This window comes from Adiantum capillus-veneris, chromosome 21, assembly GCF_014529385.1.
Source record: "Adiantum capillus-veneris isolate H3 chromosome 21, ASM1452938v2, whole genome shotgun sequence".
NCBI lineage: Eukaryota > Viridiplantae > Streptophyta > Polypodiopsida > Polypodiales > Pteridaceae > Adiantum > Adiantum capillus-veneris.
In genome coordinates this window covers 145,957,972-146,030,060 of record NC_140951.1, presented here as the reverse complement: position 1 = coordinate 146,030,060, position 72,089 = coordinate 145,957,972, and the positions used below count along the sequence as shown (strand labels likewise).

General features: G+C 41.4%; 1 protein-coding gene across 1 annotated transcript; it reads left to right on the top strand.

Moving 5' to 3' along the window:
• Positions 1-24,987: 24,987 nt before the first annotated feature.
• Positions 24,988-56,879, top strand: GTA2 (global transcription factor group A2). Its single transcript, XM_086494359.1, has 22 exons — positions 24,988-25,553; positions 25,773-26,011; positions 26,094-26,249; positions 26,329-26,487; positions 26,566-26,649; positions 26,750-26,820; positions 26,913-27,270; positions 27,352-27,507; positions 28,322-28,419; positions 28,546-28,594; positions 28,665-28,820; positions 28,931-29,062; positions 29,145-29,244; positions 29,328-29,486; positions 29,556-29,604; positions 29,678-29,772; positions 29,848-29,926; positions 55,301-55,364; positions 55,463-55,577; positions 55,658-55,801; positions 55,875-55,978; positions 56,184-56,879. The coding sequence occupies exons 1-22, from the start codon at positions 25,265-25,267 to the stop codon at positions 56,424-56,426; spliced, it is 3,099 nt and encodes a 1,032-aa protein (XP_086350485.1). The 5' UTR covers positions 24,988-25,264; the 3' UTR covers positions 56,427-56,879.
• The last annotated feature ends 15,210 nt before the right edge of the window (positions 56,880-72,089 follow it).

Here is a 72,089-nt window from a genome sequence, read left to right as displayed (position 1 = left end):
ATATGACTAGAATGGCTTGATAGGTATTTCTTTACATGGGAATCCCCTCTCCAAGGGTGACAGAGACCTTACAGAAAAGATCGGGCTCAAAGATTACATTGAGTTAGAACCGTGTGGTGTGGACTACAAGAGAGCATATGAATTACAACACAACATCACGGAAGAGGGTCGGGCTACCATCTCAGACCTAAATGACACCCCGATCGAGGTGAATATCGTAGAAGATCAAGTAGTAGATGATCTAAGACTGACCAAGGAGGGAAAGCTGATGGGAGACCGCTAGTTACCCACCATCGGCATATTCACTAGCATATCCACATCTTTCTTGGATCTCAAACAAAAGGAGATAGAGTGGGCTCTTCAAATCTATCATCGGCACTTCCACTTCACTGCAAAGAGGAATATAGCCAGAAAGACCACTACTTAGCACCCTAAGTAGTTGTGTCACGGACAACACAATCAAGGAGGGAGGGGATGTTAGCTGCTCAGCTAACAGAAGGACATCATTCTTATTTTTACCCTCATTGATTGTCTCACAACTTTATGTATTAATGAGAAATCCTGTAAAAGTCCAAAGCCGTTGTACTATCATTGATTGTTAAAGAGTGTAAAGGGGCCGAGGGCTTCCAATTTTGTAATTATGTGCAATCTCTGAGCCTTATCATTGAGCCCAAATAGCTAGGGATCCGTTCTTTCATCCTTGGATACTCAAAATAGGTTGTTTATTGTTAATCCAACAAGGGAGGGTGTGATCAATAGAGGAGAGGCTATTGACATTCACACATGGCATTGAGAGACACAATGGAATATAAATTGTTGTAACCAGCTAGCATAGAGTAGAAGTAGGATAGGCTCGACATAAGACCTTTAGAGAAAAGAGGCCTGGAGCAATAGGATTAGCATAACTTAAGATTAATTATCCTTTGATTAAGCCTCCTTGTGTGTTCTAGGTGACGTAGATACGCTCCTCCAAGGACTAGCCATGGCAGCAGCACATCGTTGTAGAGATCTTGGGGTAGTGTGTGTGTAAAATTGGGTGGGAATGCCCCTCATGTAGACTTCTGGGGTTTCTTGATGGCCAAGGCTTGCCCATGCCTCCCTTGCTCGCCCTCTATTGCCAAAAGAAAAAGTAGAGGTTTCACAAGCCTCTCACTCACCACTAGAGGTGTCCCCATTTACCTAATTAAGTGATACACCTCATGTACTTACCCATGCTTAGAGTCAACATACCATAAGACATGGGTCCATGGATATGGGCATACATTGACATACATGCCCATGCACGTGCATACCCTAGACTTAGGAATTAATTTATTAACACCAGGCTGAAAAATTAATTCTCTAGAGAGAGCTTGGCTTATCAAAATTTAATTTTGAAACTTGCTATTAAAAGAAGAGTTTGACGACTACATACTAAGGTGTCAAATACACACCTTTTATATTTAGTAGTTTTTGGGACATAGAGTTATTTTTATGGAAATTCAGGACGTGGTAGATTTTGACGAGACGATCGCATCTAGGTGGGTGTAAGCACCTCAAAACTTTCTATTTTTGGACAAAAATGACCCCAAAAAAAAAAAGAAAATCTTACAACAATATATTTAACATTAGCTTATCAGAGGTGGAAAAACTGCCAAAAATTAGTAACTTTTTGTATGTGACTAGAATGGCTTGATAAGTATATCTTTACATGAGAATCCCCTCTCCAAGGGTGACAGAGACCTTACAGAAAAGATCGGGCTCAAAGATTACATTGAGCTAGAACTGTGTGGTGTGGACTACAAGAGAGCAGATGAATTACTACACAGCATCACGGAAGAAGGTCGGGCTACCATCTCAGACCTAAATGACACCGCGATCGAGGTGAATATCATAGAAGATCAAGTAGTAGATGCTCTAAGACTGCCCAAGGAGGGAAAGGCGATGGGGGCTAATTGCCACCATCGGCATATTCACTAGCATATCCACATCTTTCTTGGATCTCAAAAAAAAGGAGATAGAGCGGGCTCTTCAAATCTATCATCAACACTTCCACTTCACTGCAAAGAGAAATATAGCTAGAAAGACCACTACTTAGCACCCTAAGTAGTTGTGTCACAGACAACACAATCAAGGAGGGGGGGATGTTAGCTGCTCAGCTAACAGAAGGACATCATTCTTATTTTTACCCTCATTGATTGTATCACAGCTTTATGTATTAATGAGAAATCCTGCAAAAGTCCAAAGCCGTTGTACTATCATTGACTGTTAAAGAGTGTAAAGGGGCCGAGGGCTTCCAATTTTGTAATTATGTGCAATCTTTGAGCCTTATCATTGAGCCCAAATAGCTAGGCATCCATTCTTTCATCCTTGGCTACTCAAAATAGGTTGTTTATCCTTAATCCAACAAGGGAGGGTGTGATCAATAGAGGAGAGGCTATTGAAATTCACACACACATTGAGAGACACTATGGAATATAAATTGTTGTAACCAGCTAGCATAGAGTAGCAGTAGGATAGGCTCGACATAAGACCTCTAGAGAAAAGAGGCTATGGAGCAATAGGATTAGCATAACTTGAACTTAATTAGCCTTTGCGTAAGCCACCTTGTGTGTGCTAGGTGACGTAGATACGCTCCTCCAAGGACTAGCCATGGCAGCAACACTTCGTTGTAGAGATCTTGGGGTAGTGCGTGTGTAAAATTGGGTGGGAATGCCCCTCATGTAGACTTCTGGGGTTTCTTGATGGCCAAGGCTTGCCCATGCCTCCCTTGCTCGCCCTCTCTTGCCAAACGAAGAAGTAGAGGTGTCACAAGCCTCTCACTAACCACTAGAGGTGTCCCCATTTACCTAATTAAGTGATACACCTCATGTACTTACCCATGCTTAGAGTCAACATACCATAAGACATGGGTACATGGATATGGGTCATTTATGGGCATACATGGACATACATATACATGCACATGCATACATATGCATACCTTAGACTTAGGAATTAATTTATTAACACTAGGATGAAAAATTAATTGTCTAGAGTAAGCTTGGCTTATCAGAATTTAATTCTGAAACTTGCTATTAAAAGAAGAGTTTGACGACTACATACTAAGGTGTCAAAGGCACACCTGCTATATTTAGCAGTTTTTGGGACAGAGAGCTATTTTTATGGAAATTTAGGACATGGTAGATTTTGACGAGACGGTCGCGTCTAGGTGGGTGTAAGCACCTCAAAACTTTCTATTTTTGGACGAAAATGACCAAAAAAAATGAAATTTTAATTTTGAAAATCTTAAAACAATATTAATCATTAGCTTAACAGAGGTGGAAAAACTGTCAAAAATAGTAACTTTTTGTATATGACTAGAATGGCTTGATAGGTATTTCTTTACATGGGAATCCCCTCTCCAAGAGTGACAGAGACCTTACAGAAAAGATCGGGCTCAAAGATTACATTGAGCTAGAACCCTATGGTGTGGACTACAAGAGAGCATATGAATTAGTACACAGCATCACAGAAGAAGGTCGGGCTACCATCTCAGACCTAAATAATTCCCCGATCGAGGTGAATATCATAAAAGATCAAGTAGTAGATGCTCTAAGACTGCCCAAGGGGGGAAAGCTGATGGGAGACCGCTAGTTGCCCACCATCGGCATATTCACTAGCAGATCCACATCTTTCTTGGATCTCAAACAAAAGGAGATAGAGCGGGCTCTTCAAATCTATCATCAGCACTTCCACTTCATTACAAAGAGGAATATAGCTAGAAAGACCACTACTTAGCACCCTAGTAGTTGTGTCACAGACAACACAATCAAGAAGGGGGGAAATGAAGGACATCATTCTTATTTTTACCCTCATTGATTGTATCACAACTTTATGTATTATCGAGAATCCTGTAAAAGTCCAAAGCCGTTGTACTATCATTGACTTTAAAGAGTATAAAGGGACTGAGGGCTTCCAATTTTGTAATTATGTGCAATCTCTGAGCCTTATCATTGAGCCCAAATAGCTAGGGATCCATTCTTTCATCCTTGGCTAAGAGATAAAAGCCATTTTTTGTAACTTTAGACTTAAATTTTGGATAATGAAGGTGAACTTACATTGCAAATGAAAACCGTGAGTTATGTGTAATGAATACTGTGAGTTCTGTGTTTCTTTTGATTGCTCGTGTCTCTCTCGTACAATGTTGCATTGTGAATTCAAGCATACCAACGCGCTCGAAGGTGAAATATCTCTCTTTCTACGTAAGTTTCTGGCGATGAAGTTGTATTTTTAGGCGTTCCTATCTACGAGCTATTTTCACTCCCTATGCACAATACACACATCTAAAATGATTTTTGACCATAGGGATAGATAGAGCATGTCCTAAGGAAGCTAGAGAGTGCTTCGAAGGTCGAAACTTGCCTACTCAAAATAGGTTGTTTATCATGGGTGTGAATTTTTTTTGGTGTCAAAAATGACTTTTAAGCATATAGGGATACTTAGGATACTCTACACGTTCTAGGTATTAAGTTTCATTGCATTCAAAGCATCGTAGAAATACAAAATCATTGATTGAAGCTTGTGGTAAAGAAAGTAGCTTTTGATGTTTGACACACATATGAGATTAATTTAGGCAAGAGCACATTAGACTTGGGTTTTTCGAGAGATTAGCTATCTCTTGTAGCCTCCATGCACTAGTCCGGTCAGGTACATTCAACGGATTAACATTTTATGTCTGTGGTTCTCGCTTTTCTAGCATCAATATGGTGAGGCTTGGCAGTTGGCTGATAGCCTTGATCAAAGGTATAGGAGAAAGGAGATTACCTAGAGCAATTGTAGGATTATCCGGTCCTCATCAAGTTGTCAATCTTAATTGTGGTATTCTCTTTGCATTATGTACATGGTTTTGATGCTCTAATGTGTGAATGTGCAATGAAATAAGCTTGGCACAACCTCTAGTCTTCTCTTAAGTATTCTCTTAAGGAAAAATCTCTCCTTTCATAAGTTAAATTCCACTAAATATAAAGTAAGTACTAGATTCTTTGACAGTATCTGTATGTCCTTGCATAACCTCAAATGATGTGATCATAGAGGAATGCTTGATCTCAAAACATGGAGCAAAATGAAAGAGGCATGAAAATGGTTCACTTCCTTTTTGCATCAAATCTGATTCATTGGTTAGGGTTGCTTATATTGAGAATAGACAAAGCAATGTCAGAGGTGCATGTTGCATAGAAGGCTCATCTCATTGCAAGGATCTCGTCACATCGAGGTTAACTTGGTGGATTGATGTCCATTATTATGGAATTCCTTGTCCGACATCGAGGAATTTGTCAATTCTTGTGGATGCAAGCATCAAAGGAAGACCAATGTTGCTACTCGGATCTCAATAAGGCTCCATCATATGAAATAAACCCATCAAGGGCTAATGTGGACATGCAACTAGAGCAACTAATGATTGAGCATAAAGTACGGCTAGATATGGTGCCATCATTTAGGAAACATCACCATTCAAACATTATGATTGAGTATAGGTGTCATAGGTGTGGAAAGCCAAAGTGTAGTGGCAACAAAAGGAAATTGCTGGGAAATTTGAGTAAGAGCGCTTTCCATGCAAAGTTCAAGTGTAGATATTGGATGATAGTAACAAGTTTCTTTTAAAAATTCTCCCTCACCATGATGGACATGTCCAAGGTACTAGAAATGATCTTTACCATTTGCCAATTTATCTGTATGTTTTGGAATGTTGCACTGAGAATTTGCATGATGCGGTAGTTCCCTTCATGTTGAAAAACATCTCTGTCCATAGAAAGGTATCAAATGGAGAGAGATTCCATGCTTTCCTTTGTGTCATACTATGGGTCTCTTTATTGAAGGCCATACAGTTAATTTTTGTAATAATAGCCTTGTATGGATGTGCAGGTAGGATCCTAAATAAAGGGGGTTTGGTTACTTAGCAAGCTTGTTGTCTTTTGATAGTGCCTTATCTTTGCAAAGGCCCTTCCTTGCAACATGGCAATCTCACTAATGTTATTGAGGGGACACTTGCACATTCCATAGTGCATGATATTTGGGCTTATTAAAGAGCTTACATTTGGTACGATGTGACATGCTTGGACACCTTTTGTGACTTATCCTTTTTCTCCTCATCCCTCCATACCAATTTTCCTTTGTGAATAGAGGTCCCAACCCACGTGGTAGGGTCTTGCTTGTTGCTGTCGTCTTGCCTCCCACTACCAATCAATGAAGGCACCCACAATGCCTCTGTTCGACTCGTCGTCACTCTGCACTATGCTCGCAATAGTGCTTTGGTCTTGTGGTGGATCTTTTGAATCATATGTGGTGTCTCATCATTTTCAATTGTAAAACTCTATTCATCCCCCCAACTCGTGGCTCTTTGCTTATTTATTGCCCTCAATTGGTGATGGTGTGAGGAGCCCTTTCCTTGACTTGTTTGGTGGCTACAAGTAGACAAGGAGCACAATGTATGTCCCGACAACCGTGGGCATTTATTTGGCAGGTCTACCCTTGATGGCTTCTAGGTCCCTTGCATGGTGTTTGTGTTGGCTATGAGATACATCATTGCACTTTGATTAATGCATGCATTGGGCTTTGCAAGGAGGTCACCTATGAGAATGAGGAGCATGTGAAGTATACGTGAGGTACCTTCTATTTATAATGGCCCAAATTTAAAAGGGCCCGTTCATAATATGAATTTTATAAGGGGTGCTTCCCATGCCAAAATTTTACTCAAGGAAAATCTACATACATGGAAGAGCTAAGCCATGCATCCACATCTTGGACCCTTGTCGTGCTTGTTTTTGGCCTTGTGTTGCCATGGTTGGTGGGGCCTTGTGACCTTCACCACTTAATACTTGCACCTTGACAACAAATTTTCTTAGTTCCTTTAAAATGTTGAATTGTTGCACGTGCTTCATGGTGATCTTACGAGAAAAAGGTGTGTGATACTTTTATAAGGGGTGCTTGCTACACCAAAATTTTACTCAAGGAAAATCTACATACATGGGAGAGCTAAAGGCCAACATCCACCTTGACCCTTGTCGTGCTCGTTGATGGCCCCATCTTGCATGGTTCTTGCGGCCTTGCGACCTTTGCCACTTATTGCTTGCACCTTGACATCAATTTTTCTTAGCTCCTTCAAAATTTTGAGCTATCACGCACGCTTCATGGTGAGTACTGACTGTGATAGAGTGAAAATCTCTTCCAAAAAATTGGATTGAACTACACCCCCGCATGATGGGCATTTTTAAAGTACATCCCCTAGCTTGATGATGTGACTTCCCCATGCCATGAGTGCTAAAAATCTCAAATGGTCCATACATGTGCATAAAAAATGCTAGTCTTTCCTTTACCCCCAAAGCATGTTAGGAAATTTTGGTTAGTACTTCACCGCCTCCCAAGGATGAAATTTCTTCCATAACGCTAATTATGTAATGATATCAAATGGAGTACATGCCAAGAAAAGTTGAATTTTTGCATGCACTCTTGCTCCCTAATGCAATGTTTGACTAAGTGTACTGAGGTAATCCTGAGAAATGGAAGTGTCAATTAAATATCCACCATGGAAAACTCTAGGACTTTATGCTTGAGGTTTTAAAAATGTGCCTTTCCTTAGAAGAGTTGTCCCACTTGGGCCTTATGTTGATTCTTGAATTCTTTTGTAATGTTGGCAAATGTAACGCTTCATCACAAGGTGTTGTTCATCAATCCCGACTTCAACCTTCTCCTCCCCATCTTTTGTTGTCAATGTAGTGATTCTTTCTTTGTTGAGGGTGGTCAAAAGTTCATAGGGCTGTTTGTAATCTAAGTTTTACATGGTCTTTGATGGAAGCAGGGTGTAATGCCCCCCAGGTTCCAAATGGGAGCTACATCTGCATGGGAGTTGCAGCCTTTGAAAATTGTCCTTATCATTAGAGCTTCAATATTTTCTCATTTTTTGTATTTCAAAGTGGTTCTAATCTCCATAGTGTTGAAGACTTCAAGGCTATCATTCTCCACAAAGCATGTGCTCACTTGCTTGATGTTATTTTCATCCAATTGTAAGGTTTCAAAAGCGCAAACATCATCCTCATACCTTCTCTTTTGCTTTGGCATTGTGATTTAGCATCTATTTGTGGACTCAAATAGATGCTAAATGCAATTGTCTTGTAGGCAACAAGAAAATTTCATTTAGCATCTATTTGAGCCCACAAATCAAAGCCAAAGTTGATACATTTTTTTGTTTATGGTCTCTTGTGACCAAAACACAAAATTGGCCATAGCTTGAGATGTTTGTATCCTGATGATAGTTTCTTAAAAGAATTTTTGGGGTGTAATCCTCCTCAAAACCAATCCCTATGGTAGTATCTTACAAGCACTAGTGCTTGGGTTCTCCACCACTACATCTACATAGTTAAATGAAGTCGATCCCATAAATGAAGGTTGCATCCTAAAAGGGGGATTAACTTCATAGAGTTCAACCATGCTGCTAAGGGATCACCCCGCCTACATGTTTAGTTCTTCTCTATATGTTACTTCTAGCTCAAAAAAAATTCAAGTAGTATGTTGTGGTTTTCTAAGCTTTTGGCAAATTTCACACCACAAAAGACCACTAGCAAGATGATACCTATTTGGAAAGGTCTCATATGATACTTTTGTTAAATTTCTTTATTTAGGCTAATGGATAATGAGGTTGATTGAAAAATAGTTGGACCTATTGGATTCTTGCCTCATCATCCTCACGGGTTAGCATACATAGTCACTTTGGAAACCATATGCAAGCTTCTGAAACTAGAAGCAATAAAAGTGGTATCATTACTTCTTGTAGCCCTCTCCATGCAAAAAATGTTTGCATACAAAAGAGATCTCTACAACACTCAATGAGTGTAATGGAAATGGCCTATGAACTTTGAGAATAGCGGAATTAAGAGAATTAGAGTGAGCATTTTTATGAGACTAGCCTCAGTCCCAAGGCCTCAAACACCTTCGAAGGTGGAGAGAGCTAGCGGGCAATGAGGGTAGGGAAGAGGATATATAGATTTAATGATTGAGAATGAGCATACACTAGTGAGGAAAACATGTGGCTAAACTAAACGTAAGGAAGCATTGACAAACTCAAAAAATACAGAAAGTATCAACAAACTAAAAGTTGAAATGCACTACCGACCTGGTAATTGTGTATGGGTGTCATCCAATTGTGCAAGCTGGAGGACAATGTTTGAATCAAGCTACATTAAAGCAAGGTGAATAGTTAAACATTTTGTTTTTCAATTAGGCACAAAGTGAAAATGCTCAATATCTAGTGCACAATCCTACAGAAGTGCATGCTAATTACTAAGCTATGCTATGCTAATATGGGTGATTATGTGAGGAGATGTAGTTATTTCTCGTAAGACTACTCCTTATTCATCTCAATCTACTCTCATGTAAATCCGGTCCTCAACTATTGTCAATAGCTTAATTTCTCTCTCTTTTGAAGTATTGTTGATACCTATCTAACTAGGTGTTATGCCTTTTGTTGCTCTCTCCACCCAAGCACTCTTGTTATGCTCATTAGGAATCTATTCTAATGAAATGCTCACTATGTTCATGCTATTTTCTGCTACACACAAGTTACTAGGCCATTAAATGTTACAAAAAAAGACAACTCGAAATGTAGATTTAGATTCATAATTTGTTCAGAAGTTCAATTGGTACAACACTCAAAGCTCACAAGCTTTATAAGACATCTAGCAACTAGAGTTCCAATAGATACAAAAGTTCCAATCCCCAATGGTATTAACAGGTCCTATTTATAGGTACACGCACTACGTTTTGATTGGCCACACAGTCACACAGTGCTGGGTAAGTGCAAGTAACTCCAAACAATAACTCATCCAATTAAACGATTCCCACATTCTCTAGAGGTAATGGGGTGGTAGAAGGTATTCTACACGAGGATGGTGCTTGTGAGCATGGGAGTGTGCAGCATAAGAGGGAAGACATGGTGCAGGTTGGAGCATTTGATGATGATGGTGATGAAGGGGGGAGAGGCTTTGGGGCCAGAATATAGCCCACCTTGGTGGCAAAGGTGGTGCTACCAAGGTAGACAATGATACCCTTCTTCTACTAGAGGCATTATATTATGAGAGGTCCTTTTCATGGCATTCACACAATTGACTATTGGTTTAGAGTGTGATAAAGGTGGTGAGGTGACACTGTACGTATCTAGATCTTCATGCAACCTTGCCTTTTGTTTAGCTTCACCACCTTTTCTACGGTCATCAACTATTTTTGCCTTGCCTTGTGAAAGCTAATTGACTATTGGCATGGTTAGCAAGGTAATGTTAAATACTCATATTCTCAAGACATGCTACACTACAAAATTACATTTTATTTTTCCTTGTGTATTGGTGTTGATGGTTCTAACATCCATATACCATAGATAATTATTTGCTCCATAAGAATTAGTGAAAATTATGTATATATATATATATATATATATATATATATATATATATATATATATATATATATATATATATATATATATATATATATATATATATATATATATATGACATAGTTCTTGTTATCTCTTAAATGTAAATCCTCGTCATATTTTACTTGGTAAATCATCAATTAAATACATTAATTTTTATTCATCTTTTTCGACTAGCAAGCCTTGTGATTCTATCGCTTGTTAGGTTATAGGTGCAGAAAGGCTATGTGAGACTACCTGTGATTGATAATCTCTAGGAGAATATCCCTCTGAAGATGTGCTCTCAGTGACACTCCTCATCATACCAACTATTGTAAGGTATTCTCCCATAACGGGCATCTCTGATCGGGTTGAGTGTGTGGGTATGCCTCTGTTGCTGCATCATGTAATGTCTCAGTTAGTAAAGTGGTGATCTCCTCCACAGAGAGTCCTTGCCTAGTTGTTGTCCATAGATGACTGTAGATTTCTTGTGTACAAGGATTTCATTAACGTGTTCACAAATGCGTGAACACATTAATAACATGTGTTAATAACATAATTTATGTTGTGATCACATCTTTATTCACACAACTTTGGCAATGCCGGCTTGAACCTGCTCTGCATGTAAACCTGTCGGGCTTTGGGTTTGCTCGGTGGGGCTGTCGGGTAATCATGATACCCGACGCGTAATCGTGATACCCGACGGGCCCGTCGAGAAAACCCAAAGCCCAACGAGCTATGTCATCACTATATAGAGCGGATGATTAGGCACATTTTTAGCTTTTTGAGAAAGATTTGGAGTGCTTAGAACTTTCGGTTGGCTAGGAGGGTCCTTTTGGGAAGAAGGTCCTTATTTTAGGGACGATCTTCTTTCCTCATAGGCTCGCCTGAGGCTACTGAGCCACTAGTCGTTAGTTCTTTGAATTGTGGGTTGAGTGTGGTTCATAGTTAATACCTATGGAGATTTAGGAACAAAGCTGGAGGTACTTGAGGTTTTTTGTATTTGAGCAACACATGTATTTTACATGTTGCTTGCTCCCTCATGCTGCTTTATAAATGATTTGATGGAGCCAAGAGTCCTACTTAGGGGCTGGTATTGGTTCTTGATATTTGATATGTTCCACATTAAGCAAGGGATTGTCTTATACTAGAGTATTGGGTAGGCATAGATCCTTAGTTTGATTAGTGTAAAGTATCCTTAATTGGGTACGAAAGACATCCTTCATTGGGTGTGCAATGTGCATTGTATGTATGCTATCAATTTCATGTATCTTAATGTGAAAACACACATTTATATTGTCTAAAGATTACTTGCATTTATCATGCTATAATGCTTAAGGTTTAATAAAAGTTGATATTTGTACATCGACAAAGATTAATATTTGTGGATATTTTAGAGAACATCAAAACTATCAATTAAAATTTAAGTAGGTCTATATATTTGACTATGCATGCAAAGTAAGTTTTTAAAATACTTGAATAATAAACACAATACTTGAATTTTGAAACTAGTTTAAATTGTTGTGTTGCTACATTTTATCCTCAAAATTAGTGTATGTTTGTGTAGAGATGTATGCTGTTGTAATACGTGAGTATTTTTGTTGTTACTTTAGTTATGTATTCATTGCTCCATGCTTTCTTGAATAGGTTATTAGAGATGGAAGGAAATGTTGGACCTAGTGATAGAACTCAAATTCAAACTAGCAAGAAAAAAAGGCACCTCAGATAGAGTGGGAATATGCAATTAACATTGGTGATCGATTCATAGATTGGGAGTGTAAGCTATGCCATACAACAAAATTTGGTGGGGCACCTCGACTAAGGGAACATTTTCTAGGTGGACCCAAGAAACGGGGGTGCACATGTAGCCACCCCAGTGCAATTGCAATGTCAAACACTTGAGGGAATAAATTCTAAAGAAAGAGTGAAAGAAACATTACACGTCTACTACTAATGTCTTTGGAATGCCAAAACATGTTGGTTCTAACTAACAAATTGCGGAAGCATCACCGACTTGCACTCAGAATCCCAATGTGCAGCGAGAAAGCAATCTACCCAGTGCATCTTCATCGAAGCATCCTTTTGACCTAGGAAAGGTGTCTATGTGCCAAACTTCATTGCAAGAAAGGTTACATAACGGTCTACTCGATGATGCACAACTCGCTCTTGCTAAAGCAATTTGCTTCTCAGGAAGTGCTATGATAATGGTGGACAATGAGCATTGGAAGAGAGCATTGAATAAAATTGGTGAGTTTGGATCAGGGTTTTCACCGCCCACATACCATGCTATGCAAAATGGTATATTGGAGAAATGCTATCTTCAAGTAAAAGAACGTGTGTAAAGGATAATTCTTAGTAGTATAGAGCTTTCTTGACGTATCATAGTCATCGACAACGGGTCCAATGTACAAAGAAACCCACTAATTAATTTAATGATCATTTCATACAGAGGCAAAACATTTTGTTTGTGTCGTGGATTCACATGGTTCATTAAGTCTGGGGTTTATATTGCTGATGTATTTGCCTTTGTGATAGAGGAAGTGGGTGCTAAACATGTAGTCCAAATTGTGATCGACAATGCAAAGAATTGCAAGAATGCCGACAAAATCTTGAAGCAATGGTACCCGCATGTTTTTTCTTTCAGGTGCAATACACATGGTTTGAACCTTGTATTAAAAGATTGGTATAAAAGTGACGATACCAAGTGGTTTGCCTCTATTGTTGATACCGCTCTTGCCGGCGTGAGATTTATGCTCAAAAAACAGAGTATTAGATATTTTTCGACCTCTCATGTCAGTTATGTTAAAACTACTTGCAGAGACTAGATTTTGCACTCACTTCGACACTATTGAGTCTCTTCTTCGAAACAGTGATGTAGTCATAACTACATTTACATGTATGGCATTTCATGACACAGAGAGTCGAAAAAGTGAAAGAGAAAATCAAAGTTTTAAGGGCAGCGCTTACAAAAAAAACTTGGTGGAGTAGTGTGATGGATGCATATCATGTAATGATGCCTGTTATGTATGCCATATACAATCTTGACCAGAGGGCGTCCAATCTCGGAAAAGTATGGATGCAATGGTGGATTTTCCAAAGGAGTTTGGAGTGTCCTAAAAAATTAGAGCAATCGATGGTGGAAAAGCATTGGCGTGTTCCATTCTCTCATCAACTAAGGAAAGTCCGCTTGAAGTCATGCTACATGGGTTGGAGTGCATACACAATTACACAGTGTTGCTTACATACTAGATCTCGAATAATAGAATATGGACTTGATGTCCAATGTTGAAGTGGTGGTTCATGATTTTTACACAGTGGTAAGCACTTTCTATGCCAATGTTGATGATTGTGTAAGATGCATAAAAGAAATGTCCTCCTTTCGACTGAAAGAAGGATTATTTTTAAACTCTCTTGTTCAACAAATGGTGGAGAACACTATGCTTTGTTGCGTAATCTTACGATGAAGGTTTTAAGCCAATATTCTTCAAATTCAAGATAAAAAAGAAATTGGAGCGTGTACAAATACATTCACAACACTACTCGCAATCGACTTCTTATGGATCGTGCTAATAAACTTGTTTACATGTATTGCAGTGAAAAAATTATGTGACACATTGAAAGTAAAGAATATGAAGAAGATATACCCAGATGGATTTATGATTGTGATGCTGTAGAAGAAGAACACTTTGACGTTGGATATGTGATGTGCACAAGCCTTGAGCTAGAGGAAAATCTTGATTTAGACTCAGACGAGCTCAATCAAGCATGCGACAAAGTATGGGTTGGTGGAGGAACTGCTACCCATATGTGAGACATCCACAGCCTTAGGATGCGTTAAAAAGTGGGAGATGTGATTGCCTTGGCGTATAGGATTTAAACGTTGAAAAAGGCCCTCACATCTTGACTAAGCTTGTTAAGTTGTACTTCAACCCTTGCAGTGGTCGGGGAAGGGGTCTGCACTTGGGATAGTATCATTGCTTCTTGCTCATTCTCAGTGAGCTTTGCCCCCATGTTTTCTTTAACCTTGCTCAACTCCATTCCAACCCCTTCCACCATAAGAGCAAGCTCTTGTCTTGTGAACGTCATTGTCTCCTCACAAATATCATGGGTGCTAACGATGACATCTCTGGACGCAAAGTCCGAGTACAGTCAATCTGTGTGACTACTAGCCTATGTGGCCTTAGGTCTCCATCCAGCTTGATTCAATAAAGTCCATGCCTAAGGGGAGGCGTGTTGGGATAGGAATGTCCTTCTGCAACTATGGGAAACACCTCTACACCCGTATAGCTTAGTGTTTGGCATCTAACCTATGTGTTGTACCAATTCTAGTATGGCTATGTGTAAGCCAAGTAGAGGAGGAGTGCTAGCCGGATATCTATCCAAGGCTTATAATATAAAGCCTTCCATGTACATAGTATACACTATAGTGTGTACTTTAATATAATACATTTTGAGTCTAAATGACAAGTACTATCTCTCTCTGTGTGTGTGTGTGTGTGTGTGTGTGTGTGTGTGTGTGTGTGTGTGTGTGTAAGTTGTCGAGAATAAAAGGCATATAAAGCATTTTAGCAAAGTAGAGTTGTGCATCTGCATTGTGGAGCGCATGGCCATACACCTCCAGGAAGATTCGCTCAGCATTGAGTTTGATGTCATTATATTGGCACCTTGACACCTTCCATATTCGCTTCTCGATCTCACCTTCTAGGCACGACCATATCTCTTTGATCATATCCTCTGTGACTTGTTTGTTTATGTCACTCCATTGGGCATGACTGGGATTTGCCCATTTGGACAATCTGTAGACCGTTCTAGCTGCCTAGTGAGCAGTCAAACCTTGTGCGAGAGCTTTAAGTGGCTCGTATGCCTTTCTAGCCAACTCATGGTGCTCTTTATCTTGTCCATCTACCATATCTACAAAAATATAGGTGATATAAGAAACTTGGTGAATGAAAGATTAATACATAAGACTTCCATCTCATTGGCCTCAAAGATTGAAAGATGGAATGCAAAAATTAGTGGAAAGCATCTAGTAAAGACGAGTACACCTTAAACATGAGACCTAACAAATGATCTTGACCACATATTTCAAATATAAGAACCGTGTTCAATTACGGAATTGGATTAAACGACAGAGAGTTTGACTAACAGGCGTTGCGCCCTTGCTGGCTCAATTTTCAATGATCTAAAAAACTATGCCACTTGCATCATAGATTTTCTCTCTTTGCAATTTAACAAGAACATCCAATTTCTGGCTCTATAAAGTATAGCATCCATGGTGGCTTTTTTGTGGGTACTGCCACCCATCCACAGATCCTGTACAACCTTCCAAAAATCATATAGCACTTGCAGTAAGTATCCCAAAGCGTAGACATCACTTACCGGAGTATATGAATTTTCAAGAACGGAATCATATAACTTGGGGGCCAGCCACCCTTGCTTTTGTCACGCTTGATTGGTAGTAGATTGAGCACGTGCCACCTTTTTGGGGTTTTTATCTGCTCCATATACAAAATTAAGCAAAAATCACATCCTGGGCGCTCTTAGTAGAAGTCCCCAATCAATGATGCCGATACATGCCTTCAAATCTTAAGGAAGTCCAACACTATATTAAATGGGGGTAGGTCAGTGTGAATAATGCCCGTTGTATGTGCAATGCCATGCCATCCACCAGAGAATGCATAATGTGGGGCATATTCATCACTACCTCCTTGACTTTGGCAAGTTGTGCTTGGCTTAGTCGCATGTCAGGAGGGAGAGGCTTTTTCCACCCTTGATCCAAGCGATACATCGCTCTGGCAAATTCACTGTATCTGAGGGGACCTTCAAGAGTATGCTGCCGAGAGAGCCACCATTATAGTATGGAAAAATTGTAATCCAAGGTGACCCATTCGTGAAAGCAATGCACCTGTTGGGTGTAATACTTGCATGCCCTGCTCTATTTGAAAGATCTCAAGCTTGAAGTTGTTGTTTCCCTTGTACAACTTCTCACAATATGTTATGTGCTCAGGAAGAAAAGAAATCCCTCAAACTTTGTACTCTTTTACTTCACCAAAGGCCCCCGAACCAATTGTTTGTCCTTCAATCAATGCCTTGTGTGGAATGCCGATGAGATGTGCGCACATGGAGTTGTAAACAGTGCACATAATTGCGTTTGTCCCTGTAACGTCTAGCTGCTTGGATGATGCAGTGGTTGTGCCTTGGGCGATACACACTCTTTTGGGAAGTGACTTTGCATTTAATGCCCTCATGCACTTACTCTTCACCTTCTGCTCGTTCCATATTGCATCCCATAGTTGCAGTCGACGTAAATCAACAGAAGCTGGTGCCAAATATTTTAAATTCTCGTACGCAACTCGCATACTTCCCAAAATGGTGTGAGTTCTGTGTTGATAACCAAAGTCGGCTAGCTTTTGCCTTTCACACAATTTTGCATTGCCTTCTCTTCGGAGTCGATGCAATGTATTTTCTCAAATCTGCTCAACAAGATCTTGCATGAGGATATCAGGCTCATTGACTTTCCTTATGGCCTCATCTGCATTTTGTGATACTATAATGAATGCTTCTGTGCGTGTCTCTCCTGCAGGCTTTCCTTTTAGCTTTCTAAGTTTAAAACTTGTCTTGACTGACACAAGTATTGCTGATTTTTCACTTGTTTCCATACCAACTTCAGGAAACAAGTCCCCAAATTATTTGTTCAGATTCACCTTAACTGCTTCCAGAGACTCCTTTGATGAATATCCTGTAGAGACCAAATTTTGCACATCCTTTGTCATATGTAGGGTCTTGTGTTCTTGATACAACTTTTGTCTTTATTCCTTTCTTCATGCAGATCCTAAGTCTTCAATCAACAGTCATGTCCCTAGAAACATTTTCACCTGCAAGATGCTCTTGTTGTTCACATACTGAAAAACTGTTGCCAAATATGGTCCAACTTTTGTTGTTTTATCCTTTCTCTTTTGCTTGGTGTAAATTTCAAACTTGATCCTGTCAAATAGGATGTTTGCCCATCCAATCTGCCTACCAGTCTCAGCTGCTAACAATATGCCATAATTTTCCCTGCTTATATACCAGCAGAAATATTCTTTCAAGAAACCATTTCACCTGCTACAGTCTCACATGGTTCTTCATTCTTGATAGCTGATAGTAATGCCTCCCACCTTGAGACTGTCAAAAAGCCTTTTTCATGTCCTTTTCGGTTGTTTTGCTAACCTCATTGTCTTCTGCAGTAAGTATATCAAAAACTTGTGCAATCAGTTCTTCAGTCAAATAATCCTCTGCAAAGATATGTCCATCATTTGCCTGCACATGCTTTAAGTATACCATTGGCATTTGATTCTACCTCCAACTCATCCAGGGTAACCTTGTAAAATTTAGTAACCCTATTTTCTTCAACCATGGAGTACTCTGGGATTACTTCCTCTTTTGAAGGTGGTAAAGCCTTGATGGGTGTAAGCATTTTTGGCTCATCCTCCTTGCTGGACTCATCCACCACCATGTCCTCTGTAAAGAGTTTTGCGCAAAGGTCGCAGCGTGACAAAGGGCTCTTCTTCCTCCATCCTAATACTTCAAGAATCTGTTATGCCACTTGACTTGCCCCAAAAATCTGCTCAATTTTTAATTGTTCTTGGTTCTAGTGCCTTTCTAATAGCTACCACCTTTCTTGGATCAATAGAAACCCCTTCTTCAGAAATCACATGCCCTAAAAGAACTCCTCTTTTTCACTGCAAATGCACATTTGGCTGGATTTAATGATAATCTGAATTTCGTGCATTTCTAAAAACACAACCTCAAGTGTTCAAGATGCTCCTGCTTCTTTCCAAAAACACTAAAATCATCCAAGACAATAAAGCTTCATAAAATTCATCACCATTGCCATGCTCTTTCAACACAATCTTGCTTTTGTCTAATGTACTTTTCCCCTGGCCAGCCAAGGATCTTGCAGCAAACTCCCATTCTTCAGATGGTATATACCATCCTTGGGACTCTTGTACTTCCTTGAGTGCTTCTGCTCTCACTTCTTTTTGCTCCTTCTAATTCACAGTGTCCCGATCTTCGTTTATGTGCACAATTGCCTTTCTAGGCTTTGATTTTGATCTCGTTACAACCATGACATCAGTGCACCCATTGCTTTCAGGAATATCCTCAATTTGGATGCATGCTGCACATTCACAATTGTAATGCTTACCCATTCTTTGAGTATATTGACACTCTTGTACTTTCTGATAAGGTTTCTGTTCCTCCTAATAGAATTTTACCTTGTCTTGAATCCATTCTTCCTCATTCAAATCTTCTTCAATCCATTCCTCCAACACCACTAAATTAGCCTCACATGGACGTCTTTGTTGCTGCTGGGGTGGAGGTTGTTGATTCTATTCCTGAGCATTGTTATTATTGTTGTTATTGTTATTGTTGTACCTATTGATAGGAATGCCTCTATCATTTTGGTGTCTACACCACAATTCACAATCAGGACCTTGTCTATGTCCTACTGCTCCACAATAATTACATTGCAATTACTGCATATTATTTTGACCTCTATTCTGGTATCCCCAATTATTTTGGTTCTAAAACCTTCTTTGAGGTGCAAGTCCCTGATATCTCCTGATAGCATCTTAAGGAGCTACCACATTTGTAGCTGCCTCCCTCATTTTCTGAGTAATATACTTAGGTCTTCTTCCCTTGAAATCTGGATTATAATAACAATTTTCATATTCAAGACCAAATCTTTGACAAACCTGATAATATGGTTTTCCTGACATTCCAAACTTGCTCATTCCGATTATCATCAATTTTTCATGAATAATTTTGTTGACTACATCTGCAGTTGCTACTTTCTTTTCCTACTTTTCATTCTTTTGCTTACCCTTATATTTCTTATGCTTTTTCTTTTCCTACTTTTTCTTCTTCTTTTCTAACCAATCTTCATCATCAGTATCAATTTTCTCCTCGGTATCTTGATCTAAATCTTCATCTTCTGACTCTGAGTCTGAAATCCTCAATCTTCTTCTTCTTCTTTTCCTTTAGTTCTGCCTTACCTCCATATCTTCTTTCAGCTCTTGCAACTGCTTCCACCAAATCAGTAAAATCCTGTGCATTTGCTAATGGGGGCTCCTTGCTACTGCACTTCTGAACTCTTTTTTGAGTCCCTTACAAAAGTAGTCTCCCAATTGCTGCATAGAAGGCTGTTGTGCTGCCTCCATTCTACTATTCAAATTTCTAAATTTCAATGCATAATCTTCAACCAACAAATCTTTCTGCTTCAATTTTCTCAACTCCTTCAAAATATCTTCAGGTATTTTATCCATCCTGAACCTTAATAAAAATCTTTGCTTCAAATCGTTATAATCAGCAAAAGCTACCATGCCATACTGCAAGAACCAATACATGGCCTTACCCTGCAGTGTTGCTGCAAAATGCTATTTCTTCACTACATCCGGATGTAACGCCTCATATCCACTTACAAACCACCTTGTTTGAAACTGACCAACGTGGCTCTCAACATCTTAGGACTTTTTCCCACTGAACTTTGACGCATCCACTTTGGGATTTGGTGCAGCCATTGGAGGTATCGAAAGTGTTCTGATTGAAAGGTAAAGTACATGTCCCTGAAGGTACAAACTGCAATTGTCTTCTTGCCCTTGAGATTGTTTGAGTTAGCAGTACATTAATTGATTGTCCCAAAAGTGAGTCTCCTGTGGAAGGAGTTGTTTGTTGGCCTCCTTGGTTTGCAAGTGGGGTTTTTTGCAGCCTGTGTTCAGGTTCTTGCAATTCAATCCCCGCCCCAATAGTTTCTACTCTTGCAGCAAGCCCCCTTACAGGTTCTTCTTGGTCATCACTACCTGACTCTTCTTCCCGTCTTCCCCTTGTAGAGAACTCTCTCCTCGTTCTAAGCCTTGTGCCATATGAGTGTTGTGGTAAACTGGACCCTTGCCCTAACCCACTCATGCATTGTTTCTTCTCTTTTGTCTTAAATGTTGTGGTAAACTGGACCCTTGCCCTGACCCATTCATGCATTGTTTCTTCTCTTTTGTCTTAAATATTGTACCAACACTTTTCTTTCATACAGACTGTAACATGAAGGAAAATTGCATGCTCCAAAAGGTAAAAATGATGTAACTACCTTGTCAGCAAGTGCAATTTTGATTTCCCATGGCAGATTCAGAAAGAACTTGTCTAAGAACTTTGTTGCATATTCCTCAGACTCTTCCTGCAGGGTTACCCAATTTGAGAATTCCTGCAGGTGATCTATGTCAACCAACATATCAGTTCCCTACTACATTCCCGAGTGCCATATCGTTCAGGCTCAATTTGAACCGATTGCAAGATCGCCAAAGGTTTAGGAGATCACAACCCTAACAAGTATTCGTACAAGAAATGTGCATTATAAAGGAAAATGACTGCAGGAGATTGTTCATTAAATCACAGAACTGTAAAGCATATGAATAAGATACACCATGATTGAGACAAAAAAGTATTGTTTCACTATGTATTCATCATCATCATCAAACTACAAGCCCAAAAGTGCAGTACGACTACATGAAAAACTACGAGATGCTCGTTGGTTACATCCAAAAACTGCTACGCCCCATAAGACAGTTCTGGTATTTCAAACTACCTAAGCATTAGCCACTTGTGTAAACATGCCCCTAAGGTTTAACGCTAAGACCTTAGTTTAAGTCCAAAAAGATAAGTACCCTGACACATCAGCCACTAATAGATAGAACCATCCCAAGGGATCAAAACAAGTTCAAAAGGGGCTAAAAGTTACTTAATAGGTCTAGAGGTCAAGTGTGTACCACTGAATATCACTTTGGTCCAAAATTTGCAAGGATAGATAATAAACGCGCTTATTATCTCCAGACCTAGATTGCACCCCATTTTGCACTTTTTCATCGCACATCCCTTCCATGTGTTGCATTACATCCCTAAACACCCTTACATCACAAAAATCACTTCCACTTTGTTCCCACCATCAAAAAACGCACTTGAGCTTCCGAATTTCTAAATTTATTGCAAGGGAACAACTTCAAACCCAAAAATCTACAAAATCACATTGAGGACAAGGGGACATGATGGTCAACCACCCCGTGAAGAGAAAATGCAAAAAAGTTGCAAAAATGACACTAGAGATAATAAGTGTGCTTATTATTTTCAGAGTCAAAATGAGCCCATTTTTGCAAAATGTTATCACTGTCAGCTTTAACATGTCATTACAAACCCACACATCGATTTTGGGACAAATTGGACACCTCGAGAATTTGCTCCAACACTTGGTCATTTCAGAACCCTTCTATCCAAAAAATGTCTCTGACATGGCATTCATGCATCCAAGTTTTCCCAAAATCCAAATTCTACATGTTTTAAATGAATATAACTCATGTGCATAGCCAAGGGTCAAAATTGATGCCAAACTCATGCCCTACATATTAAGCATGCTTATTATCTCAAATACAAATTTTGAGCCAATTTGGTTTTTATAAATTATTTGACTTCAAATTTGAATTTGATATGCTACAACTCATTTGGGGCTTCATAAGAAATTTTCAACTCTGGAATGCACCTAATGCATATCTTGGTGTACTGACTCCAGGTTCAATGCAAAACCTACCAGCAACTCCAAAGAAGTAGACTTAGAAGAAAAAGCTTCTGAAACTTCTTAGTATCAACTCGAAGAGAAATCTATCCACAAAGCAAAGAAAACATTTTTTGGGGAAACACTGCTACTGGAAAGATGCCATGTGGCCATATTCCACAGTCGACTCAAAAGTGCAAACAACCAAGCATAAGAATTGCAGATGTTGCCGAAGGAAATCTACGATGTGGCACAAACCCTAGAGATCATAGAATCCCACTACAAGCTTGTGCTATTGCCATTCTACTAGATGGAGCCTTATGGAGTAGCCTATGAGATGTTGAGCTCAATTCAAGAAAAGGGAATTGCAAGAATTGTAGATTCCAATGGTCAAGCCATCGAAGTCAAAATCACTAAAGAGATTTTGGTCGAAGCTCTGAAGTTTCCAACTGAGGCGAATCAATGAGATCAAAGGAATAGAAGGGAACATGGGTCTTCACTCAAAACATTGATGCATCTACATTCCACGATATTATCCACAAGCCATGTCGTCAAGATTGCAAAGGTGATTCTCACATGTATACAGGCATTCCGCCAAGTAGAGCAGACTAATGCTCCTTGGATGCCTTTCCTCGGAGGTAACCAGGACTTAACCAAGGGCTCTGTTATGACTTCTCAGATCAGCCACCCGATGAAGTTCTATATGGCATCGTTGCTAGGGTGACTTTCTATCATTCTACTACACACAGGCGTTCGAGGAAGCCTTCTACACAAGGTTCTTCACTTTTCAATCACGTACCTTTGGCCTTGTGGTAGAGAATTTGTGTGCAAGATTTGTTGGCTACACTGCCATGGAACTCGACACCCCCATCAACTTGCAATTTCTAGCAAAAGTAGATAAAAGGCTTTGCATCAAGTACTATGAAACCCTAGAAGCTTTAAAGAAGCAGCGTAAGGCACGAAAACCAGATCACTATCCAATCCCATGAAGTTTTGTCGCGGACGACCCAATTTAAGAGGCGGGAAAATGTTACCCACATTGCTAACATCGTAGCCTATGTAATACCTGAGGATGTAATTTTTCATATTTTTGAGCAATCTACATGTCTCTAGCCCAAAGCTTTTGTAATTTATTGATTCTCGGATTAACAATGTTAAAGATTATGTGATTATGAGCTAGCCAAATCGGGGCTAAATACTTCTGAATTGTATCAATGAGTTCCTAGGCTGTAAGACACTTAGAAGATTACTCATTTGACTCAAAACTTTTGGCTAAGGTATAAAAGACAATTTTGGTAAAACCTAAGGGAGTTTTTTTGAGCGGTACGACATTTTTGCGGAGCACTGTTTACTCTCCCAAGCTCATATAGCTCCCTCGTGAATTATCCGTTTGAAGTGCCATCTACTTCATCACACAGGTGAAAGCTCTTCACGACATTGTAAGTCTCTCATGGTAAAACTATGTTTTTTGTTGCTATTGACCTCCTTCTAAAACTGCTCACAACTCAAGATTTACACAACGAAACTGCATTTTATGCATAGGAGGGGTATTGGGGCATCATTACTGCGTTCTAAGGTGCATTTGGAATCGAAAACAATTAGGTAAAATCTGTCCAGTATATAATAAGCGCAAATTTGGCAAGTGGTCAGAAGGGGGATTTGAGGGCATGGATATGTGTCTTTAGGCATTGCCTATCCGATCTCTAAGTTTGGTTGTGTTTGGACTTCGTTTGCTTAGTGAATCGACGAGATTTGCTTACAAGTGTCGTAGTTAGCCTTTGCTGCATGACATGCATTTGAGTGTAGCTTCGAGTAGATAGGGATCGAGTGTGTTCTTCAAGAGCCTGGCAATCTCTTGTGGCCTCCATGCACTAGTCGAGTCGACCTGTTCCATATGCCATATATGTATGTGGTTCTCATAGTCGCTACAATAAGATAGCGAGGCTATTTTTACATGCTCATTGCTCATACAATATCTAGCATGTAAGAGCTTATGCAATTTGTCAAGTGAAGCATCGTGTGATAAAAACAGGAAGAAAAACTTACTATTCAACTAATGCATAATGTCTCTTTTGTAGGCCTCACTTTGATGTGTCTTCTTGTGTGCTTGCAAGCGTCCAATTAATGATTTTTCTTGCATCATTTCCCTTGGCTACTACTAGGCAAGTGCAACTACATGCAAAAGAACACATGCACACAAACTTCAATATGTTATGATGTATGCAACTTGTTGGCGAAGGACAACATGTGGTAGTATTGAAAAGGATACCTATCATATACATTTGGTATGACACAACTTTGAAAATAATATCTATGTATCCTTTATAATCGTTATGGCTTTTTTCTTTTTTTGGTTGCATGAAGATGCATTGTAGGAGAAATCCAAGCAAACCTTTATCTCACATGGAGCAACCAAGACAATCAACTTGTATAGTAAGGACAGATGGTTTTTTTGCCAAAAAAAATGGTGAAAAGCATCCTAAGCTTATACATGCAAAGTTTTAATTCACCTCTTTACTAAAACCTCTAAGATTCAACCAAGTCAATGGACTACTTTTCATAAGAAACCATGTCTTCAAGTAGGACATGTGAAGATAGGGGGTTCACTTAGCGACCATATATGAAGTTATAAGTAGCCCTCCTATATCCACACATGTAGAAAATTCTACTTCATCACCTTACAAGTGAAGCCATGAGAGTTCAAATATTGGCATTTGGCTTGGTGTCTTCTATGTGGGATGTGTTGATCACTCAAGAACTGCACATGCATGGGTTGTTAGAGCTCAACCAATCATGACATGGAGAACCTAATGAGACTTTTTGGGTTGGTGCTTCGTCATTACACTCCCATCTGATGAATAACAGGCCACACACACCTCTTCTTGCAGGCTCGTTTTTTGCTGGCTTTTAAAACACCACCCCCCCCCCCCCCCCCCCCCCCCAACACCCCCTCCAAAAAAAAAGAAAACAAACAAACAAACAAAATTACACACACAACACACACCCACCTAAAAAAAACACACAACCTCTCGCTCGCGACATGCACCAAATAGCGGAGAGAGTGAGGGACAGGAACTTGGTTGCAGAAAGGAGGACTCTGTTTCTCCAGAGCGCGGAGCAAACTCACTTGCGTTTCACCACAAGTTCTGCTGATTCTACTGTCCAGGTTTGCTAGGGTTTCTTACAGCGGCTACATTTTTTGAAGTTGGTTTTGCGATCGCCCAGTCGCGAGATCCCTCTTCCTGCGAAGCTGTGCCCTGATTAGGCTTAGCATGGGGCATCGAAGAGAAGAGGAGGAGGAGGAAGTTGAGGAGGAAGAGGAAGAGGAAGAAGAGGAAGAGGAAGTAGAGGAGGATGAGGATGAAGAGGAGGATGTAAAGAGCAACAGGAAGCGCAAATACAAACGTTCCCAGTTCATAGATGACGTCGCTGAGGAAGATGACGATGAAGAGGAGGAAGAAGCACCTAGAAAGAGAAAACACCGTCGGGCTTCTGAATTCATTGATGACATTGCTGCTGATGCCAGCGATGACGAAGAAGAGGAGGATGAGGGGGAAGAAGGTAACGATGGGTGACTTTGAATGTGCATAACATTATTTTGAATTTTTTATTCTTTTTTTGTGCCTTGATTAGGGTTGTAAATTGATAGGAACTTGATGTCGTATTTTGTATTTTCACCATGTATTTGTCTTGCAAATTTGGGGCCGTCAGAATGAGAAGTCCTTGTGAAAAGCAACAGGGTTGTGTGTGAATGAGGATCCTTGTGCTGATTGTTGTCAGACTTTATTCAAGATGAGGGTACTGATTTACACGAGGAGGAGGATAGACAGAGAATGCATCGACGCCCTTTCTTACCGAGGGATGATCAAGAAGATGTGGAAGAAATGGAGAAGCTAATACAACAGCGGTATAGTGCCAGACAAGATTACCAGGAGTATGATGAGGAGACCACGGATGTAGAGCAGCAAGCATTGCTTCCCTCAGTGAAAGACCCCAAGCTTTGGATGGTGACTTGCAAGGTCTGGTTATTCGCATTTGTTACTGGAACCGAAGGATAAATCCAGTTTTGATCCTGTTTCAATTTCTTGTTCATATGTATAGGCTGGACATGAGCGGGAGGCAGCAGTCTGTTTAATGCAGAAGTTTCTTGATTTGCGGACGCAAGGTCAAGATCTTCAGATTAGGTCTGCTGTTGCTCTGGATCACTTGAAAGGGTATTTGTATGTGGAGGCTGATAAGGAGGCATATGTGAAGCAGGTGTTCTTGCCCTCTTAAACCTTTGGTTTATTTTCATCATTGTATTGTCGAGCTGGCTGAAGTATCTTTTGGGAAGCAGGCTTGCAGAGGTCTACGGATGATATACTCCAACAAAGTCATGCTTGTCCCTATTAAGGAGATGACAGATGTTCTTTCAGTGGAAAGCAAGTCGGTTGAGCTTGCGAAAGATTCTTGGGTTAGAGTCAAAACTGGCATCTATAAGGGCGACCTTGCCAAGGTATTTTTCTCTAATTGCTATGTTTGTTATCTTGTTTACTGTATAAAGCTTACAGATTTGGCCCTGTTCTCATGTCAGGTGGTTGATGTCGATCATGTGAGGCAAAGGGTCACCATTAAGCTGGTTCCTAGAATTGACCTTCAAGCACTGGCTGCTAAACTGGTATTCACCGTTGCTTACTGCTCGTCTCCTCTTGTTTTCTTTACTAGTATTATGGTGCTGATGCTATTTGTTTATCACTTTGGTTTTTTGTTGGGTCCAGGAGGGGAAGACCGACGAGAAGAAAAAGGCATTTGTACCACCGCCTCGCTTTGTCAGTATCGCTGAAGTCAAGTGAGCTTATTATTCTGGACTTTGTTAGTGTAGCCTTGGTATTGGACTGAAGAGCTCTAAAAGTTCTCTCTCATTCACTGATGGTGTAACAGAGACATGAGAATTCCAGTGGACAGGAAAAGAGATCCTATAACCGGCGAGTTTTATGATACTTTTGAATCACATTTGTTCAAAGATGGGTACCTGATAAAAAATGTTTCGACGAAAACAGTCACTGCCCAGAACATTGAGCCATCTTTTGATGAGCTGCAAAAGTTTCAAAAGCCAGGGGATGAAAAGAGCAGTGATGCTGTGGGTTTAGCATCCCTTCTTGCAAATCGGAAGAAGGGTCACTTTATGAAAGGTGATGCGGTGGTGGTTATTGAAGGAGACCTGAAAAACCTGATGGGAATTGTTGAGAAAGTTGATGAAGATAGTGTTTTTGTCAAGCCAAAGTACAGGAATTTAAAGGTGCGTTTGTAGAAGCTAGGGTTGCCATAAGTCTCTTTGTTATGCTTGCAAGTTTTCACTTATTGTTACTTTGGAGTGCAGGCAACACTTACCTTTAAAGATAAACAATTATGTAAATTTTTCAAGACTGGAGATCATGTGAAAGTTATGTCAGGAAAGCATGAAGGAACCACAGGGATGGTAGTGAAGGTTGATGCTCACATTTTGGTCATTTTGTCTGATACCACTAAAGAGGATGTAAGTGGAGTCTTGTGTTTTGTGTGACATTCATTGCCTACTTTTTAACAGATTCTCAATGGGATCTGGGTTCTTTGTTGATTCTAGGAAGGCAACATGTGGTGAAAAAGCACTTTGTACTTGAAGCAAAATTATTTTGTTTTATGTTTATAACTATACCTTGCATTTTCCTTTAAAGGTGAATCTGGGCTTATGCTGTGCTCAACACCACAATGTGCACGCAAGAGTGCCTGATTTGTGTTCGTGCACGGATTGTTTTTATTATTTAATGTTTGTGCCCATCTTAATTTTTAAGGCATGCATGACTGTGCCATATTCTTTGTTGTGTAAATTCAAAGTTCTGGAGACCATCCTAGAGGTATTGTCATGGTGATCTTTTGAGGTAACTACAGTTCGTGTTTTTGGGTAGACTTTCCTATCCGTCTTGACTTTGATGAGCTGAAGCTGATCACAAATCTCCAACCTGCGTAGAGCTTCCTGGCCATTTTGTTTTAGCTAGTATCTCAATCAGATCTGAATCCTCAGATATTCGGATCTTGAAGGTGCTTATCTTCTCCTCGTTAGAAAGGGTAGCCAGTCATGGTGGGGATTGTTTGCTACAGAGAGTTGGATTTATGTCATTTCTGATGAAAAGACCAGGTTAGGAGTGTCTTTGTCCACATGTGAGACATTTAACCACATACATTTGCTTGACATTGGAAGGATCTAGCAAAGTTGGTGCTCTATGGGTGATATGGCAGCTATTGGCGTAGCAAAGTTCCCGTCGGCTAACCAGCAAAGTTTGACTGTCTGCATTGCAATCTCTATTTTGCAGATCAGAGTGTTCGCAGACCACGTGGTCGAAAGCTCTGAAGTTACTTCAGGCCTTACCAAGCTTGGAGAATTTGAACTTCACGACTTGGTTTACTTCGAGTAAGTTTTGTTTCCACAAATTTTCTTCCATCAATCATTTTTCATGTCTTGCTGTCGGGTGTTTAGATGAATGCGCACAGATGGGTAAATTCAGTATATTGATTTCTTTCCTTGACTGTTTTGTAGTCAGACTAATGTTGGGACTATCATTCGAGTAGAAACAGATGGGTGCCAGGTAAGAACCTGCTTATTTCATTAGAACTTGTACTATTGGCTGTCTTTATAATATAATGTTTACTCTTCAGATTCTAAAGGCAGTTCCAGAAAGACCAGAAATTATTACCGTGAAGCTGAGGGACATGCGCAAAAAAGTTTTTGACAGAAATAGTCGCACACAAGATCATTTTATGAATGAAATTTCTTTGAAAGACATAGTTAGAGTTTTGGAAGGGCCGTTCAAGGTTTGTGCTGCTTCTGTTATCTTATATTGCTTAGTGAAGTGGGTTCTGGGACATCTTATCTTCACTGATTGCTTGATTTGAGTATGAGGTGTGAGAGATCTTACTTTCAGGGCAAGCAAGGTCCAGTAGAGCACATTATTCGTAACATACTTTTTATTTACGATCGCCATTATCTTGAGAATGGTGGATTTATTTGTGTGCGAGGTCGATCTTGTGCTGCGCTAGGGGGTTCTCGAAGCTCGGTAATAGGTTTGGTTATCTGAATTCTTGAGCTTCTCAATGCAAGTTATGTTCCTACTCACAATGTCTCTCCATTTGATCTAGGCGAATGTTTCAAATCTAGCTACAAACCTAATGAAGCTTCCTCTTGGTGCAAATGCATCACAAAATAGGGGTTCATTCAATGGAGGCTTGCCGCCTCCAGGTATGGTATTTGGAAAGACAAAGTTTCTTTTCTTCGTAAGAAAGCCATAGGTATTCACTTTATTTAGTATTTTGTTATGGCAGCTGGAGGAAGACATAGAGGAAGAAGGAGAGAAGATGGTCTTATTGGAAAGACCATAAAGATTAGGCTTGGTCCGTTCAAGGGTTACCGAGGGCGGGTTGTTGACGTGATAGACTCTTCGGTTAGGATAGAGTTAGAATCTCAAATGAAAGTGGTTACAGGTATGACACTAAATTAATATTTGGGATTTAGCTATGTGGTGACCTTAACACATTTTATTGATTTTACAGTCAACAGAGACCAGCTAAGGGATACCGAGGAGATGGCACCATCATACAGGTAAACCTCCTCAAATTGTGCTGAAATAAAATCGGTTTTGTGTGAAGTTTTACCTCTTGAAGCGTTGATGCAGAGAGTCACCTCGGTATGGAGCGGGAAGTGAAACACCAATGCACCCATCTCGAACACCTATGCATCCTTTCATGACACCGATGAGAGATCCCACTGGTGGGTTTTTAACGTAGGAATTGAGGTTTGATTGTCAATATGTCCTCACATTCTTTGATTTTGTTTCTTATACAGCTACGCCTTTCCATGATGGTATGAGAACACCAATGCGAGATAGAGCATGGAACCCTCACTCACCAATGACACCTTTGAGGTTGGTAGTTATGCATGCAGCTTTACTTTTTCTTTTTCTTTTGATTCTTGGGTGATAGGTTTTCCCCCACAAAGAATATGTAAGCAAACAATGATCTTTTGCATATTGGTTGTTTACAAGTTAGATATGTAGGCACACACCGATAATTTTGTAGATTATGCTATGGTTTTCATAATGCTAGATGCCTAGTCACAAGTTTTCTATATGTCGAGTATTGATGCTTAAGTTTGTGACTCCCTTGGTCCAAGCACACACTTGGAAGAGACGTATATGTGAGAATACCTGCAACCATGAACTTACCATAAACTTGAGAAACAATAGATGCATCATCGAAAAAAGACACTTCAACACGCGAACAACCCAGGAGCATCGCCAGAGAGAGGACCCTTGGACATTGTACCTTGTAGGCTTGTCAAGCATAAAAATAAAGAAATACCGAGAAGGGGTCTTTGGACCCAATGCACGTGGGGACGGAACTCTGCTACGTGGACGGAACTCTGCTGTTCCATGTCCACTCTCCTCTTCTCTCTTTCTCTCTCTCTCTCCCCCTTTTTTCAAGTTCAATTCAATTGTTTGTATTTTTCTCACGTGTGTTTCTATAGATCTTTGGCTTTGAGTGTCCCAAGTCTATTACAAAGTTGCTTACGGTGATAGCTATTGGAGGGTAGAGCCTAGGCCCTATATAAGAGTTCTTTGAGAAGGCACTTGACACAGAATCATCAGTTCATAGTATGAAAGAAAAGAGTCGTAGTTTGATAGAAAGAGCCGTAGGGCTAGCATCAAAAGCTCAAACTTCGTCTTATGCACCAACATACCTTAAGGCTTACACACAATGCACATACCAAACCAAGACGTTGACACTAGCAATTCAGGGCCTCATACAGGAGCTTTCCACTCCACCATCTTCTCTCTTCCGCTCACAAACGCATCAACGTGGGGTTAGTTTTCAAAACTAAACCTTACGAATTTCTTTTCTCGAGCACTTTGCTATTTTGGAGATTAAGCTTTTACGATTTGCTTTTTGGTGGGCAAAAGATGGAGGTGGTCAATCTGACGATGCCCTTACTCTTATCAAGGAGCAGATGGCCACACTTTCCATAAGCCTCGCATCACTTCACACTCACTTGGATGAGATGCACACGGAAAACACTTCTTGAAGTCGACCTATTGTTTCTCGGACTACTAATGCAGCATCTTCAACACCTTCTTCCGAAGCTTCAGTGGATGAACCAAACGAACCAAATCCAACTGAAGAGGTAGACAATGGCGAACTTCATTACTTTATAAAATTTTTAATGCTGCACAAAAGAAGAAGCTTGATGTTAAACTGCCGGAACCGTATAATGGTCGCCGCGACAAGCGCGTGCTGGACCAATGGCTGTTCAAAATGGAGGTTTACTTATCAAACATAGATTTGATCGAGAGTAAAAAAGTTGCACTTGCTAGTTCTCTGCTCAAGGACACAACATTTCTTTGGTAAACACACACCTTCTTGGGATAAATTCCGGTATGCTATTCGCAAGGCGTTCGAACTTGCCATTGCGGATTTTCATGCCCGGTCCTCTCTTCGCCGCTTGAGCCAGACAGGTTCCTTGGCCGCGTACATCACAGAGTTCCAAAGGCTAACTCTGGAGATAGAGACTTAGTCCCTCTGATAAACTTCATAGCTTTATCGACGAACTCGAATCCAACGTGAAGGACGATGTTCACAAATACAACCCTACCACCTTGGATGCTCCTGAGCCAGACAGGTTCCTTGGCCGCAGACATCACAGAGTTCCAAAGGCTAACTCTGGAGATAGAGACTTAGTCCCTCTGATAAACTTCATAGCTTTATCGACGAACTCGAACCCAACGTGAAGGACGATGTTCACAAATACAACCCTACCACCTTGGATGCTGCAATTGCCTATGTGGAGTGTCTTGGCGATAATCGGCGCCCTGCGCGGAATTTTCTCCCTGGTAATAGATCTTCAAACAGCGCTTGCTTTTCACAGCGCGATCGCAGAGACAGTTATAGCCAAAGTCGGCAACATCAGTCTCAGTTCAGACAGCAAGCAACGCAACCTTATTCAACTTCAAGGTTCTTGTCACGTGACACATCCAACCCTATGTGTCTGTGGACAAGCTACACCATAATAGGGTTTCCGTTAGTCTAGTCAGTCTAGATTAGAAGTGATCTGGCACTTTTGTGAGTCTATTCGTAGACCGTGCATGCCCAGTCACTTAGTGTAGCTGCATATCCTCTGGTTGCACACAACATGATCATAAGCATTCCCATCAGAATCCATCAGAATCAATCGGGAATTTTCCAATGATTTTAGCCTATTTTCCCTATTTTTGATATTTTTCACTTATTAATTTAAGTGACTTCCCAACAAAAGTAGGTAGGGAAAATTGGGTAAGAAAATATATAAGCAAACCAAAGTTAGCACTAAATGGCAGATGAGCAAGGAGCACAATAGGCCTTTGGCAACAGGTACTTCCCTCTCTCAGCAAGAACCCCTCAAGCACCCAGTGCCTAGCATTTCCAATCTTCAGCAGCTTGGTGTTTTTGGTCCCAAACCTCATCGCCAACAGCTTCAGCCCTAGCGTTTGTAGCATCGCCAGCAGTCTCTTTGCTTTGGCGTTTTCAGCCCGATCCGGACCGCATTGCCCACCCTTACACCTAGCGTTTCCAGATCTCCCCGTCGTCAGTAGTCACCTAGCGTTTTCAGCCCAAAATGCAGCAGACCAATCAGCGTTTTTCTGCATCAATTTGCAGCGGTAAACCTGCGTTTTTTCAGCCATAAAACCCTGCAGACACCAGCGTTTTGTCAAGTCATTTCAGCCTCCAAAAACGCAGCCAAACCTGCGTCTTTTTCAGCCACAAAAACAGCCCCAAAAACTTCAGCAGATTTTCAGCAGATAGTGTTTTTTGGACAGCAATTAGAAGCATTCCATTTTCAGCCCTATTGTCGTCATCGCCATCCCGGTTGTCGTCGTCGACATAGCCTAGATCTGCATCAGCTTTTATGCATCGTCATTGTATCCGTTTGTGCAATCAATCGTAGACCACTCTCGCCGACGAGAGTGGGGCCTTCGGAGGAGGGTTTTACGTCTGGTGTCGTATCTCTCTTCTCTCTATCTCTCAGTCTCATACACTTGCACGCACAGTGTCCACTCAGTTTGTTCTTGATCACAACACTTTCCATTAAGAACGGAAGGCTCTCCCTTCTATAAGAACTAAAAGGAACCTTGAGCAAATATGGATCACTCATCTTGAGAAAAAACAACATTCATTCCGCTGCACCTTACATCGGTATCAGAGCTGATGACCATCCACTGAAGTCTTGGGTTCTTGTGGTCTTGGGTTCTTATGTTCACGAGGAACTTGGGTTCTTGCGGGTCTTGGGTTCTTGGGGTTCTTGAGGTTCTTGAGGTATTCTGTCGCTTGCAAACCGTGTTTGAGAAGGATCTTCTCGTCACCCGAGTTCTACTCCTTTCCGTGGGCGTAGCCCTTGGCAGCCTTGCGCTCACACCAAGGTTGCTTTTTCCCACCTCACGTCGATTGGCCGGCCGCTAAGTGCACGGTCCGCTCTCAATGAGTGAAAAGAGACAAGGGGAGGTTGGACAAGCCCTTCTTTCTTGGGATTCCTATCACTCTTCAAAAACATGATTAGGAATCGACACGCCCAAGCGAACTTGGGTTCGTGCGACCTCAACAAGCAAAAAAAATTCTTGTGATTCTTGTGGTTCTTTCCTTGAGTGATACAGAACACTGCCAAAACTCGAAGCGGAATGGATACTTCGCTTGGAGGTGATGAGCATGAGAGAGGCGAAGAAGAATTATCTGGCACTTTTGTGAGTCTATTCGTAGACTGTGCATGCCCAATCACTTAGTGTAGATGCATATCCTCTGGTTGCACACAACATGATCATAAGCATTCCCATCATAATCCATCAGAATCAGATAGGGGAATTTTCCAGTGATTTTAGCGTATTTTCCCTATTTTGGACATTTTTCACTTATTAATTTAAGTGACTTCCCAACAAGAAGAGGTAGGGCAAATTGAGTAAGAAAATATATAAGCAAACCAAAGTTAGCACTAAATGGCAGATGAGCAAGGAGCACAACAGGCCTTTGGCAACAGGTACTCCCCTCTCAGCAAGAACCCCTCAAGCACCCAGTGCCTAGCGTTTCCAATCTTTAGCAGCTTGGTGTTTTTGGTCCCAAACCTCATCACCAATAGCTTCAGCCCTAGCGTTTGTAGCATCGCAAGCAGCCTCTTTGCCTTGGCGTTTTCAGCCCGATCTGGACCGCATTGCCCACCCTTACACCTAGCGTTTCCAAATCTCCCCATCGTCAGCAGTCACCTAGCGTTTTCAGCCCAAAATGCAGCAGACCAATCAGCGTTTTTCTGCATCAATTTGCAGCAGGTAAACCTGCATTATTTCAGCCCTAAAACCCTGCAGACACCAGCGTTTTGTCAAGTCATTTCAGCCTCCAAAAATGCAGCCCTACGTGCGTCTTCTTCAGCCACCAAAACAGCCCCAAAAACTTCAACATTTTCAGCAGATAGTGTTTTTTGGACAACAATTAGAAGTATTTCATTTTCAGCCCTATTGTCGTCATCGCCATCCTGGTCGTCGTCGTCGACATAGACTAGATCTGCATCAACTTTTATGCAACGTCATTGTATCCGTTTGTGCAATCAATCGTAGACCACTCTCGCCAATGAGAGTGGGGCCTTCGGAGGAGGGTTTTACAACGTCTCTGGTGTCGTATCTCTCTTCTCTCTATCTCTCAGTCTCATACACTTGCATGCACAGTGTCCACTCACTTTGTTCGTGATCATAGCACTTTCCATTAAGAAGGGAAGGCTCTCCCTTCCATAAGAACTAAAAGGAACCTTGAGCAAATATGGATCACTCATCTGGAGAAAGAACAACATTCATTCCGCTTGTCACAAAACGGGAGCGTATACGAGCACTTAGAAATCTGAAAAATAAAATACTTTGCAAAAGGGAGAAGATCGACACAGTATTGGGGACCAGAAGATGGACTGGTCCCCTCCCCGTTAAGAGTATTCTTTATTCAGGGAGAATTCTTATACAAGCACGAGACCTTAAGGAAACCCCTCCGTTCTGTAATCTTAGACCCGAAGGTCGTGCTTTCCCGTAAAGGGCTTGGACACAAGGCCGTTCCTTCCCGTAAGGGACTTAGGCGCGAAGCCGTACTTTCCTGTAAGGGACTTAGGCGTAAAGCCGTACTTCCCATGAAGGGGCCTTCCCGTAAGACGGGAGATTCCTGCAAAACAAACCACACAAAGCAACAATTTCTCAATACGTATCAACACCTTATACCTGTCGCTCCTTGCTCGGAGAATCGACCTCCGTACTCAGTTGTCACACGAACACTTGCAATTTCCGTCGTCAGTCTCTACTCCAGAATCCCAGCGCTAGCACTTTCTGCTGCTTCCGACATGTCCCCAAACTGGAACGCTTGCTGCCTTTTTATAGGCATGGCACCCGGCGGGAATAGAACCGAAAAAAGCAGAACTTGGGCGCCCTAGAGAGAGGAGAGAGAGAGATCACTGGTGCTGGCGCTTTTTAGAGAGAGGAGAGAGAAATTGCAGATTCAGCCCATGCGTAGGTTTTTAGCGCTGGTTTTTGATAGCCTTGCTTTATTTTATTAGTATAAGGGCTGGTCACTTAAAAGTGACCGGCCACTTAATAAAATAAAGTGCGAACCTGTTCAAACTTTAAAAACTCACTTAGTTAGTGAAAACAATGCTACACAAACACATTCCAGGCGTCCCCGGGTGCAGGACACGGCACAGATGCAATGCAGACACAGACTCCTCGCGGGAAAGCATCTGTCCTCTTGCGAATGTTCCTGCTTTTCGTAAAAAGCTTCATTGAACCCATCTTTATTCTTGTGCTTGCGTTCTTACGCGTATTTTCTTACTCAGTTCGGATTTCCTCCTTAGCCTACGGGATGTCCCCTTACTGATGCACCCGTCACCCATCATGTGACGCATCAGGGGCACTCGTAACCCGGCGCTTTCCACCGAACTTACGGAAACTCCTTCGCGATGTTTACCGTCACCCATCAAATGACACATCAGAGTTGTCCGTTCTTGATGGCAGTTCCTGTAGCTACAATCTTTTAATAGTTCTTAGTGCACACAATAAAATATCCTAAAAAAGAGATTAATCATTAAAAATAAGAAAATAGTCCAATTAGCAACATCCCTCTGGCTTCTAAACAGTTGACCTCAACTGTAGTGCTTGGACATACACCTCCAGTATCTCGGGATAAGCTGCTAATTCCTCCTGCGTCATCCACTGAGCATCTAGATTCGAATAGTTCTTAAACTTAACCAAATACTTCCGTGTTATCTTTCCGGATTTGAGAGGCCGCTCCTGATGACTTACCATCTTCAGAGAAGCTAGAGCAAAGATTTTCTCAACCACTCTAGCTGTAGTAGACCCTATTCGAGCTAATTTTATGGAAATGTCTTTTTCTCTTTATGAATGTTGGAGGACCCTTAAAAACTTGGGTAAAGAGAAGTCGCCAAGATGGGATGGTATCTGTTGGAATTAGGGTTGCAGAGAAACACACACAGCTTGGAGAAGACGAAGGAAGCTCAAGGCACACAATAGAGAGTGTGTTACTTAGTGTGAAATGGAAAGATAGATAGCTCTAGAGTGATGGGCGTATATACAATGCTCGGGGGAAAAAACTTCCTAGAGAGGAAAAAAAAGCCCCGGCGGTCCTAGTGTGTTCACACACATCACTACCACATGTATATGGGTTGCAGAGAAACACACAGCTTGGAGAAGATGAAGGAAGCTCAAGGCACACAATAGAGAGTGTGTTACTTAGTGTGCAATGGAAAGATAGATAGCCCTAGAGTGATGGGCGTATATACAATGCTCAGGGGAAAAAACCTCCTAAAGAGGGAAAAAATGCACCGACGGTCCTAGTGTGTTCACACACATCACTACCACATGTATATGGTAACAAATCCCCCCTGGAGTGATGTGGTGAAGGAGAGCTGGCACAGAGTAAAGGGAAGTGCCATGCCCTGAGGATATGATCAGTCCACAAAGGGGAGTAAGCCCAAAGCTTTGCGGAAAGCTTTAAGCTTCTCACGAGACAATGCCTTTGTGAAAAGATCTGCAAGGTTGTCCTGTGTTGGCACATAAGCCAAGCTGATCTCTCCTGCTGAGAGCCTCTCCCTGACATAGTGGTAATGCACCTTAATGTGCTTTGTGCGAGCATGAAAAATTGGGTTCCTCGCAACTACCAATGCACTCTGACTGTCAGTGTAGATAGTGTTGGCAGTGTCCTGTCCAACACCCAAATCAGCCATAGGGCGTTTGAGCCATACACACTCAACCGTAGCTGTGAAGACTGCCCTGTACTCAGCCTCACAACTCGAAGTGGCCACAGTAGGTTGCTTCTTTCTCAACCATGATATACATGAACTGCCAAGCATGAAATACAAAACCACTTGTGGACACACTCGTGTCAAAACAACCAGCCCAATTTTAGTCCGAAAAAGTATGTAAGTCTGGCGGTAATGATCCCCCCGGGATAAAACAAGCCAAGATGTAAAGTGCCACTAAGGTAGCATAAAATCCTCTTGACAGCCTGCCAATGCTTAGACCCTGGGCTATGCATAAATCTGCTGACCTGTGAGACTACAAACTGAATATCTGGCCTCATGTTGCATACATAAATGAGGCAGCCAACAGCAGTTTGATAAAGAGTGACATCAGCAGGATCGCCAGCATCATGTAGACTCAACTTCAAACCTGTTTCCATGGGAGTGGCAATAGGTTTTCAATCCTCAAGTCCAAACTTACATAGCAATGTCTCTATGTAACTTTTCTGACACAAGGCAATACCACCATCACACTGCTTAAACTGTACACCCAAGTAATGATGCAACAACCCCAAATCTTTCATCTTGAAAGTAGCATTCAAATCAGCCTTGAATTCAACAATATGTCTCTCATTTGGTCCAGTGATCAGCAAATCATCAACATAAGAACCACAATGAGAAGTACATCGCCCTCACGCTTTACATACAATGTGCTTTCTGTTGGACTTTTACGAAAGCCTTGTTTGACCAAATGAGTGTTAGCTTTCTCATACCAAGCACGAGGAGATTGCTTCAACCCATACAAAGCCTTGTTACATTTGCACACTTTGTCCTCTTGTCCTTTTATGACAAAACCGCGAGGCTGTGTTACATAAACTTCCTCAAATATGTCACCATTCAAGAAAGCAGTAACAATGTCTGATTGATGTACATCCCAACCAAAATGAGCTGCCAATGCACATAGAAAACACACAGTAGTCATACGACAAGTGGGAGCAAAAGTCTCTTCATAATCTATGCCTTTTTGCTGTGCATAACTCTTTGCAACAAGTCGAGCCTTATGGCGATCAATCTCACCATCCGGCTTGCGTTTCAACTTGTAAACCCACTTCGTACCAATGGCCTTTTTGCCAGGAGGCAAATCACATAAAGTCCATGTGTCATTTTCTATGAGTGCATCATATTTTGATTGCATGGCAGCCATCCAATTTTCTGAATTCTGTGCTTTATCAAAAGACAGAGGCTCCTCAACATCATGTAAGCTAGACACAGGCAAAGCATAACAATCTGATGCATAAGATGCATGGCGAGAGCCTGAACGAGTATGACTAGACAAAGGTGCATCCAATTTACTGTCACGCAAAGTGTGCACCATCCATTTTGGCATACCTCTAGCCTGCTCATTTTCAGCCCTTTCCTCATCAAGTACATCATGTACATTTGCATCAGTAATAGGTTGATCTAGAACATTTTCAGAAACCCCCATAGGCTGTACATTTGCCTCATTGGAACTTACATTCGTATTTCCACCACTGAAAAGAGGCAACAAAGTGTCATAAATGTCCTGTGAGCTTACATTACTGTCTCTAGTACATGACAGCAAGGGCTGAACAGAATCTTCCACAAACACTACATCCCGAGAAACCAGAACACGTTTTGTTTGTGGATGATACAACCTGTAACCTTTTCTTTCAGCACTATAACCAACAAAAATACATTTGACAGCCTTATCATCCAATTTTCTGTGCTGCACTTGTGGCACCAAAGCATATGCCAAACAGCCAAAAACACGCATGTGCTCAATAGAAGGCTTTCTATCATGCCATGCTTCATATGGAGTAATAGAATGCAAAGCTTTCGTAGGACACCTATTAAGTACATAAGTGGCACACATGATGGCGTCAAGCCAAAAAGAATGCGGCAAAGCTTGACTTTTGACCATACATCGCGCCATTTTCGTAAGTGACTTGTTTTTCCTCTCTGTTTTGTTGGGGTGTATAAGGCACTGTACATTGGTGTTTTATCCCACGACTAGCTAGAAATGCATTAAATTCATGAGACATATACTCCCCTCCTCAATCGGAATGGAGGGTGCGGAAGGGTGCCCATAGTACATTTCGAGACATTTTCAGCCATAGCCAGAAATTGTTTGAAGCACATAAAAACTTCGAACTTCGATTTAAGCGTAAATACCCATGCATGCCTGGAATAATCATCAATGAAAGTCACGAAGTACAGGTAATTGCCCAAGGACGGAGTTTGCATGGGCCCACAAACATCACTATGCAGAAGCTGCAACCTGCATGTGGCCCGAAGTGAACCATCCTTTGGAAACTTAGAACGATGCATCTTACCCAAAATACAGCCTTCGCAAACATGTTTGACATGTGCTTCAAGAGGTGGCAAAGAAGCAACCATATCAGATTTCTACAAACGCAGCAAACTGGCAAAATTCAGATGACCAAAAGGTGCATGCCAAAGTTTTGCATGTGAAATAGCCCTTGAATTTGCAACAGCATTTGCAAAATTTTGTCCACACTTGTCATACAAAGTGAGCTTATACAGCCCACGGCACAAAAGGCCAGATGTAACAATTTCATCACCAAAACTGAGATCATGAACTGTACATCTGTCATCCACAAATTTGACTACAAGTCCAAGTCTAGCAAGTGCAGATACAGACAAGGGATTCTTCTTGATCCCAGGTACATAAAGTGCATCAACAAGTGTGAAGGAACTGCCATTTGCAGTAGTAAGCACAATCTTTCCAACTCCCTGAACTGGATAAGAGGCATTGTTGGCACAAGTGACTGAATTCCCATGAGGTACAGACTCTTGAGAGGTAAACAATTCACGATGTGAGGTAATGCGCTTTGTAGCACCACTGTCGAAATACCACACATGTGAATCTGCAGCAACTAACAAGCATGCATCATGGACAACAGGATTGTAAGTGCACTTTGCACTAAAAGCCCATTCTACATCAACATCAGCATTACAGTCTCCTTTTATAGAAGACTCAACAATGGCTGCATTTGTAGTGGAACCAACATTTGCAGTGGAACCACCCTCTTTCTTCTTAGCCTCTTTTGCCTTCAACTTAGGACACTGCTTGATCAAGTGATCATTAGCTTTACAATAATGGCAACGCATCTTCTTTTTTCCCTTATCACCAGAATTGCCAGACAAAGTGCTGCTAGAAGAAGCATTAGGAACAATATTTTTGCCGCTCGCAGCAGAACCATAAGAAGTGACTGCATTACTGTTACCACCCTTTCTTTGAGAAGCAATAAAAGCCTGTTTAACTGCACTCTACCTAGTCCTGTTTTTTCTAGAAAGTGACTCTTGCAACAGCAATGTGCATAATGCATCAAACTTGACAACTTCAAGATTTCCTTGGGTCATAAGTCTCCAAGTACTAGCAAAAGTCTGGTAAGAATCTGGTAAGGCATCAAGAACAGTCTGCACAAGTGAACTGTCTGAAATGACTTCACCTATAGAAATAAGCTGCTCATTGATATCCTTGACACTAGCAAGGAAAGTGTCCATATCATCGTCCTCATGCATAATCTTCGACTCCAGCTCTTTACGCAGCAAAGTAATTTTAGCCTCATTGCAACTTGCATAAAGACCAGCCAAAATATCCCAAGCCTGTTTTGCAGATTTCGTTGAACGGATGAGAGGAACAATGGTGCGCTTTACAGGCAACGCAATCAATGCATGAGCCTGCGCATCCTTAACATTCCAACGAGCTTGTTCTGCCGTATGCAAAACAACTCTAACAACAGCAATCCTTGCAGCAAGACCTGCAACATCCTCAACATCGCCTACATCCTCAGAACCAGGACGTACATCAGTGCCCTGCACAATATTCCAGACGCCCTTTGACACAAGAACGTGTTGCATCATGTAAGCCCACATAGGGTAATTGTCCCCATCTAACCTGTCCTCAGTAGCAAACATCTTGAACACATCTTTGTTGTTGTTGTCAACCATGGTAAATGCTGCGCCTGATGTGAAAACTGCCCGAAAATAGGAGAAACAGAGCGAGAACAACACGTGCTATATAGCACAAACCGTAGAAGACTATAAGGCACTTGTTATGCAGAAAACGGCAGTGACAAAAATTTTGCACAAAATGAGGAAATAGCCTGTGCAAACCTGCCTGTAGTGGAAACGGACGGCCGGAGTAAACTGACATGGAAAGCATTATGGATCTTCCAATTAGGCGGTAGCTCTAATCAAAAGGTGACATCATTCACTCGCTCAGTGATCTTAAACGGCCCATAATAACGGGTAGAAAGTTTTACCACCTTACCCTTATGAGACGCTTGTTTCTTAAGGCTTGCCTTCTCAAACTTGAGTAAGACTAACTGTCCGATTGTTAAGTCTAGATTCCTCCTGTGCTTGTCTGCAGCTTTCTTATGCTTTTCTGAGAGCGTAGAATAGCTCTCCTTACTTGCCCGTAGGCTGTGTCCAAATCCCGGACAAATTCATCTGCTGCAAAGATCTTATCCTTAGTTAAAAGGATCGGTGGAAGCAAAGGCTTACCATAGAGAATCTCAAAAGGTGCTTTCCCCGTCGATGAGTGTATGGTATTGTTATACGCATACTCGACAAGAGGCAAATATTTCTCCCAGTCAGATTGCCGGTCTAACACATAAGCTTTTAACATATCCAATACTGTGGAATTGGCTATCTCACTTTGCCCGTCCGTTTGAGGATGGTAGGCAAATGAAAAATTCAGCTTCGTACCAAGATTATCCATCAAGGCACACCAAAAATTTCCTGTCATGCGAGGATCTCGATCACTCACAATAGACTTAGGGATTCCATGATGCTTAAATATCTGTGCCAAAAAGACCCTAGCCATATGATCTGCTTTTATCGTTTTCTTGACTGGTATAAAGTGTGCTTGCTTGCTTGCTAAACGTGTCCACAATGGTCCAGATCGCGTCATTTCCAGTCTGAGTTCTAGGGAGGTCCATGATAAAGTCCATGGCAATACTTTCCCAAGGTTCATTAGGCACAGGCAATGGTTGTAGCAACCTAGGCGTCTTATGCCTATCATACTTCACTTTTTGGCAAACCAAGCATTCCTTGACATCTGCTTTAAGGCTAGGCGAAAAGAAATATCTTTCCATTGCAAAGGTCGTAGGGAGGATACCCCGATGACCCGCATAAGGCGAAGCGTGTGCTTCATCCATGATCTTCTTTCTTAATGGTTCCGCCACACATATGGCCTGATGGTGGTAGAGATAACCGTCCCGAATGGAATAGGGAAACTCATTCTCTCCACGATGTAGCTTTCCCAAGATGGTGGAGAAGTTTGGGTCATTCGGATACAAATCCGGTAGTGCTTCTAATTCTTGGTGATACACCGAAGTAATAGCGTTCACCCTTGGCCGCCTAGACAATGCGTCTGCGACCACATTCTTACTCCCAGCCGTGTGAAGGATCTGGAAGTGAAACATAGACAAAAAGTTTGCCCATCTCATCTGCTTCTCAGATAGTTTCCTTTGCGTAAGAAAATACCGCAAACTTTGGTGATCAGTCTTGATCACAAAATCCGCTCCTAGAAGATAGTGCTTCCAGTTGGATAAGGCGTGAATCATAGCCGTGAGTTCCTTTTCGTAGATTGATGCATGCAACTCTGCATCCTTAAGCCGTCTGCTTTCGTAGGCCATTGCATGGCCTTCTTGGTTTAACATTGCTCCGATGCAATCGCCTGAAGCATCGCAGTGAACCTCAAATGGTTTCCTTAAGTCAGGCACTATCAAAATAGGTCCATGGCTTAGCAAGTACTTGAGCCGATCAAAAGCTCCTTGTTGTCTCGATCCCCATCTGAAAGGAATCTTCTTCTTTGTCAAATCATGAAGGGGTCCTGCTACATGAGCAAATCCTCGGACAAACCTTCGATAATACGAACATAATCCCAGGAAGCTACGTACATCATGTACCGTGGTTGGAATAGGCCAATCTTCTACCACTCGGATCTTGGTTGGATCCATACTCACTTGATTGTGAGAGACTATATGGCCGAGATAGTGTATCTCTGAGAGAAAGAACTCGCTCTTCTTTGCATTCACATGCAACTCATGCTTTCGCAATTCTTGAAACACTAAGTCCAAGTGCTTCCGATGTTCCTCTTCTGACTTAGAGAAGATAAGTATGTCGTCAAAGAACACTCCCGTAAAAGCTCGATACGGGCTGAAAATGCGGTCCATCATGCGATTGAACGTCGCAGGAGCATTGGTCAAGCCGAAAGGCATTACCAAGAATTCATATAGTCCAAAAGTTGTGCGGAAAGCAGTCTTATGGACATCCTCATGGGCGATCCGTATCTGATGATACCCACTCTTTAAGTCTATGCGACTAAAGACACTTGCACCCTGCAACTTATCAAGTATATCATCAATCCGAGGGATCGGAAAGCCATTCTTGATTGTGATCTTGTTTAAAGACCTGTAGTCTACGCACATTCGAAACGTGCCATCTTTCTTCTGCACCAGTAGAACTGGAGAGCAGTAGGGTGAAGCACTTGGCCGTACTAACCCTTTCTCTAGAAGCTTGTTGACTTGCTTCAAAATTTCCTCTTGATGAGCAAGACTTACCCGATAAGGGGGTTGATTGGGAGGCGAGCTACCCGGTATGAGATCTATGCGGTCGAATTTTGAACAACCAGATTCTGCTAAGAATAAAGGAAAATCTGTAGTCAATACGATTCGTGTCTCAGAGGATACGACTATTCTTATGAAGCATGCTCAGTGCAATTCTTTAGTTTTGGAGTTTCTCTCAAAGCAAGTTTTGAGCCTTCTTGGAACACTCAATGGTCGCTCCATCAATATTTTGGTGGACAGCGGATGCTCGAATAATGTCGTCGTCACTCAGATAGTTCAACAGATTGGCTTACCAACTCAAAAGACATCTCACTTATATGATGTGGAATTAGCAGATGGATCAATTTTGACTTGTGATCAGACAGTTCGACAATTGCAGTTCGAGATTCAAACTTATGCAGATAATTGGATTTCGAAGTCATGCCTTTATCTTATTACGACACGATTCTTGGTCAGCATTGGTTATTCCAATATGATCCAACAATTAGCTTTCGAGGACATACTATCAATTTGCTCAAAGATGGACGTGAATTGACTTTATACGGGCTTTTTCATGCGGAAAGAGTGATTCGAGCCTCACGTGTACTAGTCAAATGGCATGATACAGTGGATTATGAAGCAAATATGATTTCCGATACAAATGCAAATATTATTATTGATGAATTTTTGAATTCATTAACTTCTCCTGAATCAATTGATGAAGACAAAGATAAGAAGATAGTTGCAAATTCCGAGTCTGAAGACGACTATGGTTTCTTTGATTCTTTACTGGATGATGATATGCCAATTGCAAGTCATGAAGTGACAGCTCCTGAAGATGATTCTAAAGAACTTTGGGACTCATTCTTGGAAGATGATTACAGTCTCAAGCCAAAATCCTCTCCAGTGATTACTAAAGTTGTGAAGTTACCCCATCTGAAGAGTACCTTGAGAAGATTTCCTCTTCCCCTAATATTTCGCAGTTACTGGAAGATTTTGAACGAGAAATCTTACATCGCATGAAGAATTTTGAAGATCAACCTCTTGTTGCAGTTAACCTGATTATGCTAGATTCCTCTAAAAAGTCTTTGAATAATGCAATGACATGGGATTTAGCAGTCAAAGCAAAAAGGTTTCACAAGAAGCAAAGGTTTAAGACAAAGGTTTCCGATAACTCAAAGATTGAAGATTTTCAAAGATTCAATGCTTTTCCAGAGTTCTATCAACATCAAAAGTCATTTCTTTGACACGGGCTCTCATTTTAAATGGGAGGGAATGTCACGATTGTGACTATGTTAACAGCAATACATCTACTCCTAGTTGCAGATACGCGAAGTGCCATGCCAAGGATGATCCCTGCGCTTGGATGGTCACACCCCTTCGCCCAAGAGACGTGCCTCTTGGCCAAAAGCCACTCCGTCGACGATTGGTCACACCCCTTCGCTCTATGGGTGCGACTCTTCGCCCAATGGTTGCAGCTCTTCGCCGAAAGGATGTGTCTTTACATCTAAAGTCGCGTCTCTTCACCATGAGACGTGTCTTTTCATTTATGTCTCTTTGTCTCCAATATAAGGAGCCCTTGTATCACACATTCAATCAATTAAACAAAGAGTCTTCTAACTAAGTCTTGTTTTTGAGTACAGTTCAAGTTTCTTAAGTCTTAATCATGAGTTTAAGTACTTAATTAAGGATTAGTACCTAGAATCCTCACACATACAATGTCCGACCATTTGCAACTTCAAAAAGAGGGTCTCAAAAATAAACTAAAATCATTGGAAAGAAACCAACAACTAAGGTTAGCAGTTGCCACGTCCTTGTGACATAGTTAACAGTTATCACGTCCTAGTGACAGTTGCATCTCGACGGGTTGATCTGCAACTACTGATGAGGGTGCGGTTTTGCAATGCAAAAACGCTAGACTGATCTGGCTCAAAATTGCAAAACGCTGGTTGATCTGTTGAAAATGTTGATTGGTCTGATCTGAAAACGTTGGACTGAAGTTGGTATGTCTTGTGCTCCTACTGGCTCCTAGGTGATCTGCCTTCTATTGGTGTCCAAGGGGCTTCATTTATAGGTCCTTAGAAATTTGCCCTACCTACTTTTCCAACTAAAGTCACTTATTAATAAATAAGTGAAAAATGTGTATTTTGGGAAAAAGGGTTCTATGCTTACTAAAATGCTCATGCTAATTGACTATGCAAGAGAGGGTACGGAATTGTGATCGGCCTGGGCATGCACGTTGTGCTAGAGGCTCTCAAAGTGCCAGGCTCGGTCTTAAGCTAAGACTCATGCTGGACTATGGCAGAAGCATGTCCACGTAGCGCAAGTGAAGTGCGCACATGACATCCCCCCGTTAAGAGTGAGGCATAGCTGCCGAACTTCTATCTGTACTTCTGATGTTGACCGATGAATGCTTCTGATGCTATGGATGCACAAATCAATGCAGATTCCTTTGAAACTAGGGACTGATGGTATTGCGAGTGCTGTGGGTACTGGTGGCGATGCAAACATTGTGTAAGGGTAACTGTCGAGCCTTACTACGATTGCCGAATATCAGCCTGGGCTCTATACCAGATAGTACCGACTCAGCCTATTGTAGCAAGAGTTGTTCCCCGAACACTAATTGTGATGAAAATATTACCGGTGCTGATGGACCGAGGCTTGCTTCCGGAGTCCTTTTCAAAGGTTCAATGACGAGGGAAATGGATGGACGCTACATGCGAATGCGAATGTAGAAGAGGTTAGGGTTCCTGTCTCCAACTCCTTCCATATCTGCATAAGAGGCTAGGAGATCGGAGATCTTGGTACTTAAGATCTGGGTTTTCGTGTATCCAATGTCGATCTTCCTCTAAAGACATGGCAATGAAGATGGGAACTAATAAGTCCATGATCGAGATTTGAAGCTTCTTTCAGGAAAAAAACCCAGAGAGGTTCTTTGGATTCTTGGTCCCGCTTGGGTTCTTGATGGTTCTTTGGTTCTTGGGTTCTTGAGTTCTTGAGGTGCTTGGTACTTGGGGTTCTTGGGTTCTTCCTTAGGTTCTTGATGGTTCTTCCCTCGAGTTCGCGAAGCTGAAGCACACATAGAGCTTTGATACCAATGTCAGGTGCAACGCACACAGAGCTCTGATAACAATGTCAAGTGCAGCGCACACAGAGCTCTGATACCAATGTCAAGTGCAACGGAAGAGAATAAGGATTTGCTCGGATCTAGTATTCCACCCACAAACACAAGGGACACTTTACTTCACTCGAAAGAATTGAACTGAATTGAAAGAAAGAGAGAGACGAGAGAGAGAAAGAGACGACACAAAAATGTCGGGTCCCAACCCTCAAGGGCCTCTTTCTTTGTTGCCAGAGCAAGTACTTTCTTTATTCTTGCACAAATGCTACTATGATGCTGATGCTAATGATACTTGTAACAAACTTGGACACTCCAAGTCAAGAATCAACCGCGACAACACCAAATAACCACTTCAAAACAATTCACAGATCACAATAGATTTGCACTGGCCCGGCGGAGTTCCGTGCCTAGAGATATTGGCCCCAAAGACTGGCGCCCCTTTCGGTATTTCTTTTTGTATTAATCAATCATCAAAGTACAAGAGAGCGGTTAGGGTTTCACTCTCAGACTCTGCGTCCAGATGCCCCGAGAAGTGAGGCCCTCACCACTAATTTAAAGGTTACAAGGGATGCCCAAAAGCAGAGCCCCAAAAGCTTTTAAAATCAAAAGCATCAGTTCTCTCTCTCTCTTAGAGAGTCTTTTCTCTTTTTTTAATAAAAAAAAGCAAAAGCAAAATTCGCGTCGCTCATCGTTTTCCAAAATTTTTTTTTTTTTTTTTTTTAATAATAATCCGCCTCCGCGATTTCCGGAATTTAGGGTTTTTGGCAAAAATTAGGGTTTGCAGGAATTTTAGGGTTTCTGGCAGAAATTAGGGTTTTTGCTGTCCGCCACGTCATCACTTTGTGACATACCCCCCTCTTGAAAGCATTGTAATCGACCGCGATTACGCCTGCAAAACCGACAAAAGCCATAAACCGTCTTAGCAGACACTGACTGTTAGTACCTACGTACTAGGAACGCACATCTAGCACATGTACAAAATCGACAGTCACATCACACGACATCACAGGACATCACCAGATATCACAGGACATCACATGACATTCAACATTCATTCGAATCTTAGACCATGATTTATCGGCAATGTAGCTAGCAGTCACATCTAGGTCCAATCGGGACCTCATCGATGTCCGATTGACTAACCCCTATTGCAACCATGTCTATTCGAGATCAAGTAGACCAAAATGCTGCAGTCATTTCGTCTATTAGTTCCTGCACTCACAAGAAGTCAAGAACAAATCAGTATCATAATCAGAAATTCCATTTCATAAAGTCATCCAGCAGAATACTGTCAGCTCTCAGTATCCCTGAAGCTCAAAGAGACATCAGTGACTTTAGTATCAAAATCGAGGCATCTGTTGACAAAGGAGTGGAGCGACTCCCCTCTTGTGCATCCCACTGCACCAGATCTTCGGCCAAGCTGAGTTTCTGGGTTCCGTTTGGAGTAGACTATGCTAAACCAAAACATCGAGGTAAAGTTTCACAATCCGAGGAGTATCTGCTAGGTCCTCCTCCTCCATCCACTTCGCATCAAATGCAGGAAAGTTCTTGAACTTAACCAAGAACCGCCTTCGGACTTTACCTTTCTTCGTATCATTATGTGCCAAAATCTGTTCAGGAACAAGGATCTCCTCGTTTTCTTCCACTTCGGGTTGCTCATCAGGCTCCCCATCATCAGGCACATCACCTTTAAAAGGTTTCAAGAGATTCACATGCAATGCATTATGAATCCTCTAAGTATCTGGCAGGTCCAATCGGAAGGAGACATCATTTATCTTGTCAGTAATCTGGAAAGGTCCGTAGTATCACATACTAAGCTTTGGAAAAAGCCTCTCCTTTCCCTTTTTTTTTTCTTAGGCGTGCCTTCTCAAAAGTAAGAGCACCCAATCATCCTCCTTCAGTTTCCAGTCGCGACGATGGCGATCCGCTGTCTTTTTCTGTCGTTCTTGAGACTTCTGTAAAGTCTCGTGAACCTTGGCAAAAGCCGTATCCAAATCTCGCGAATATTCATCCGCTTCAAATTTCTAATCTTTCGTGCTCAGGAAGGATGGAACCTTCGCAGCAGTTTCAACAATCTCTCATGGCGTCTTCCCCGTCGAAGAGTGTATCGTGTTATTGTAGGCAAATTCCACCAAAGGTAAGTTCTTTTCCCATTGAGTCTTCTGATGCGAGATATAAGACTTCAATAAATCTAGAACCACTGAATTGGCAATCTCGGATTGCCCATCAGTCTGCGGGTGGAACGATGACGAGAACTGTAACCGCGTGCCAATGTTCTCCCAAATTGCCTTCCAAAACAAACTCGTAAATCTGGGGTCTCTGTCGGAGACGATCGTCTCAGGCGTGCCATGTAATCGGAAAATCATCGTGATCATTCTGTATTCTCGGGAGATAAAAAAAAATGAAATCCATTTCAATATTTTCCCAGGGGCGGGTGGGTATAGGTAAAGGCTGTAACAATCCCTGTGCCTTATGCCTGTCAAACTTGACCTTCTGGCATACCAAGCAACTACGCACAAACTCTTCCACATCCTTCTTCAGTCTCCGCCAAAAGAAATCTCTCTCTACCCCTTTCATGGTGGTAGCAATGCTGCGGTGACCCGTAAAAGGTGGACAGTGGCAATCAGTCATAACCTTTTCCCTCTACGGCTGTGTAACGCACAACATAGTCTTTTTCATCAAGTAGCCTTCCCGAAGGGAGTATCCAGCTACTGTCTCCCCATCCCGTATCCGTGTGAAAATATCTGCAAAATCTGTATCTGTGGCACACTGATCGACCATATCCTCGAAGCTCTTATGATGTATCGCGGAAATAGCCAGAACCAACGGTTTCCGAGACAAAGCATCTGCCACCACATTCTTCTGTCCCTGCACATGGACAATCTGGAAGTGAAACTGTGACAAGATGTTCGCCCACCGCATCTGCTTTTCCGAAAGCTGCTTCTGTGACAAGAAGTAGCGCAAACTCTGATGGTCTGCAAAGACAGTAAAATCCGCTGCGAGTAGGTAATGCCGCCACTGAGTAAGAGCATGGATAACCGCCAAAAGCTCTTTCTCATAAATCTGTGCTGTCATCTCCGGCCTAGAGAACAAACGGCTCTCGTAAGCTATGACATGGCCTTCTTGCATCAAGACCGCACCCAGACTACGACCACAAGCATCACAATATACTTCGAATGACTTCTGCAAGTCCGGCAAAGTCAAAATAGGTCCCGTAGTCAATTTCTCTTTCAATGTCTGAAAGGCAGTCACCTCTGTGGGTCCCCACGAAAAAGGTACTCCTTTCTGTGTCAAGATATGCAAAGGGGAAGCAACCTCTGCAAACTTTCGTATGAACCGCCTGTAGTATGAACACAGTCCCAAGAAGCTTCTAACTTCATGGACATTCCTCAAATCGGGCCAATCACGGATAGTCTCTATCTTGGCCGGGTCCATTTGCACTCCTGTTGTGCTGCTGACACAATGTGTCCCAAAAAGTGTATCCATGGTAGGAAAAAATTCACTTTTCTTTGCATTAATCACTAGCGTGTGATCTCGTAATGCCTAAAAGACTTGAAGCAGATGATCTCTGTGTTCTGCCTCATTCTTCGAGAAAACAATGATGTCGTCAAAGAAAGTGCCAACAAATAGCCTGTACTGTCGAAAAATCCTGTCCATCATCCGGTTAAATGTCGCAGGAGCATTGGTTAAGCCAAAAGGCATCACCAAAAACTCAAATAACCCAAAAGTCGTCCGAAAAGCTGTCTTGTAGACATCTCCTGGCGCTATCCTGATCTGATGATATCCACTCTTCAAGTCAATCCTGCTAAAGCACGAGGATCCCTGTAACCTGTCGAGTATATCATCGATCCTAGGAATCGGAAATCTGTTCTTGATGGTGATTTCGTTGAGAGTGCTATAATCGATGCACATTCTCCAAGATCTGTCTTTCTTCAAAATCAACAACACTGGAGAGCAATACGGTGAAGTACTAAGCTGGACAAGACCCTTTTCCAAGAGGTCTTTCACTGAGTTCATAATCTTTTCATTCTGTACTCGGCTCACACGATAAGGTGGCCGATTCGGTGGCGTGCTTCTAGATATCAGATCAATGGTATGATCTTCAGGCCCTCTCAAAAGCAATCGGCATGAGTGTGGAGAAAAAAATCTTGGCGTTCTTTTCTTCAGGTCAAAACATATTCAACTTTTATCCATCGTTCAGTTCTCCCAAAAGAATGAGTAAGAAAACTGAAGTTCATCAAGTACAATCTCTAAGCCCTTCATTTATCAAAGTCGCTTTCTCGGCCCGGTAGTCAACCACGGCGTAGTTCTTGTGGTACCAAGGGATCCCGAGTAGAACGTCACTCACGTGGCCTGAACACCCCTGTCATTGCAAACGAAGTTTGCCAATGCTCGGTGTAATGGCAACATCCCATCCGGGTGCCAGTCGAACTACCTCCGCCAGTGGCGTCAGTCTGTCGGGCGCAGTTCCAAATCGAGCCGCCAATTCCAAGTGAAAAGAAGTTGGCCTTGGCTCCTTCAAAAGAGCTTCCTCATCCTTCACTTTGCCCCAAAAAAAAACGGCAAAGTTTGTACTTTCATTCATTTGATTCGGTGCAAGTCCCACGCCATGTGGTACCAGTTCTGCTTTTCTATCTGCCTTTTCTGCCACATTCCTCAGCTGCTCTCGAACTCTCAGACCTGTCGTCGTCTTTATCATTCTGTTCTTTCTGTGCCTTATCAGGGCACTTTGCGGAAATATGTCCATGTTTCCCGCATCCAAAGCACTTCCCCTCTCTGATGAAGCGAGCTCTCTCCTCAGGAGTAAGCTTGGGTCGTGCATCCCTTTTTTTTTCTCTGGGTTGCTCTTTTTCATTCTACTTTCATTCCCAGAAGTCTGTTTGGCTCGTTGTGTCATGGCCTCATCTGTGGGGTAGGTCAGACTGCCAGAGTGAATGGCAAAGCCCCGCTTCGCATGACTCATCAACTCCTGAATAGAAGCTGACTTCTGTTCCAAGCAGTGATCTCGGATCTCTGTAGGTAGACCCAAGGTAAACCGCTCAATTTGTTCTCTGAACGAGATCTTCTTGAATGAAGAGGCGGGTAGAAAAGAGCTCCAGAATCTTTCACAATAAGAATTCACTGTATCGCTCTTGGTCATCCGGAGATGGTTCCAAGCAGCTCGTATATCTCGCTCAAACTCTTGAGTCAACCAAGAAGAAATAAAAAGCCTCTTGAATTTCAGCCATGTAACTGGCACAGTCTTGCTTAATAGAAGCGTGGACCACCAAGTACGAGCATTCCCCTCAGAGTAAGAGGCAGCTCTCCGAATCTTGGAGTGCTCTGAATAGCGTCCTCCCGCGAAAGCGATGTCAAACTGCTGTATAAGAGACAAAGCCTTCGAAGCATCTGAGTATCCTGAAAAGTATCAAACTTGATCGAGTGGCCACCTTCCTTAAACTCTCGGACTTTCTTGCTGTTATCTTCGAGAAAGTCATACTGGTTGGCTTTGTAAAAATTCTTCTTGTTCGCATAAAACTTTCCGTCATCGGAATCTGAGCTGTCTGTAAACGAGTCCTCAGTAGAACTGTCAGTCTCTGGGCGAGATGTAGCCTTCTTTGCCTTTTTCTTGCCCGTTCCGAAGCTTTGTGTCTTGCTTCGCTTTTTGCTTTTTTTCTGTCTTCTTCGCTCTAATCCGAGGAGCTAGAAGAACTGTCAGAAGAAGAAGAAGAAGAACTGGGTACTCCTTCAAATCGAACACGCTTCTTCCGTTTCTTTGCTTTGTCGAATGTCGACTGACGACCCAAATATCCCGGGAAGTCAGTACCTTTGTTCTGCTTTTTGCCGTGCTTTTTGCCTTTCTTTTGCACGTCGAAAAGCTGAGCAATCCGTGCATCAACCACGTTCTCCAGTTCCTTCTCCGTATATTTCTTGGAGGTAGAAGGTTTCTTGAGAGCGGGTTTCGGGAGTGGTGTTGTGGTTCTCTGCCACTCCATCTGTACCTCTTTCAAAGAGGTCTGGTTCATATATTTTACCATCTTCGGGTCCTTGGCAAAATTGAGCATCATCTTTGTTGCATCGCCAATCAATTGACGACGCTCCATCTCTGTTTGCTCCGCCTGAGTAGGCCGAGGCGGGCCATACTCTCTGTCTGAATCTTCGTTGTGATCCCAGCCCGCATCTCCAGATGCAGAGGGAGTCGACTGATCATTGCCTGAAGCCATAGGTGTCGCGGAAAAAAAAATTTCGGGGATCGGATTTCCCGTAGAAGAGAAATCGGCCGTGCTCTGATACCACTGTAACAAACTTGGACACTCCAAGTCAAGAATCAACCGCGACAGCACCAAATAACCACTTCAAAACAATTCACAGATCACAATAGATTTGCACTGGCCCGGCGGAGTTCCGTGCCTAGAGATATTGGCCCCAAAGACTGGCGCCCCTTTCGGTATTTCTTTTTGTATTAATCAATCATCAAAGTACAAGAGAGCGGTTAGGGTTTCACTCTCAGACTCTGCGTCCAGATGCCCCGAGAAGTGAGGCCCTCACCACTAATTTAAAGGTTACAAGGGATGCCCAAAAGCAGAGCCCCAAAAGCTTTTAAAATCAAAAGCATCAGTTCTCTCTCTCTCTTAGAGAGTCTTTTCTCTTTTTTTAATAAAAAAAAAAGCAAAAGCAAAATTCGCGTCGCTCATCGTTTTCCAAAAATTTTTTAAAAAAAAAAATAAAAAAAAAATAATCCGCCTCCGCGATTTCCGGAATTTAGGGTTTTTGGCAAAAATTAGGGTTTGCAGGAATTTTAGGGTTTCTGGCAGAAATTAGGGTTTCTGCTGTCCGCCACGTCATCACTTTGTGACAATACTGATGCTGCGTATTGAGGTACTGATGATCTATGTCGAGGAGCGTTCAGTTGTACTTAGAGCCCCTAAGCGATGCAGACTGTGGTCTGAGTATTCATCGGCGACTTTTTTTTAATGTCTAGTACTGTGCATTGGTAATCATCTGTGCAGCTGTCAACCACTGACCTGAGATTCCAAATTGGGTGAGTTTGCCTAGGGATGTAATATTAGTGCATTGAGAGTCGAGACACCCCTTGAAGGATTAGCGTGCTTTGGGTGTGATGGCTAACATTGCTACGCTAGAATATTAAAAGCTCCCGATTTTCTTTTCACTTGGTATGTGTTGCTCGTCCTATAGCTCCTACTCAAATGGAGTGCTTTCCGCTGCCTTGCAAAGCCTCTTTTATGCCTATTAAAGCGTCTTATCATTGTCACCGAGAGAGTGTGACTTAGTTCGTCGTGAAGAAGTGCCTAAGTCGTGATAGCCTCCCAGCTTCCACGTACTACAATAACTTGGAAAAGTATAGCATGGACTTTCATGGGTCTCTTGAGTCCTAAGAACACACAATGGAATGTTTGTGTCTGAATGATGCAATCTCAATTTAGTCAAAAGGAGATTTCACGAAAGGAAGGCAATTTTTAACTACTTATATGAGCCTTGAGGACCTCTTTATTCGGGCCCCGAGTTTAATTTTTCCTCGTTAGAAGATCAACCCCCTAGGAGGAAGAATATCAAACCAAAGGTGGGACTTGCTGCAGATTTTATTGGACCCAACGGGCATTGGACAATTTACTTTTTTACGAGTTTGTAGGAAAATTGTGACCTTTGACAAGTAGGGGAGATTGCAGCGCTGTTACTCTGTTTTTGGTTCTTTGGAGGTTTTTATTCAAGAGGGGAAGGGCTCTGGCTAATTACTGGTGTCTCCCTTAGCAGGAGGGGCTGAGAGAATATGGTGTGTGGATTGAACTGTAAAGACTTGGGGCGGATCTGTGTAAGGAGTAAGCGGGCAATCTGAGAGCAAGAGGGGGGGACTGAATTGTCTGCCTAGGAAGGTGGCTTGGATGCGTTCAGTCAGGGGAGTGGTCTATTCTGGTGAAAATGTTGTATTTAATAAGGTCAGGTTGTGAGAAATGCTGAGGTAGGTGCTGTAAACTGAAAGCTGCTTATTTAAACATAGAAATGTACACACTCCTTTCTTATATTCTGTTTAATCAGGCTTCTAGGGTGCTTTACTGGTCACTGTCAGTTTGCTTTCTCCTATTTATCGCATTAAACTTTAACTTACATCTTGGATAAAATTTTCTTTCTTTGGTTGGTTGGTCTCTTAGATCTTCTAGCTTAAGATGGTCGAACAGCCCGGGTCTTTGACTTCTAAATCTCAAGTGGCTTGTGAATGTTAAAGATTAGTGATTGCTGGGATGACTAGAGACTAAAGGAGCGCAAACTTTCCTGTTGTTAGGGATAGTGGTAGTTGGGATGATGCAAATCCATCGACTTGGAATGCAGGGACGCCCCAATATCAGGTAAGCTGTGTGCATGAAGTTGCTGGTATTGTCGGAACAATTTTCTTGTTTGCTGATTTTTATTTTATGGTATATTTTAATATTCTTTTTGTCGTCAGCCTGGAACCCCAGCTGGTAGGCCGTATGAAGCTCCGACTCCAGGAACTGTGTGGACTAGTACTCCTACTGGAAGCTTTAGTGAAGCAGGCACACCAAGAGACAGTCCGCCATATGGTATCAGCTGGAAGCATTCGTCTTTTACAACAGATTTGTCTATTAGGTGCAAAGAATTTAGTCACTTTCATGAGTTGCAGGTAACGCTCCAAGTCCCTACCTCCCCTCAACTCCTGGAGGCCCACCCATGACCCCAGGAGCTCCAGTGTATTTACCTGGCACACCTGGTGGTCAGCCCATGACACCTGGAACTGGGGGTCTTGATGCAATGTCTCCTATTGCGGGTAAGGGAAGTGCAGCAGGTTTCTGATTCTCAACAGAAATGATCACTAAGGGTAGGTTTTTGTACCTGGGCAGGTGGCCAAGAAACAGAGAGTAGATGGGGGCTGCCAGATGTTGTCATCACTCTGCGAAGACCAGGAGAAGATGCACAGATTGCTGTCATCAAAGAAGTTTTATCAGTAAGGGTTTTGGAATTTGAATCACTGTCGATAGCAAATTGATAAGTGAAGGAATTAGTCCTTCAATGAGTGTTTTATTTATCCTAGACTTAGTTGTTCTGTTAAAATTGCATATGGTATGGTGTCTAGTCCCCCTCACATCCGTTATTAGCATAGAAAAGTTGTGGTCGTTAAAATTTTCTTATACTGCATCGTTTTATTGCAGGATGGAAGCTGTAAAGTTGCACTTGGACAAACTGGTACGGGTGATGTTTTTACTGTTAACCACTCAGAAATGGAGCTTGTGGTGCCAAGGAAGTCTGATAGAATTAAGATTATTCATGGTGACCTTCGCAATGCAACTGGGAAGCTGATTGGAATCGATAATGCGGATGGTATTGTGAAGATGGATGATACACTGGATGTCAAAATATTTGACATGAGTAATTTGGCTCGCATGCATTCGTGAAAGTCGATGATTCTGAGGTGGTTTGTCCAAATGTCGGAAGCATTTGGGAGTCTTGGATTGCTTTGGCAGCCAGTGCCTCTTCTTGTTGAAGCCTCCTTTCAGCTGTTTCTAGCTGTTTCTGAATGTGGGTGTACAGAGACTGTTTGGCTAAATGTCTACTGTGGAATCTAAGCGAATGGTGTGAATTCAGCATTGACGAATGAGCCGGCAGTTTTGATTGGTTGCATTTTTGAGTTTTCCTGGTATGTATCCCTCAATAAGATGGGTGATTGCCTTTTTATAATGGATGAAGAGAGCCTCTTTGTAAGCAGCCTGTCTTGTAAAATGGATTTAGAAGGCCCACAAGATTTGTTTGTCTATCATGGAAGCCAAAGGGCCTCTCTATCCACTCTGTAAAATAGCTAGCATACAATGAAAATGTATGTATTTCAAATATCGCTCTTTCCACGGAGATACTGGTATGTGTTGCAAATAGCTTTTTAGCTTGTGGATTGGAAAAACATAAATATTGTCAAGGTAATAATGTAAAGACCTAGTTAAGTCAGAATTATTTCATCTATTTTTACCACTGGGACCTGTAATCTCTGCAGTGTGAGCAATCTGTATGCTTAGTGCTAGCGGCGGAGGGACTGCAAGGCTAAAATCCACGTGCTTTGTGGAGTACCGTTCTCTCTGTGCGTGTGCGTGCACGTGTGCGCGCGCGTGCCTTGTGAGCTGCCCTGGGGGGTTTGGGGGGAGGGGTTGTCCATTTTACAAAGTGTGGGGGCTTGTTTTACTCAGTCTCTTCCTCCACCTTTGGGGCTGTGTGCTATGTTATCGTGGTGTCGAGTTGTTTGGCTTTCAGAGCCCAACAGAGAGAGAGAGAGAGAGAGAGAGAGAGAGAGAGAGAGAGAGAGACTACAAACTCCATTGTTGAGATAGCTTAAAGTTGTGCCTGCACGCCTTGCACATCTGTTCTCTGGATGTCGAGATGGTATGGCTCGAATCCTTTGCTGTAGTCCTTGTCGATGCGATGAAGCTCCTCTCCTCAGTCATGGGTTTTTGGATTTCCCTAGCTCCAATGCTCGGTCAATGAGAGCACCACGGGTGTGAGTATGGGCTGAGCTTTGCAGTGGTGGCTGAACCTCTATGTCCATTGTTTGGTGTGAAGAAATGAGGTATCTTTCTTTGTGATCGTCTCTCTCCAGTAAACTATCTTTGTGTCTGTGTAATTCAAGTAGAACACTTCGAGACATCTCTGTCTGTGATAGCTCACGACTCTGGAAGGTTCCTACAGCTCAGATAGAGCGAGACTTATATGAGTTGTTCTCAAGTAGAGACTCGGGAGAGGCATGTTGTTTGTTTCATGAGCACTCCTCCGGTCCTAATGTGAGGTCAATATGAAACATCCTTATATATGGTCCTTGGATTAACACCCCTTCTAGATCCTTCCCATCTACGGGGATGGTAAAGACGACCATTACCAGGATGAGGACCAAGAGGGCATATGGTCATGATGGTCTATTAGTAGAGCACTTTATACATGCTAGAGATATGATGGCATAGAAGTGTTGTTCAATCATGCCATGTGTGAGGGTCTACATGAGACTTGGAGATTGTCTACTATTGTGGCTACCTTCAAGGTAGGTGATCCCACCGAACATGGAAACTATCATACTACTATGATTGGGCACACATTGGCACGGTTGTATACATCTATCCTTGAGAAACATTTGAACATATGGACAGGGTGTGAGGGATACAGGCAATGGGACATGCCGGTTTCAGGAGAGGCTTCTCCACTCTTAACCATCTTCTTACACTCAGAGCCATCATTGTGGAGGGTAGAGCACATGGGAGGCGGGTTTATTGTAGCTTTTTGGATTCAAAGCATTTGACATGGTACCCAGAGCCAGATTGATGTCTAAATTACAGTAGATGGGAAGAAAACCGTAATTGAGTTGGTGATTCTGTATGATAGGGCCCATTGAGTTGATTTGGGGAATCATGGCTCTATACAAATCAGTGATGGGACATGTACACACTCCAGAGGGGTGTATCTGATTTAGTTCATTCGACTATTGGAGTGAAGCAAGGTTGTCCATTGTCTCCTACTCTATTTGGTATGTAAAAAGATATAGTTTTCGATTACATTGATAGAGAGGGTGACAGAGGTGCCCAGATGGCAGGGACATGGATTCCATTGTTGTTATATTTTGATGATATTGTGTTGATTTCTGACGCATCGATGTAGCGACATTTGGATACGTTACATAGCTTTGCTCAGGATAGTGGATCGTTTGTTAACCTTGGTAAAACCAAGGTTATGATGCTAACACTGGACCGAGTTTTTCTTTGAAGAGAACAACAGAGACTAGACTGACCAGAGCGTATGCAGTCTTGGGAGGATTGGGAAGGATGTGTTCATAGGTGCAGTTCCAAGAACCCTGAACAAAGCTTTGGTCCTTTGATACGTTGGTAGCCTCAGCTATGCATTTTTCCTACGTTAATAGTATGAGATACTATGAAGGTTTGGGGACCCTCTGTGGATCAAAATGGATGGAAAGGTATGGGGAGGCCATTGGTATTATAGTCTCTCGATTGATTAATAACACCAGTTATGTAATTGGACATTGAAGTGTCCTGTTTTTCTAGCAACTTGTCATAATTATTTGATGAAGCTAAAAAAAAAAAGTTATAGTTCACGTTTATATCTTAGATCAGTTATGAGGTGAAGAACATAGCCAAATTTTAATTTTGGCAAAATTAATACCAAATTAAGATTATGGTGAGAAGTTCTAGGATTAAAAATCATAAAAATTTAGTGTAATTTTAACAAAATTTTCATAAATTGAATATAACTACTCATCAAAATAAAAATTTGCATAGATTTTAAGTTGTATGGATAGGAAAAAACTTATTGTAACAAGAAATTGACCTTCATAACTTAGTTATGAGATTAGACTTTTGTCATAGTAAAAAATCCAAATCTTGAAAATGTTGACAAAGAGGAAAATTTTGGTCTTTCAAGGTCTTTTTCATTAACATGATGAGGTTATAGGAAAAAACTTAAGGTCTAGAATGTATTTGTCATCTTGTAATTTAAGCTCATTTAAAAACTTTTAATCCGTAATTTCTTGAAAAAAAAACATAGCTATGAAAAACTAATGAAAGTGTGTACATAAATTCTCCAATTGTGTCCATATGAGGTATTTGTATAGAAATAAGTGAGATGAATAAAATTTTTTCAAAAGTGGACTTTATTTTAAAGCTAATCTTTGATAAATAAAAGAATAAGCTTTACAATATGCGCAGTTTTGGGAAATGACATAAATAATGTGGCTTGCATAACCATCAAATAATATCCCTTAAGCATTGAAGTTGTAGATCTAATATATATGTACCATTAGACATTGAAAGTTTAAATGAACTAAATGTCTTATGTGGTCGTTAATTGAATTCATAAATGTTGCATATTTGACCCATACGACTTTCTATATTTAATTATAGTTACAAAGATTTTTTTTCACATGACAATTGCAAAATATCAAACATTGATTGCTATTTTATGTAGGAGCTTTTCATGAGTGTAGTTATTAGTGAGGTTGAGTACACATTTGACATATTATAGTTTTTATGAGTACTTTGGAAAACATTTTATAAGTTTGCAAAAGCATTTCTTGATATGTTTTCCAAAATTCATGTACCATTATGTTTAAATTCTCGAAAAAAAAGTGTCCTTTTTAGTACGAAACTAGTGTTAAAGCCAAGGCATTCGTGCCACAGGAGATCATTAGAGCCGAGTTAGTAGTACCCCTTATGGAGATAGATGCGCTCACTAGATCAGTCTCCTTTATGCACAACTTATGGAATACTACTAGAGATAGATATGCCAGATTGGCCCTTGATTCCTCTAGACAGTTAGCTTTACAAGGGGCAACATCATGCTAGTATGCACATATGTGATCATGGTTCCAGATACATGGCTTCAACATGAACAACTTGTCTCCTTCGAGTACTCCCTTGATGCGCCATTCTTGTCTCTTATACGGGTGGAGATTATTGGACTCATTCACCGAAATCTAACCCAGAGGAGATGGATAGAGCCAACACACGAGTTGGACACGAAGATGGACTTCTATAAAGACATCTTCTTCAACTCATAGGGGATCGATTTATGATTTGACCTATCCCATGGGGTAAGGTGTGCCATTGGTCAGATACAGACATGGGATACTAGTAGCTAGCTAGATATGCCGCCTATGCCATACAGAGCCAGAGATAGAGATGCATTATATATGTGAGTGCACAATGTATTTCGAGATACCGGGGCATCCACCAACCTCCCAAATGACTAAAAAGGAACATATGAAGATACGGGTGCCATAGAGAACCTAGTTTTTTGGATGTGTGTAATAATAAACCTCGTATTTTCTACGTGTGGTTTTCTATGCCTTGAGAGTCTCTTCTTGCCAATAAGGGACATTGCATTGATTTATGGAAAAATTATGTAACCTCCCATAGTGATCACTTTTTAAATAAAGATGTGGTTTTCAAGATTTGTATGTGTGAGCTTTTGAAAATTTAAAGATCACTATACAAATGCTCGATACCTTGTCACACTCTGTTCATTAATAGAGTAATGGAAATATGTACGTAGGGGTCTGCAGGACGAGTGGAACAAGTGAAAGGGTCACGACGGCTTTCAAAAACAATAAAAAGTGATAAAATTGTTTAAACTGGTATCAGTGTTTGGGAAAGGATTGCATCATCTTAGTCTTGAGCCGATTGAAAATCGATACTAGCTAGTTGCAAACCATGGTAAATGAAAGAAAAACGGATGAAATATGTGAGAAAGTCATCCAAACATTTTGCAAATCTCAAAATTTTTGCTAGTATTTCCGATTTTTTCTTTGTGAGAAGGGAACTCGATCGATCAACAACCACTTAATAAAAGAGACTTTCTTGAATATTAACACTAATTGGAATCAAGCTATAAAATGCAAGAAATGTAAAGCCATGTGAAGTTGTGAAATGAAATGTGAAATAAAAGAACTAATTAATATATGTGTGTGTAGAATTTATTAGAATTATGCAAGGTGAAGCTTCACTTTAGCATTCTAAAACAATAGAATGCAAAAAAAAAAAAATGTGTGTGTAAAATTTACTAAAATGAAATGATGTAAGGTGAAATTTCACTTTAGCATTCTAAAACAATAGAATGCAAGAAAAAGAAAAGTAAACAGACAGGATGTGAAATGAAAGGTAAGTCTCCATCATGCACTCAAACCTATGAAGTTCCCCTAACCCAACCCAACACTAAGGGTTTCTTTTAGAAAGCCAAAAAAGTTCTCTTGAAAAACTTCCACTCCGATAACCAAGATGCTATCGAAATTTTTTGGCTTGCGGCATACAATGTATGAACAAAGGCTTCACGACATACTTTTAAGGTTCTTTTGAAATATCAACTTAAAACTGAACGAAACCTAGAAAGATGTCTTTTTTTTTTTAGTTTCAATATTGGAAAAATGTTTTTTTTTTTTAGTTTCAATATTGTGTTATGCTGGCTCGTACGTTAGTTTATTCATTTGTTTATGAGATTCTTTGACGAGAGCATCACCTCCTAGGTAGGCTCCTAACTCGAGATGCCTACCCTTCAAAAGGGAACTTGTGATTCGATCATGCAACCGGCCACACTTAGGCTCTCGTGCAAACACCGTAACCAGGCGATCCAATCTGCGCAGCTGCAAGCAGCAGCGCTCATCTTTATTGAAAAAACCCAGTTGACCCCCACCTCGCTACCTGCTTCGTCCGATGCTGGCGCCCTCCTGCAGTCTGCCTCGTCTCACCTCCCCCGTCGAGACTTCTTGTTTGTCACCGTTGCTGGTCATCGACTTCTGCAATCTCGTTTTGTTTTCACCAAGGGTATCTTTCGATTATTTGGCGATTTTCCCATTTTCTGCAATGGGGTACCCCCTACACATATTAGCATAAGGCTATCTCCAGCCGGAATGATAATTAATAAGCTAGTCATATATGGGATTACCATATATAGGTAGATCATCGAAAAGAGGTGTCAATGCTATAGCGTATCACGATGAAAGTTGTGAAAATCGTCGTGTGAGGCTCTTCAAAGGAGAGGGATGATTATCTTTGAAAGATCGACGTAATAACAAACAAAACTATGGCAATTTTTTTTTCAAATTTTTATATGGTTACATTTCAAAGAATTACATAATACATACATTTAGCGGATATAAAAAACATGAATATGCTATACTAGACACTACCAGCTTCATGGAGTATGATTATTGTATGACTTCTAGTTTTATTTAAGATAATAAGAGAACATTGTCTAACTTGATGAATATCTTGCCCACAAATTCCAACTCCAAATGGAACAAAATGCAATGCCTGAATGAGTATCATCTAGGATGTGAATCAATTCAAGGAAGCATGTAATAAGCTATTAACTAACCCTAGAAAATAACCAGCTACAACAATTAAGCATCCCATTAAAAAACCCAAAACCCTATTAAACATGAAGAATGAATGCCTCCTTTCCTAACTAGGAAAGCTAAAATATGCCGTCATAACATTTATGTAGAGGGAATAGGAAGAGGGGTTGGTGACTTGGGGATAGCAATAAGTGCTGCCGTGTATATGGTAGTGATGTGTGTAAACACATTTAGGACCGTTGGGGCACTTGTTTCCCTCACTAGGTTTTTTCGCTGGTGCTTTGTATATTCACTCATCAATCTAGGGCTATCTTATCTTGTATTTGCACACCAATTAATACATTCTTCATTGTGTGCCTTGAGCTTCTTTTCCATCTCCAACATGTCTATGCATTCCTTCAATCCTAACTCCAACAATTGGTATGAGAGCATAGGTGCATCCTCTCGAGTAATAGTCACTAGCATCACCCAACACCCCCATGCTCACTTTCTCTAACTTGGGTGAGCTTTAGGGAGCATCGATAGGCCAATAAACACTTTGAAAAAGCTTGTAGATCTTGGTGTCCTCAAAATTTTGATTCAAGCTTATTTTGCTATGTTTCCACTACTGCAGGTACTACGTAGGCAATTTTGTCCTTTGTGCAAAATTTGGTCCATTGTAATTTTTTGCATAACAGGTGCTTGACAGTATCCTATGGTTTGGGCTATATAGCATGTACAATTTCCCTTCAATTTCTACTCAGTTTGGGCATTTTCTACATCAGGTTCAGTCTTACATTATGGCTAAGAGCAATGATGGTTTCAAGATGTTGTCTGTTGATGGATGGAGACAACTGTCCATTGTCGGCTTACATGATGCAACATGTACTTGTTTCCAGCGGCGGTGACTGTGCAGTCACATGCCTTTGTTCATTTGGAGATTCTACCCTTAGACTCTAGGGACATTGTAGGTTGAGATGTCTCTTGCAGTTCTAGATGGCCGTGATTGGACTTTGGATAGTGGTGCCTCACGACACAAGACACCTTCAAAGGATATTTTATCCAACATGTGACGACACTGTGGTGCTATTTACAATGGTGACAATATGAAATTCCTAATCACAAGGGTTCCATGGAGTTAATTCCAAATGGCAGAGGGGGTATGCATACCTCCAAGGTTCTTTATGATTCAAATTTGGAATTTCATCTTATACCTATGCACGAGGTGTGCACGTTGGGCATGGAGGTGATTTTCATAGAGAATGCAGTGTCCATTCGAGATCGAGACTCTGGCAAGGAGGTCAGAGGGGGTAGAGTGGAGAATGGTCTTTACAAGGTCTATGCTCTTTCTTCAACGACGAGGATTTCCACATGTGATTTACGGCATTATATGTTTGGTCACTTGAACAATGATGGTCTTCGGCTTGATTTCCGTGAGCGTATGCTTAAAGGCCTACCAAATGTAGGGAGTAAGCATGGGAAATGCAGGAAATGCATTACTTGAATTTGTGGGAAGCTACATAGAGAGGCTATTTAGAAGCACTTTACACGTCAAGCTACTGTGGTTTTGGAGTTGGCTCACACCAACCTTTGTGGACCTATTTAGAATCCTTCCTTAGGTAGAGCTCTTCATGTTGCTGGTGGATGGTTTCAACCGCTTTACATGGGTATATTTGTTAAAGTTTACAGCATCTCAAGTGAATAGGCCAATGTGATCCCAATATTTTTTTTGGCTTTAGGTATTTATTTTACTTATTTGTCAAACTGTGGGTAGGGAAATTTGCAAAGGTCAGTATATAAGCACACCTTACCCCCAGTGTAAATCATCAATTCATTGCCAAGATTGGTATGTTAAGTAGTCTCTCTCTCTCTCTCTCTCTCTCTCTCTCTCTCTCTCTCTCTCTCTCTCTCTCTCTCTCTCTCTCTCTCTCTCTCTCTCTCTCTCTCTCTCTCTCTCGTATTCTCCCCATTTCTCTACGCTTCTGCATCGTCAACTTTGACATTGTATTAGAGATTTGTGCTCAATGAGAAAGGGAGAACTAGCATGTGGTGAAGAAGGGAAAGACCCGTGGAGAGGAACCTTGTGTGCAACGGCATTTAAAAATGCAAGCAAAGTGAAGCACTCTGAGTTGTGTGCAATGGCATTTTAAAACACAAGGCAAAATTTGTCGGGCGGTCCTAATGTAGCAGTTTAAAATGCTAGAGCAAGAGGAGGTATAAGCAATGGAGTCTTAGGAATTTTGAAATTCCGGCAAGGCAAGGAGCTGGTGCAGATCCATTTGTGAACCATAATAAAATGTAGCCTACTATGGGAGCACGACTAGCAAGTAGAGAAGGAGGAGATTTGGGCAGTTTGTTGGAGCAACGTTCTGAGACTCAAGACTGGGGGGGCCAAGACCGAAAACAATTTTCTTAGCATTTTGCAAGGTGTTGAACAGTCGTTTGGATGTCAAAACTATTTCTACACAAGATTCTTTTGACACTCTTCATAGGCATGGAGTTTGGAGCCTACAGATGCCTATGTTTTGAAACATTGACTTGTGGACAAAAAATGTCATGGAAGAATGTGTGCAAGAATCCCTTGGTGAGGAGATTTTCCTCGACTTGGTTTAGGGGTTTGTATTCCCCATTGAGCTCATGAAGTTGGGAAACAACACGTGTCTTGCTCCCATGAAACATTGACATCCTACCAAGTTCTTTGAAAACCAACATGTTCAACTTGGCTATGGATAGTGCCAGTGGATCGGACAACACCTAGTTAGCAGCCTATGCTCGTCCAAATTTTTGAAGAAAGCCATCAATTCCTTTGGCTCGAGATTGTGATGCCAAAGGAAAATGCACAAGCTCGCTAGAGGATAGAGGCAAAGTCAAGCTTGTCAAGGATGGTCGTACTAGGACTCAATTAGCACCTTGTACCCATGAGGTGCGAGCTCCATTGTTATTAAATGTGAGCAGATGCTTTATTTGGATTAAGAATGAAAAGCCAAAGGAAAAGGTAGGAACTCACAAGAGGACAAAGGCAAAGGCAATCTGGATAGAGATAACGGTGATAAAGAATTGACAAAGGAGATCGGCATGGCACACGTGGTGGTGACCACAGTAGCCACAATGCCAAATGTCTAGCTAGGTGGCTATTGCCAAATTAGCTTTAGCCAAGGAGAGGCTTGTGAGATGTAGAGAGGAGGAAAATGAAGCTCCCTACAAATAATTTGGGCCCATGTATTGTAGTTCAAGTTATTGGTGTTTAAACCTGTGGGACAAAATTCGATGCACATGTATTTGGCAAGCAACCAATTGGACGTATCTAAAAAACTACGGATGAGTGCACCAATCCATTGTTGTTGGACGGATTAGTGTTTCAAAGTTCATTGTCTAGGAAGTTTGGACGTGATGTGATCACAGTTGATGAATGGGGATTCTTGGACGTAGAGTGGTCTACAATTTGATTTTCTATTAGGTGCTCAAGATTGAAAATGATGCTCAAGATGGAATGCTTTGAAGGTAAAAAGTTGGAGGTAGCATAACCGAGGTGTGCCCGGTTGGAGGCCTCTTCTGGGGTGTCCACGGTAGCTTCTTCATCAAATTGATCTTCCTTCATATGTCCACTATGAGTTGCAAAGAGGGTGTTAAGTTTTATAGCATCTGAAGTGAATAGCCCCATGGTAGCTTCTTCATCAAATTGATCTTCCTTCATATGTCCACTATGAATTGCAAAGAGGGTGTTAAGTTTTATAGCATCTGAAGTGAATAGCCCAATGTGACTATTTATTTTGATTTTAGGTATTTGTTTTACTTATTTGTAAAAGTGTCGGTTGTTAAGGTGAGTATATAAGCACCACCTTGCCCCCATTGTAAATCATCATTGCCAAGGTTGGTTGGTTCAACTCTCTCTCTCTCTCTCTCTCTCTCATGTATTCTCCCTATTGCTCTATGCTTCTACATCATTGACTTTGACAATATTTTCCATATTTGGTCTTTTCAAGGATTGACGTGCTCTTATAGAGAGGGAGAGCAATGAAGTGTTAAAGACAATTTGATCGGAAAAACTTGGAGAGTTTACCTACAAAGCATTCATACATTTTGTGTAGAGCATGGCATAAAGCAAGCGCTTGTGAATATAGATTGCACTCGGAGAATGGAGTTGTGGAGTGGAAGAATAGGATAGTGGTTGAGATGGTGTGGACTATGCTTGAGCATTGCCAAAATCTTTGACCCCAAGTTTAGAAGAATGTTTTTTGGTGTCTACAACATTATTTCCAAGGGATATCGAATTTATGATCTAGTGAAGAAGGAAGGATGTTGTAGTTAGCCGTGATGTTGTCTTCGATGAGCAAATTCATTTCTCGGGGGTTCACCATTCTTTACCCCCTATATAACGTGCGTTCATGGGGTATTAAAACCCGCCCTCTTTTAACATGTCTAAATGAATAAAATGACCCCTTATTTGAGGATTTTTTCCAAAATTGAATATTGAAACCCCTTATTTTAATGTATTTCTGTTAAATTGTCTAAAATTTTTAAATTTTAAAACCCCTCCTATCGAACTCATGTTATACATTAACATGATTACACAGTGCACCCCCCCGAGATTCCTTTATAGGGGGATTCTACTCCCAAGTCTTCCACAACAACCCCATATTTTCCCATGCATGGAGATCTAGATGGTGATTTTCCTCGTGAGTTTGATGAATCCTCTTCTCCTACCCATGTCCCTCAGGCTCCATAGGGGAATGCACCCATTTTAGATGATGCACATGATTGTGGTTCTCACCATTGTACAGAGATAGAGCTAGATGTACTAGTAGCTTCTCCCATGGGGGGCAAGTCAACCAAGTTACTAAAGTGGCTATTGAAGACCTTCAAGATGTAGCTACTTCATATTTTCCACCATATTTGATGTCGGTACAACAAGACCTTCCTATCGACTTTGGATTGGTAAGACAATTATAGGTGAACTATGCTTTGATGTCGACAGTGATCAAGAATACCTTTGAGATGTTGCTACTTTATATTTTCCAACAGATTGGCATGATGCTGGTATGACATGATGTTCTCAGTGGACAGATTGGCATGATGAGACAATTACAAGTGAACTATGATTTGATGTTGACAGTTATCAAGGATGGAGACCCTCTGATAGTTGAAGAGGCACTTTCACAACCAAAGTGGAAGCTAGCCATGCAGAAAGAGCTTGATTACATCTAGAAGAATAACACATGGGAGTTGGTTCCGCGGCCTACCAAGAACAAAGTGGTTGGTGTCAAATGGATCTACAAGACCAAATACAAATATGATGGTTCTTTGGATAAGCACAAGGCATGACTTGTTGCCAAGGGATTCTCTTAGAGACAAGGTGTGGATTATGAGGAGACCTTTGCATTGACTGTGAGATTGGTGACCATTCGGATAGTTTTTGCCCTTGCTATGTTTTTTAGGTGTCCCATTTTTCAAATGGATGTAGTTTTTACTTATCTGCATTAAATGTGAGGTCGGTGACCATTTAGATAGTTTTTGCTCTTGCTATGTTTTTCAGGTGGCCCATTTTCAAATGGATGTAGTTTTTGCTTATCTCAATGGCAACTTAGAGGAGGAGGTGCATGTGGAGCAATATCCGGGGTCCTTGGATCTAGATTTCAGTGACATGGTTTGTAGGTTGCTTTGAAGGCTCTCTATGGCCTGAAGCAAGCCCCTCAAGCATGGTACCATAAGATACTCTTTCTTCCTACGACACTCCTTTTGATGTTCTACTGCATACCCAAATTTGTATATTTACGGTGAGGAAAATTGGTGACTCTTGTTATCCTCTATGTGGAAAATCTTGTAATTACAAGTAGCCAATGGGTGCACATCCACAATATCATAAAGACCTTGGCTAGGGAATTTGAGATGTTGGAACTAGCTTGTTTCATTCCTTTCTTGGATTGAAGATATGACCAATGGAGGGGGGACATCTTTTTCTCTCAAGAGAGTTATGTCCAAGAGTTGTTAGAAAATTTGGTAGGTCTTTGCATGAAAGATCTACAAAATATCACAAGGAAACTGACATCAAATAAGGTGTTGAGAACCCAAATAAGGGAATTGATAAGTTTTGATACTTTGTAGTATTTGCTACATTTGAGGGGTCATATTGTGAACTTATGATTAGGATCCACGGGAGATAAGATAGGTTTGCACTCAGGCACACCAAGTCACATATGGAGCAGGCTCTTTGGACTCTGCGATATTTAAAGGCGACCAAGTCATTAGGCATTCACTATGTGGCTGGAGGTATGGACTCCGAGATCATTCTTCAAGGATAAATGATTCAAATTGGGGTGGATATCTAGATGGAAAATAGTCAACTACATGTTACACCTTTTGTTTTGGCTCAGGAGCAATTTCATGGAGGAGGAAAAAATAGCCTATAGTGGCCTTATCTTCCACAGAGGTAGAGTATATGGCTATTTGGAGTGCGACATGTGAGTCAATGTGGTTACACAAGCTACTTTTGGAGATTGGAATTCCCAAGTAGATGACCACAATGTACTTTGACAACAAGAGTTGTATAGCCATTGTTTCGAGGAACCCAATGTTTCATTCCTAGACCAAGCATATCAAGATGCAATACCATTTTGTTTGTGAAAAGACGAAGGATGGATCTATTTGACTAGATTATACTCGAAAGTCAGATAACCCTAATGATGTCTTCACCAAACCTCTTCCATTGGAGACATTAAACTCTCATGTCAACTCTCTTGGACTTGTTTCTCATCCACGAGCTAAGAGGGGGTATTAGAGTTCAACTGATGGTGGCTCAAGTATCTTTCGGGAGCACATTAGGGGAGTGAGGGATGTTATCTAGCTATGATTGTCTATATCAAAGGTAGACTTACCTTTTCTCGATGGTGCATTTGATGGTGTTGACCACCCGATAGGATGGCATGAGGAGGGACTCTTATAGGCTTGGACAATCCAAGCGAGAAATCAATAGAAACAAACGAACAAAATGGGAAAATAATTGAACTTGACGAGAGAGAGAGAGAGAGAGAGAGAGAGAGAGAGAGAGAGAGAGAGAGAGAGAGAGAGAGAGAGAGAGAGAGAGAGATGTCTTGGAAAGGTGGAGTTCCACCCTCAGATGCAATGGCCCCAAAGGCTGGCACCCCATTGGTATTTCTTTATTATTGCTTTGCAACGTTATATTATTCGAGGGTCCTCCTGTCCAAGACTATGCATCTAGATGCTCTCTATAGTGAGCCCCCATGGGTCCTTAAATTTATTTCACTAGATTATTTTATCATTTTCTATGCTTATTAAATCTATCTTTTTATATAAAAAACATTAAAATATTTTCTTGTTTACATTTTTAATGTATCTTTTTATAATTTTCTTCACAAAATATAAGAATTATCAATTTTTTAAATTTATCCTATGCCTCTTAGACCTACCTTCTCCTATGAAAACATTAAAGTTTTCTTTAGTTTTTGATTTGGCAATGGGCCCTTTAATGTTTTTATTGCATACAATTTTTTCAATAAATGTGAGAATTATCATTTTTAAAAAAAATTTTACTATATTCTACGTCTATTAGAATTGCCTTTTTAAAATTTTACTATATTCCAAGTCTATTAGACCTACCTTTTCCTATAAAAACATTAATTCTTTTCGTTTTAATTCGGCAATGGGTTCCTTTATTTATTTTACTTCCTTTTCATTTTATTTTGGTTTAGAATGCCAATGTGCTGTTTAAGTGCAGCCCTCCATAACATATAAGCCATTTGTGATTATGTGTATATGACGAACAATAAGATTTTAGATTAAAATACAAAAAATGACATGTGATTGTAAGCACTCATTCATACCCGCTACCCATAACTCTCATCCCCTCTGATGATGGATCTTATCTTAAGTAGGCCTTCGTGACTCGTCACATTATTTTTTTAAAATTAAGTTGTGCCTATATTACCATAATTAATTCTTTTCATAGTTAATGATGGACGGCTTGCTGAAGTAGCTGTCCACCTCCCTCTCTCCCTCTCTCTCCCTAATTAATTGTTTTTATAGTTAACACAGATGACGGACGGCTTGTTGAAGTAGTTGTCCACCTCCCCCCTCCCCCACCCCCCCACCCCCCCCCCCCCCCCCCCCCCCCTCTCTCTCTCTCTCTCTCTCTCTCTCTCTCTCTCTCTCTCTCTCTCTCTCTCTCTCTCTCTCTCTCTCTCTCTCTCTCTCTCTCTCTCTCTCTCTCTCTCCAATGCCAAGGGTATATTTTGGCAGCACAAAGCCCGACACTATGAAGAAGGCATGGTACAAAATCTAAGGGCAGATTCACATGGCCAGGTTTGACCACTTGTGTAACGGAGCGCTGCTGGGTGGTCTCAACTTTTTTGAAATTGGTAGACTTGGAATTCTAGACTTCTACCCCTATCCTTTGAAAGACAACTCGCTTCCACGTGTGCTAGAGTTAACACTTACAAACAAAATAGCTAATGAGCGATGAAGTTTCACCCCCGCCCGTGCAGACACGCCCTAATGTTGGAGGGCAACATAGGATACCCAATTCCTATTCATCTTTGTTCATGCTCATTGGTGGTATTTTGAATCCTAGAGCGGGCACATGCAAGCCCATTGCTAGGCCATTACTTGCTGCAAATGGGCTCACTGTTATGAACAATTTGCACACATGCACCTTCATCGACACTGTTCATTAAGTAAAATTGTAGAGCCGATGAAGAAAAAGGCTGCCAAAATCTCATTGCAAGTTTGCTAAACTGAAACAAAATTGTGCGTAGAGGCCTTCTCCTACCTTAGCACCATAGCCAACGACTCAGTTCGTGGGTGAATAGAGGCACAAAAGGAGCGCATGCGTCAACCCTATCCATTGCTACCACTTTCATCCTCTTTTGGGTACCTTCCCTATCTAAGCCATGCATTCCTCAACCAATTGCTTCAATTACGTCATAGACAAAGGGTAGAGTGAGAAGGGATGCAAATGGTGGAAACTGGGTAGAGAGAGAGAGAGAGAGAGAGAGAGAGAGAGAGAGAGAGAGAGAGAGAGAGAGAGAGAGAGAGAGAGAGAGAGAGAGAGAGTTGTGCCACTTGCCTCTGGCTAGTTTCATGAAACTTTTGGTCGGACTGCCACTAGCATATTGGCCATGTTTGGAGCTCTCTAGCTTAGCGCTCTCTTGCCAACACCTCTCTCAATAGCCTGCCATAGCACAATGCCCATCCTCATTGTGCCACCGAAAAATCCAATTGCTCACCTTCATAA

What these genes read in the sequence shown, in the direction of transcription:
- GTA2 (XM_086494359.1), top strand. Translation starts at nt 25,265, where the DNA reads ATGGGGCATCGAAGAGAAGAGGAGGAGGAGGAAGTTGAGGAGGAAGAG. An exon ending in ATAAGGGCGACCTTGCCAAG is followed by an intron (nt 26,488 to 26,565) that starts GTATTTTTCTCT and finishes TTCTCATGTCAG; the next exon opens with GTGGTTGATGTCGATCATGT. An exon ending in TCAAATGAAAGTGGTTACAG is followed by an intron (nt 29,487 to 29,555) that starts GTATGACACTAA and finishes TTGATTTTACAG; the next exon opens with TCAACAGAGACCAGCTAAGG.